This window comes from Sus scrofa, chromosome 7 (genome assembly GCF_000003025.6).
Source record: "Sus scrofa isolate TJ Tabasco breed Duroc chromosome 7, Sscrofa11.1, whole genome shotgun sequence".
In the NCBI taxonomy this organism is placed as follows: domain Eukaryota; kingdom Metazoa; phylum Chordata; class Mammalia; order Artiodactyla; family Suidae; genus Sus; species Sus scrofa.
In genome coordinates, this window is record NC_010449.5 from 78121396 (window position 1) to 78192468 (window position 71073).

The following is a 71073-nucleotide window of genomic DNA, read 5'->3' on the forward strand; positions in this document are numbered from 1 at the left end:
GAGTTCCCATTGTGGTGCAGCAGAAACAAATCCAAATAGGAACCATGAGGTTGTGCGTTTGATCCCTGGCCACGCTCAGTGGGTTAAGGATCTGGTGTTGCTGTGGTGTAGGTTGCAGATGTGGCTCAGATCCTGCATTGCTGTGGTTGTGGCATACGCCAGCAGCTGTAGCTCCAATTTGACCCCTAGCCTGGGAACTTCCATATACTGCGGGTGCATCCCTAAAAAGCAAAAGCAAAAAAAAAAAAAAAAAAAAAAAAAAAAAAAAAAGAATGGTATTATCCTTGATATTGATAGTATTTTCAAGTTTGGGAAGGGAGGAGCTACTCAGATGTTCCTTATGAAAACTTCCTTAGGAGATTTCTGTATCAGTGGAATGGACCATTGAGAAATTCCATATGGCATTTCAGAGATGGCATCAACATCATGATCTCAAAGGAGGAAGTGCAGAAAGCTGACTAACATGTCCAAGCACAACTTGGAACCATTTTCTGGCAGGACCCTCCTTAGGGTCACCTAGATAACATTTTTTTTTTAAGGTCAAACCCATGATCTATGGAATTTCGCCTACGGACTGAATCTGAGCCACAGCTGCAGCGATGCCAGATCCTTTAACCCACTGTGGTGGGCAGGGGATCAAACCCGCACTTCGGCAGCAACCCTAGTGGCTAGGGTCAGATTCTTAGCCCAATGGGCCACAGCAGGGACTCCCATAGATGCCATTTTAGATGGTTGAATACAGTCCGTGGACCAGACCCTCATGCAGTTACTAGAATGTTTGGGTAGCTTATAGTTGATACAAATCCAAAAATGCCTTCAGAAGAATCACAGCAAAAAGGATTTCCTCTCTGGAATTTCTCCTCCCCTATGAATCCAAGAATTCAGGGAGTTAATTAGATTATGTTTGTGGTTCTCTGGGAAGCTTTTCAACAAGTATGAGCAATAATCATCAAGAGGACTTTAGATATTTTGTGGCTGTTGTAGGCTGATTCTTGGGGCTCTTGGGGCATAGGAAGTCCAAATGAGAAGGCACCATATAGTGTTACTGGCAAGAGGACTGTTGATGGAGTATTCCAAGGTCATTTGCTAGATTATAGAACCCCCTCAGGCAATTATACTTCCCTCTGCGGAACTGAGCTGAGGACGAATGCAGCTTGGTGTCTGGTGCTGACACAGTGGCATAGAACTGGGGCATCGAATTTGTTCCTGCATCTTGAGCAGTTCCTCACTCTCTCTCCCAGGACCACGTCTATTTTAAATGCCCTAGGCCAGGATCAGAAGGGGGCAGTATTAGGTGACCAGCTGGGTTACAGAGCTAGCTACTGATGGCAAGGTATTGGGTAACCACACACAGGGCAGGTAGCAAAGAGTGCTTAAATGCCATGCTAAAGAAAAGAAATAGCATAATGGGAATCATTGGACCAATCAGCTCCTAGATAAACAAAATGTGAGGAAAAGGCAAAGAATTCCAACCCGTGTCAGCCTTGACTGGCAATCTCTGCTGATGTTTGTTACAGAAAGGAGGGCAGGTCGTCTCAGTACATTTACCTACAAAGATAATACTGTTGGCAGGGTGATCTTCGGAAGTGGGAGCAAATTACATCTGTGTGTACTCGTGAGAGAGCTTGTGCATGTATCTGTCATGGAGGTGGTGTGTGAAGTGAATGGTGGCTGTGTGTGTTCCTCTCCAACAGATGTCTCTGTGTCTATAAGAAACCCAAGAGTTAGGTAGAGGGAGAGATGCTGTCTGCTGGGAGCAAGGGAGAGGGGCTTTGCTGTCCTTGACTGACCTCTCTGCTTTGTTGGTCCTGCACACTCTGGGTTAGCCCATGGGGACATAGTGCCCTCCTGTGGTGGATATGGTTCTTCCTAACTTTCCCCAGCTCCAGGTCCCTTCCTAAACCCCTCATTGTTCTTTGTGATTCTAGCTGTAGCTATGTAGAAGGGCCTGATACCACTGTCAGCAGTGATCTGTGTCAGCAGTGATCTGTGGCTCCCGCCCATTCTCGAGATTGGAACTCAGAGGATTGGAGGTGAAGTGGGGTGACTTCACAGAAGCTCAACCGCAAATGACCTCCTTTTTGTCTCTGCTTCAGGCTTTGGACTCTGTTTCTCTCTTCCTTTCATTCTCAGGGAATATTTCCCTAACTTTAGGGACAGAAGCCCAAGATAGCTAAGCAAACAAGCCATGGGAGGTGAATTAAAACTAGAAGAACAGGAGTTCCTGTTGTAGCTCAGCAGGTTAAGAATCCGACTAGTACCGATGAGGATGTGGGTTCAATCCCTGGCCTCGCTTAGTGGGTTAAGGATCAGGCATTGCCATGAGCTGTGGCATACATTGCAGATCCTACTCGGATCTCGATCCCGAGTTGCTGTGGCTGTGGTGTAAGCTGGCAGCTGCAGCTTCTATTCTGTCCCTAGCCTGGGAACCTCCATATGCCATGGGTGTGGCCCTAAAAAGCAAAACAAACAAACAAACAAAACAAAACACCAACTAGAAGTGATGAGAGCCTTGTGGTGTCAGTCTGAAAATTCTGGAACTGGTAAAAAGACATGAAAGGGTGATTCTCTAAAGGAGCATTCAAAACAGCAAAACTGCAGTAGGAGGGTTAGATGGTAAGTTTCAGAGAGTCCTCCTCTGAAAGGAAAACGCCAGAGTGGGAGGTGCCACTTTTCTAGAGAGATTTCTGGACTAACTGGAAAATGAGAGTCAATTCTGAGCAGAGGCCAGGGGTGTGGTCAGGGTAAACGGTGCCTGGAGTTTAAGGCGTTTACACCCTCTCTCCTCACCAGCATCAGAATTCCCCAAATTGGATAAATATACAGTAAGAGTAGAATGCTTTCTGTTTTTGATATTCAACAAGTCTAAAGATAGTAACTCAGAACAAGATTGAAATGAAAAAGAAATAATTGACAACAGGTGTTTTTAAGCATCTCCTCAGACTGGGATATGCATGTAAACCCTGTATGTACCCCTTTTGCTTCACTTTTCCTAGTGGCTGTGGGTTCCTCCCTCAGGTCAGTGGGGGGAATGTGAGAGTGTCTGGCTAGTTGGGACACTAACATGTACCAACCCACTCCAATTCTGAAAACCATTTCTTTTTTTCACTTTTTAAATTTAATTTAATTTTATTTTTGGTTTTTGTCTTTCTAGGGCTGCACCCAGGGCATATGGAGGTTCCCAGGTTAGGGGTCGAATCAGAGCTGTAGCTGCCGGCTCATGCCACAGCCATAGCAATGCGGGATCTGAGCTGTGTCTGCGACTTACACCACAGCTCACAACAACACCAGATCCTTAACCCACTGAGCAAGGCCAGGGATCCAACCTGCATCCTCATGGATGCTACTTGGATTTGTTAACCACCAAGCCATGATGGGAACTCCTTTTCACTCTTTTTGTTTTGTTTTGTTTCTTTCTTTTTTCCCAGGCTAGGGAGTTGAATCAGAGCTGCAGCTCCCGGCCTATGTCACAGCCACAGCAACGAGGGGTCCGAGCTGCATTTGTGACCTATGCCACAGCTCATGGCAATGGCGAGATCCTCCACTGAGTGAGGCCAGGGATCAAACCCGCATCCTCATGGATACTATGTCAGGTTCTTAATCCACTGAACCGCAACAGGAACTCCCTGGCAGCTGTTTCTTGTACTCTATCACCTAGAGTCAGGACCAAGGGACCATTTCCTCTGGAGAAAGAGGAAGGCCAAGTGGCATGAATTTTCTCACAAATTAGTCTGGAGCTCTTTGGTTTTTATTCCTGAGCATATCTTGTTCATGTATGTTGGTCTGTGGCTGGCCTCCCACCCATTTCCGGGGTATTCAATGAACTCCGGTTTCTCTTTGATGCTGTTCCCCATCTGCCTTTCTTCACAAATTATCACCTTATACTTGCAATAGCCAAACCCAATCCCTAGCTTGTAAGCAAGGAAAAGTGTGGAGCTCCAGAATGTTGCTTCAGAGAATCATTTATCGGTGCAAAAATGGAAAGCCGGCTCAAAGAGGGAAGGCAGATGGAAGTCTCATTTTTGTTGCTGTTTTTTTTTTTCTGTTTAAATATATATATGTATATATATATATATACACATATATACATGTGTAGGATGGAGAATGAGGGGTGGGAAAGAGGCCCAGGAGTTTAGAAGACTTGAAAATTGTTCCATGTACATTCTCTTGGACTATTCCAACTTGCTTCTCCTCTTATTCATTTTCCCAACCTGTGTATCTTTACTCCCATTATTATCTTTCAACTCTCATGATTCTAATTTTCTTCTGTTACAACCTATCTCCCAAGGCTAATCAAGGTTCAGTTCTGAATCTGGCTTCTAGTCGCCATGCCCCAGCTAACTCAGCTCTCCCTCCTGTCTTATTCCATTCTTCCACATTTCAAGCTCTCAGAAATCACATTCACTATCTGCTCCCTTAGAGACCTCCCAAGTTTCTCAATGGGCATTCATAGCTTTTGAAAATGATCAAGATTGTTCTTCTCCCTGATCCCAGTGTTCTCTCTATGCAGCATTCTCAAGCTTTCTTAAACCGATACAGCATGGTTCAAACTAAACATGGTTCCTGTCCTAGTCAGTAAGGTTCTTGGGAAAAGAAACAGAAATGGTGGTTGGAAGGATGGCTGAAAGCAGAGTAGGCTAAAGGGGAATCTAAAGGCTCCTGGGGTGGGAGGAGATAAAAAGTACATGACCCACCCATGCTTGAAATCTCCAGCCTCTCCTCATTGACCTCAAATGCTGATAGCATCAGTGACCCAGAAACATGAGGAGCCTTGGAGTCTAATGTGCTTCTTCTCAAGCCTCCTTTCTATAGTACAAATCCTCTGTATCAGAAATAGCTCCTTCACTTCCATATAATCATGTCCCTTCCAATTCCCCCTTCCAAAGTCCTGGCAAGGTCACTTGAGCTGAAAGCAGAAGAGAATCAATGTGTGGGGGAAGTCTTCTGTTTGCCCTATAGGTTTCTTTCTTTCTTTTCCTTCCTTCTTTCTCTTTCTTTCCCTTCCTCTCTCTCTCTCTCTCTCTCTCTCTCTCTCTCTCTCTCTCTCTCTTTTTTAGGGCCACGCCTGTGGCATATAGAAGTTCCCAGGCTAGGGGATGAATTGGAGATGCAGCTGGGGCTACACCACAGCCACAGCAATGCCAGATCTGAGCCACATCTGCAACCTACGCCATGGCTTGAGGCAATGACAGAAGGTTAACCCACTGAGCGAGTCCAGGAATCGAACCTGCATCCTCATGGGGATACTAGCTGGGTTTTTAACCTGCTGAGCCACATTAGGAATTCCAGATTTCTTTCTGACTCATGCCAAATGAGGCTGAGCTATCTGCAATGCACCAGCAGACATTTTCGTTCTTGGCTTCTCTTTGGGAATGGCCAACAAGAGACACTGGCAGTAGGTCAATGAGTAGAAGAGGAGAGTGAGGATGCTCCTCTGGCTTCCTCCTGATTGAGTCCCTGCAGGTTGGTTGTATCCCTCTACTAATGCCGCAGCTCTTATTGGTCGGCCCTCTGGTTTCTGGTAACTGCTCCTAGGTAACTGCATTGGTGTATATATATACATACATATATATATATATATATAATTTTTTTTGTCTTTTTGTCTTTTCTAGGGCCACTCCCGCAGCTTATGGAGGTTCCCAAGCTAGGGGTCGAATTGGAGCTGTAGCCTATGGCTTAGGCCAGAGCCACAGCAATTCGGGATCTGATCCACGTCTGCAACCTATACCACAGCTCACGGCAACGCCGGATCCTCAACCCACTGAGCAACTGAACCCACAACCTCATGGTTCCTAGTCGGATTCATTAACCACTGCACCACGAGGAGAACTCCCCTGCATCGGTGTTATTCAGCCCCAGGGATTGTGCCATCCCTTGCTGCTCTGTCTTAAGCCTGCCCACAGCTTTCCATACAATCCCTTTATTAAACTTGCCTCACTTATCCAGTGTGCCCTCTGCTTTCTTCTAAGACCCTAACATAAGACGGGGAGGGAAAGGTAAGGAAGAGAAGAGAATCTACATCTTGTACTTTTTCTTAGAATCATAGACACATGGGTTTGAAACCTAGCTAGCTATGTGATAAAGTTATTTAACTTTTCTAAATTCACTTTCCTAGACTTACCATAGGGATAATATCTACCTGACAGGGCTGGGAAGGTGAGAGAATATATGTGAAAGCAGTACCACGGTGCCAGGTGCTCAATGTAGAAATTCAATTATTACTACATATGAGTATATTCCACACGAGGGCATTTAATGCAGAAGAGAAAACAGAACAGGGTGGTGCTTCAGGGAAATTATTTCCTGTGTCAGATATTTTTATTTAGTTTTTCTTGAAGTTTGCCTTTGAAGCCAGGCATGGCAGGTGTACTCTGAGTTCAGGATTCCTGCAGAGGAGATGAAATCTTCTCAGGAATTTTCTCTCTCAGATCAAACAGCCTGAACCACTCCAGGTTCCCAGGAAAAGAGAATTTTATGGTAGCAACAGAGACAGCTCCTGGCACAGACACCAGAAGGGGTAGGAAGATACCCCCCAAGAGTCAGAAAGCAAGTTTTTATACACATTTTTCATGGTTTCTAAAGATAAATCAAACCTTAAACACTCTTTAACTCAGGTTTCCCAAGGCAGACATCTAAGATACAATCAGCTTGAAACTAGCCAGAGGAGAATAGTCCCTGTTTATGGTTTATGGAATGTCCGCAAGCAGTCTTAGCAGCGTCAGCAAGATTAATAAGTACATGACTACGTGCCCTTTCAAAAGTCAACCTCAACTGGGAGGGCCTCCGGGCTACCTACTAACCTGCCTAAGAAACACTATTACCTTCTCAATGAACCCTGCACAAGCTGGGTTTTTGAGGAGGTTGGTGTAGCTCAACTGATGGGGAGGGGAACGGGATGGACAGAAGACAAACTGAGACAGGAATGAAACGCAGGAGACCTTGACTTTGTTAAGGTCGCTGGGGCTTCCACACTGAAAATATGAGAAGAGGCAAACAGGTGAGTGGTTGAGCTCATGGGGTATAACTTCTCTTTCCCCATTTCTCCACTAAGTCTGAAATATTCCTCCATCTCATGGGTCAGGGGCTAGGCAATAGCCCTCCTGCTTCTCCTCAACTCCAGATAACCAGTTTTCCTATTTGTCCTTAGCAGTTTTTAAGAGAAGCAACACTTTGTATGAGTTACTTAAACCTCTAAGGGAGGAGAAGGAGCAGAAGGAGAAAGGATGGTCTACTGGGGAGGGGCTGGAGCCACCTCCGCAGGTGAGGAAGGCAGAAGGAAAGCCGCCAAGTTGTGAAAGACCAAGTAATCACCCCAGGCATTTATCTGGAGCCTTTCTTCCTCTTCAAACACACTGTTTCTTAATCCCTCAGCCCAAGGCAGCTGGAAAGAGACAGAGATTCAGAGAAGAGCTGGAGTGTCCCTGAAGCCACTCAGGGCTCAGCCCAAAACATAGGAACCAGGTGGAAATAGGTTCCACTTAGCCTTATCTCAAGAGTCTGTGGGAGGCTGAAAATAGGTACTAGGAGTAGAGTGGGTGTGGTTAGAATAGAAAAATAAAATCTAGATCCCCAATGTTTCTGTTTTTAAACCTCTTCTCCCTAAATGCTGAGAATTCTGGCGCTGTTTCTCAATACCTGTGCATAAAGTGGTAGTGGGTTGTTGGAACTTCAGCAATGCTCCCAAGTCTCGAGGAGCATGGCCTGCCCCTGAGAGAATGACTAGGGGCCCAGTTTCAGAAGATGAGACTGCATCCCACACTCATTCTTCCCATTCCCCACTCCACCATCTCCTGTCTGAGGCATCTCCTAGGTAATTGGGAGAAATGAAGTATAGCATGGCTGAAGGGGAAGGATAAAATGGACATTTTATTACACACAGTAGCACAAATGGGACCAGAATCAAATTCTGGAGTGATGGTCTTTATATCAATCCTGCATTTAAAAGGCACTCAACCGAAACATCCTTTTTCTCAGTCCTGCATGAGAAATGGCATCTTGTGTAGTGAGAAACTGGGATCCAGTTTGTGGGAAAGATGCCCGGTGAAAGTCACTTTGTTTCAGGGAAGAAATGTCTGAGGGTTCAAATCATTTGGGAGGCACCTCTTGGAGGTAGGGAGGTCATCTTAGGTCTATGAGAAAAGTTAGGAATCTCTCAGGCCCACAAGGCAATAAAGGCCATGAAGGCAAAACCAGCAGCTACACAGCCCCACTTAGCCAGAGGGCCTTCAGGACCTGCTAGCTCTCGGGGCAGAATTTCTAGGAAGGTGACATATAGGAAGGTGCCTGCTGCCACACCTTCTAACACAGCCTGGGCCAAGCCTTTCCCTCCTTCAGAGTCTCCTTGAAACACCACCAGCCCTAGGGCTAGGCCCAGGGGGGACATGAGAGCTAGTGACAATATGGAGAGAATGGCCCAGCATGACCCAGTGCCTATCTTTACCAGCCTCAGTCCCACACCAAACACCACGAGCCCCTTGTGAGCCAAGACAGCAAGACAGAGCTGCACGGTAGCTGCGACTGTTAGCTGCAGCCCCACTGCTAGACCTTCAAACACGGAGTGAAAGGAGAGTGAGAGCAAGAGGATGAGGGCTCGAAGGGGACTCTGTGAGGGTGAGGGTAGAGGTCCATGGCTGTGGAGTTCAAGGCCAGGAGCCATACCCCATTCTTGCTCCTCCACTGTTGATCTTCCAGCAGCCCCAGGACAGCACTGCAATACCAGTGACTCCAAAAAGAAGACAAAGAAGAAGCCTAGGGAAATGATGAGCTCTCCATAGGGATACTCCACCTAGGAACAGAAAGAGGGGCTGTGAGATGGAAGAGGAAGGGAAGAAATGCCATTGGATGGACACAGATTTGGGAGACTAAAGAGAATGGGAAGTGTGGTAATAGAACATATAAAAGGGGAATGAAGCCAAGAGTAGACATGGACATACAACAAGACGAATATCAGAGGGACTAAGGGAAACAATACAAACAGAGTTAGAAATATGGGGAAATGATGTGAAGCACGTCAAAGGGTCCAGAGAAAGAAGGGAAGTTAAGCAAGGGCTCCTTCTGGGGTCTCATAAGCCCAAAAGGATTGGGCTGTCTCCTCCTTTCCTCTGCAATGACTGAGCTGAGGAACAGAAGGGGTTCCTGGAATTCCAAAAACACTCCTTTCAAAAAGGTCTAGGTATGAAACGGAGTCACTGGTTCTCCCTACTCTCCAGAAGGGGTTGGCAGGATACTTACATTAGATGAATCAGCATCATCAGAAGAATTTCCCTTACTTTTTGTCCTGTTCTAAGGAGACAAAAATCACAAGTTAGATAAGAGAAAAAATAGCTCAGCTCCCTGTCCTATGCCTCCAGCTCCACCACTTTCCTTATTAAAACCCAATCTAACCTGTTTTTGTTTTTTGTTTGTTTTCTTTTTAGGGTTACACCCATGGCATATGGAGGTTCCCAGGCTAGGAGTTGAATCAGAGCTACAGCTGCCGGCCTACGTCACAGCCACAGCAACGTGGGATCTCAGCCATGTCTGTAACCTACACCACAGCTCATGGCAATGCCGGATTCTTAACCCACTGATCAAGGCCAGGCACCAAACCAACATCCTCATGGATGCTAGTCAGGTTCTTAACCCACTGAGCCAAAATGGGAATTCTTAGTCTGACTTTTTTCCATCATTCCACACAACAAAGAGCTGTCATCTTCCTTGTCCTTCCACCCGTGTCATTCGTGTCATTCCTTTCCCCGCTTTCTTCCTCTAGTTCTGTTCATCATTCTGACTTCACAACCATGCAGCTCAGCAACTCTGCTGCTCACCTGTATCACAAACTTCTGGATCTCTGACTCAATTCCCTCCAAGGCTTCAGCAGTCATGTGCATGAACCCTGCTCCCAGGAAAACACCTGCAGAAGTGCAGCCCAGGAGGCTGAGGATCCGGCGGTGACGACCTAATAAATAAAAAAAAGGAGTTACAATACAGTTGGCAATGAGGAGATACACACAGGTGATTAAAGGGCCACAGGCAGCACCCAATATCACAAGCTTGGGGATGGTGAGAGAATCAGAGCAAGATACCAGGAGAGGGTGAAGGGCTGAAGTCAGACTTAAATTATGGGGACAAAGATGTGGTAGGGCTGTACCTGTGGCTCTATCAGTCTGGAACCACTTGAAGCAGATGGGAATAAGACCACAGATTAGAGTGAGAACCAGCAGGGCAAACAGGCAGCCAATTTTTACTCCTAGTAGTGGCTCCATCCTTGGGGAACAGGATAAATAGAGGCCTCAGAATAAGGAATGGAGTTATACTCTTTGGAGCAAGAGGGGCGTCTTAGGTGGTCAAAGCCGGAGTATCCACTCTCCTGAGTTTCAAGGAAGCTATTGGGATCCTCTTTCTATTCCGTGTTGCCTCTTCTTGCACAGCCTTGCATAGCTGACTGAGGCCCAGCCCCAGCTTCCTGCCCATCCCCTACATGAAGGCCCCTCCCCTGGCTGACGCCTCCCAGAATTTAGAAACTGGAAACTCCAGACTCCCTGTCAGGCACAGCCTGGTGCTCTGTCTTCTCCTCTTCAATGCTATGACTAATCCAAGAGCTACGGACAGTCTTAGTTCACGCCTGGGGCTGTTCTAATCCAAAATGGGCGCCTACGGCAGCTACTTCACAGCTATTTTGTGTCGGGGACAACCTGGTCCTGTCTCACTCAGGACATTTGATCTAAACCTTCCGTACCCTCTCTACCCCACCTCAAGTCTTATAGGTTGACATGCTGATACCTGAACTGCACTCTTTCAGAGGGGATTTGGGGCCACTTGGGGTAAGGAGGAGGTGGGGCTGGAAAGTGGAGCTGCTACCACTCTGTGGGAACCTGTAGATGAGAGGACTCCCCTTTCCGGTAACCCCAGAAAAATAGCTCCAGGCATGGAAATGTCTAGAAGAAAATTGAGATTTCTAGTATTACAACACTGATACTATTATGACTTTTGACTATGCCTGTTCCCTGATATAAATCTTAGGAGAGGGACTGAGAGTTTTAAGATGGAGAAAGTTGTTCTATCTCTGAAACAGCAAGATCTAGGGGAAAACTGAGAAATGAACCACGTAAACTGAAGGCTCCTTCCTGCCACAAGGGTGGAGATGGAAGATTCAGGCCTGAGGAGAACCAATTCTTGAGGGAAATGTATAGACAAACTGAGGGAGCTGAGAAAGTTGGAGGGGAAGGAGGGAGAAAAAAATAGAAGCCAAGCAGCTGCAGATTCCCCTATTCAGGTGGCCTGCATAACAATCCTGAGACCTGTTGAGCCAGTTCTCAGGGAGCTGGGGGAGGCCTTCTTCACTTCCCCAGATTATCTCCAGGACTTCCTGGGAAATGGGGGGCTCTAGCAGAAGCCACAGTATTTTCACAGAAGAGGGCGAGCTGGAGATTTATGTGGGAAGATTGTTGCTGAAACTCAGCCTCTGTCCACCAGGCCCGAATAGAAATGCGGAGACAGAGTTTTGGATGAAAGAGAAAAAAAAAAAACAGCTTTTTTTGCTTTGCCAGGCAAAGCAGGCCATGGAAGGCTAATGCCTTAAAGATTGTTTTAATTTTTCACTGGGAAGAACTGCAGGGAGTTTTATAGCAAAAAGGAGAAAAACAGGCTTTCAGATAGGTATCAGGATTAGGGCAAACATGCATTCTTCTTTCTTTGGGGGAATCTTAGTCACTGAAGCTGGTGTTGGAGATCTTGGCATGATCGTGGTGGTGGTCTCCTGGGTTACTGCCTAGAATAACAGTACTTGCAAAAGGGCATATCAATCAGAGATTAGAACAAACTAGGAAAGTTCCTGAAAAACATCACGTGCTAATAATCTTTAACCCACAAGCAATTGTGCTCCGGGTGCTTAATCTTTAGCTTATGAGCGATTGTGTTTAGGGTGCAATTAAGGGTGCAATTAAGCCGTGGAAGGCTAATGCCTTAAAGATTGTTTTAATTTTTCACTGGGAAGAACTGCAGGGAGTTTTATAGTAAAAAGGAGAAAAACAGGCTTTCAGATAGGTATCAGGATTAGGGCAAACATGCATTCTTCTTTCTTTGGGGGAATCTTAGTCACTGAAGCTGGTGTTGGAGATCTTGGCATGATCGTGGTGGTGGTCTCCTGGGTTACTGCCTAGAATAACAGTACTTGCAAAAGGGCATACTGACCAGAGATTAGAACAAACTAGGAAAGTTCCTGAAAAACATCACGTGCTAATAATCTTTAACCCACAAGCAATTGTGCTCCGGGTGCTTAATCTTTAGCTTATGAGCGATTGTGTTTAGGGTGCAATTAAGCTAGGGAGAAGCACAAGGAAGGGCTCTAAGCTGTTCAGTTTTTAAGTATTCATTTCTAAAAGAGGCATAAGGAATATAACTTTTCTCTTAGATGTGTAAGTTGCCTGTGTCACTATGTGTATCCCTTGAGAGGGGACCAGGATCCTGCCCCAAGGCTGTACTATTGTTTCTTGACTGTTCCTCCCTTGGCTCTGCATCCCCTTCCTTCCCTGCTCAGCAACTGTCTGAACCTGCCCCTTGGAACTCAGGGAAGGCCAGGGAGGCTGAATGAGGCCCATTTCCTAACAACAAGAAATGGGGGACCCAGAAAGGCATTTGTGCCCAGGAGCCCCACAGGGCCCTGCTTGGTTAGATTCCCCGTTTTCTTTGATACTCCTCAATCTTGAAGAGAACAGGTTTTGGGCAAGAAAGTGAATAAGCATTTCAGGTAGAGACGTTAATCATAAACTCAACAAAGGAACTCAGTTTTAGGTGGACTTGGTCTTAAATCCCCACTTCATTTTATCTTTCCTCAAGTTTTCCAGGGAACAGGGTGATAACTGCTCTTGCTACTTCCTGCTGAAACTGGACAGAGTCCTACCTCAACTTGGGGAATGGACACGGAAGTAGAAATATTCCAGAGGAGTTCCCATCGTGGCTCAGTGGTTAACGAATCTGACTAATATCCATGAGGATGCAGATTCGATCCCTGGCCTTGCTCAGTGGGTTAAAGATCCAGTGTTGCCGTGAGCTGTGGTGTAGGCTGCAGACTCGGCTTGGCTCCCACATGTCTGTGGCTGTGGCATAGGCTGGCAGCTACAGCTCCAATTTGACCCCTAGCCTGGGAATCTCCACATGCCATGATGCGGCCCTAAAACGTAAAAGCAAACAAACAAAAAAAGAAATATTCCAGAGTTCCAAGTCTTGGATCCAAATCTTCTACGATTAAGACTTCAATCCCTTGACCATTTTGATGCAATAGACCCAGTTAGAAGTAGGAATGACAACTGGAACTTTAATAGACAAAATAGATCTCATTCCCTGAGGAATTCAGGAGAATTAGCCAGACACCCAGTCTGGAACTTTCACTTTGGGGAGACCTTACGGGAAGCTAGTTGTCTACTTTTATCTAAGTAGGTTTTAATTTCCAATGTGGTATTAACACATACGTAACAGGAGCCACTGGCCATTACATATCTCCTTTTTTCTGCTAATGTCTGATCTAAAACAATTTCATTGTCTGAAAATTTAATAGTTACAAGAGGATACCTTGAAACCATGAGGTTGCAGCTACCAGCTGCCAGCAGACTTTTTTTTTTTTTGGTCTTTTTGCCATTTCTTGGGCCACTCCCACGGCATATGGAAGTTCCCAAGCTAGGGGTCCAATCGGAGCTGTAGCTGCCAGCCTATGCCAGAGTGATAGCAACGCAGGATCCGAGCCACGTCTGCAACCTACACCACAGCTCACGGCAACGCCAGATCCTTAACCCACTGAGCAAGGCCAGGGATCGAACCCACAACCTCATGGTTCCCAGTCGGATTCGCTAACCACGAACGCTAACCGTCGTTCCCACGACAGGAACTCCAGACATTTCTTTAAGAATGGGTGTTGGCATCCTAAGTCTGACACAGCTGAGAAAACTCAAGTTCCCAGCAATAGAAGGACTTGCCTGAAATCACAATCATAATGCCATTTAGCACTACTTTTTATAAAAAAGATTTTTATTTTTTCTATTATAGTTGATTTACAATGTTCTGTCAATTTCTGACATACAGCAAAATGACTCAGTCATACACACACACAAATACACATTCTTTTTCCTTACATTATCCTCCATCATGTTCCATTAGAAGTGACTAGATATAGTTCACTGTGCTATACAGCAGCACTTAGCATTACTTTGGATGTCTGAACCAGAGCTACTCCGTTTTGACTCTTAATAGTATTTTTCCTTAATGTTCAAGGCATATATTACTGTTAATGAATTTACTGCTTTTCTAGATACAAGGAGATACAAGAACTAGGCTCATAAAATTGTTTCCTAAAAATATCTAACTATCTGAAGATCTGTTTTGCCAGTTTTCCCAGAGCACAGAGTGCCTCACTCCTGATCTCTGCCCTGAGCTCTTACAGGGGCTGTTGAGGGTCAGCAGCTATAGTGGCTTATGATTCAGTCCATGTAGAGGCAGATGACAAGTGCCCATCTCCAGTTTGCAGGGCTCCCCCATGGTCATATATTCGACCATAGTTTTGGGTGGCATCTCACAACCATTTTGTCCCACACTGCTAGGAATGCTCATTCCCAGGTCTGGCAAAGATTTCATTGATAGGCCACTGAATGTGCTATTACTGCACTAGGCCTTATTAATAGTAGCCAAAAGTCTCTGGACCACCCATCTTACTAATCTGTTATTGTCCAGGAAAATATTCCCTCTTATTGCAACTTCCTATATCAAGAGTTACACTATTACAATCATTGATCTGGTAAACAACTATATATTTGATCAACTGTTACAAGTCATCTAGTCATAATTATTTTTTGGAGATTGTCACATATTTGGTAATACAGGAAATAATAATCTGTAATGGGCATGATATGGCTAATAACTATAAGTAAATACTTAAGCCAATAGCTTCCTGTGTCAAACCAATTTTTTGAAGATGTTGTCAGGACTAGGGAGTGGGTCACTAAAAGCAACAGAGACCTCAGAATTCAGTAGGCTAATAGCTTGGTTACTATCATTTAAAATCTGTTGCATGAATTTCCCTGTCTTCAATATGGCTGATTACAAGCTCCAATCCTACTGAAGGTACAAAAATACCTGCTAATTTTCATACTAGCAGAATATAGCTCTCTTGAACCATTGGGCTCATACCAATGGTAGATTGATTGGGGTCATCTTTAAATTGTTACATATATGGCCTTGAGTGCAACGGAATCCTAGAGTACATTCTAGCCAACCTTGTGGAAGCCAAGGCCATAAGTTAGTACCACAAATCCACTGAGTTCCATTAGATGAGACCTAGCGAATTTCCAGTCTAATTTCCTAATGTTACTAGGCTAGGCTGATCATTCTTAGTATGATTTAGTTGTTCCCAACATAGAGGAGCCTTTAAACTTAAACGGCCATAGTGTGGTGTTAATATATAAATATAAAAATATATAAATATATAACTATATAAATCTATCCTACAATTGTGGGATGTTCCCTTCTAAAAAACAGGTTACAGTTTTTGATTGAGACCAAGCTTGCTGTTCTGAGTTTGAGTGATCCTAAAAGAAAATTCTTATTTATGGTCAGGGTCAGAGCAGGTATTATTAATTGGCCAGGTGAGAAAATCCCACCCAGTAATAAAATAAATTTCTTAAGGGCTACACAGTCAGAGCCTTGGAGAGGAGAAATCCACCAAGGTAACCCAAAAGCACTAGACCTAGGTAACTGGCCACAAACTCAAGGCCTTAAGGTGGAGATCCCTATCGATCTGGCCTCTGGAGGCATCCTCCAACCCTTCACTCCCACAGGAGGCTGGCAGAGAGAAACCCCAAAACATCTGATCAAGCCTAGGGGCCCCCATGGGGCCAGCTGCCCATGAGTTGATCTCGGATGAGTCCCCAAAATTTGTGGCTGAAACTCAGCCTCTGTCTACCAGGCCCGAATAGAAATGCGGAGACAGAGTTTTGGATGAAGGAGAAAAAAAAAAACAGCTTTTTTTGCTTTGCCAGGCAAAGCAGGCCATGAAAGGCTAATGCCTTAAAGATTGTTTTAATTTTTCACTGGGAAGAACTGCAGGGAGTTTTATAGCAAAAAGGAGAAAAACAGGCTTTCAGATAGGTATCAGGATTAGGGCAAACATGCATTCTTCTTTCTTTGGGGGAATCTTAGTCACTGAAGCTGGTGTCGGGAGATCTTGGCATGATCGTGGTGGTGGTCTCCTGGGTTACTGCCTAGAATAACAGTACTTGCAAAAGGGCATACTGACCAGAGATTAGAACAAACTAGGAAAGTTCCTGAAAAACATCACGTGCTAATAATCTTTAACCCACAAGCAATTGTGCTCCGGGTGCTTAATCTTTAGCTTATGAGCGATTGTGTTTAGGGTGCAATTAAGCTAGGGAGAAGCACAAGGAAGGGCTCTAAGCTGTTCAGTTTTTAAGTATTCATTTCTAAAAGAGGCATAAGGAATATAACTTTTCTCTTAGATGTGTAAGTTGCCTGTGTCACTATGTGTATCCCTTGAGAGGGGACCAGGATCCTGCCCCAAGGCTGTACTATTGTTTCTTGACTGTTCCTCCCTTGGCTCTGCATCCCCTTCCTTCCCTGCTCAGCAACTGTCTGAACCTGCCCCTTGGAACTCAGGGAAGGCCAGGGAGGCTGAATGAGGCCCATTTCCTAACAACAAGAAATGGGGGACCCAGAAAGGCTTTTGTGCCCAGGAGCCCCACAGGGCCCTGCTTGGTTACAAAATAGGCACTGAAAATCTGACGATTCTGTTCATTATAGAATAGGCCATGGCAACAGACCTCTATACCCTTTAAGAATCACAAGATCCATTTCCAGTCTTTGAAAACTTTCTATTATTAAAACATCATGCAAACACAGATATAGAGGGGTACCAGTATTCCCATCCTGGATACCAGGTGGTTTCAGCCTTGGCAGGCATGACAGAACACACTTGTTACACATCTTTCTCAACTCTCAGGGGGATCTTGAGCAGAGGATGGAGGAAGCTCAGACGGCGTGGTCACAGGTAAAAGATCTCCCCAGGAGCTGACACGGGCACAGCGATACAAATCCCTACATAAAAGAGAGGGTCAATGAGGGCTGCAGGTTCTTGCCACCTCCCACTAATTTTGGTTACACCTTCTATACCTGCCATGTCGGCGGGCTGTGATCACAGCATGCTGCATATGCCCATCTGGACAGCACAGGTGACAATGCACGTGGCGTGGCCGTTTAAGGACAGGCTGAGTAATACGGGGCCAGCGACTTGCCTCCTCTGGATACCCTCGGGCAAGGATTACCATAGAGAACTTTTCCTCTTTTGGCTTCTTGTTCTAAGATAAGGATAAAGAGGTTTGGGAGAAAAAGTTATGGGAAAAAATTTTTTTGAACCTCATTCCTGAAGCCCTTTCATATTCACAAGTCATACACATTCAGGCACTAAAGTCTCCAAGCATTCCCTGAATTTTCCAACTCCTCCCATTTCTGATTCTTTTTCATTGTACTTTCCCAGGCTATTTTCTCCCTGTCACAATATTTCCAGAGTACATACCCAGCTGAAGGGGATAGGATGGTAAGCCTGGGAAAAGCTACAGGCCAGGGGCTTAGGGGCTGACAACTGGGGACACTGAAGTTCATGGGGACACTGTGAACACAAATAAAACACATGAGTTAAGACAAAAGAACCTCAGATCATAAAACTGAAAAGCTGAGAGTGATTGGGCCCATAAGGTTTAGGGATAAAGGAGCACAAGAGAAGAGGGTAGGGAAAGCCAGGGCAATCACTAAGAAAGAAATTGGAAAGTGACCCAAAGTAGTGGAAGGTGCCTTAGCTTTACCCTCATACTTTTCCTGGCCACAGGTGAGTTCAGTTCTTTGCATGCTGGGAAAGGTAGAAGTAATACTCACTGGGGCAAAGACAAAACCAGGTCGAGGGTCCAAAGGTGACTTTTCTTTTTCCTGAAATCAAAGGAAATCAAGAAAATAAGGCTAGGCCTGAGGGGTCTATTCTCATAACTTAATTTCTGCACTCAATAAATTGAGGACTCTTCTAACATTTAATTCTGGTAATTAACTAAGTTCTTTGAGTTAAGCTGGCTGCTTACTTCTCTAAGACTCCAAACAAAGAACTTTCACTTTGCAGCAGGAGAAAGGCAGGAACTTGGCAGATAGTATGGTGCTCTCCATTGTCAGCAACATCCACTCTCAAAAACATCCAAGACAACTAAATTTACGATTATATACTGACTTATACTATTCCAAAGACAGAACGTTCTTGGCTCAGCAGTGCCTGGGATCAGGTATCAGCAAAAAAATTTTTCAAAGGCCCAGAGAGTAGGCAAAGTCTGTTTCTTAGAAACTATTCAACTTCTATTTGTAATGTGAAAACAGCCACAGACAACAGTATACGACTATAAACACATAAATAAGCGTGGCTCAGACAAAAACAGGTGGCAGGCTGGATTTGAGCTGCAGGTGGCAGGCTGGATTTGAGTAGTAGTTTGCCAACTACTACTCTATATCATGATGACTTCGTATGTCTACCAACTTGAGAGTCATCCTCACCATTGTATGACAGAGTTCCTTCAATTTTCAAGGGAGTGCCAAGAACTGGTGAGAACAGGTGGGGGATGGAGGGTAGGATGAAAGAAGCAGAAAGAACCTTACATTAAGGACCAGGTCCCTGGCATCCATGAGAAGGGAGTGTCCAGCTTTTGTTCCATTCTCCACCAATATCTGATTACAAAAGGGGAAAATAAGAAGCCCTAAATTACATCAAAATATAAATGTCAGGAGCGCTTAAAGAGCATTCCCAGATGGAGCAGGGTCCTAAAGGAAGTGGGCATTATATATAACATGAGGATGGAGTCCCTAAAAATGGGACAAAGTGATCTATACAAGAGAAAAATGGTCAAAAATGAAGACAAGCTCCAATGGGGAGAAGGAAAAACAGAGAAACCTAGGAAGTACTTGACAACTTGAAGGGAAAAAGGTGTTTCCACTCACCAGAAAATGACTTGTTTTGCGCCACAAAGTTTGGACTATATCATTGCGGTCAGCCTTGCTGGGTAGTTCGCTTAGAGAAAAGGCTGATACCACTACATCGAATTGTACCTAGGGCACAAGACGGAAAAACCTGGCATCTTCTTCTAAGAGTACAACAAAGGTCTATTCCAGGAAATTTCTTCTGCTTTCATTTTCTAACGTTTGATGCTAGGTCTAACGTTTGATGCTAGGTTTAAAAGCTGTGACCACAGTTTTCAAATTACACACTCCACATTTACCATACTTTAAATGCTGCCACTTGCCTTGGGTGATACAGGTAGAAACTGTCTGAAAAAGACCCCTGGAACATAAGGCAGCCCAGATTCTGAACCACCTGTGGAGGAAAGCAGAGATGTGGCAACTATGAGTGTACAAGTATAAAATGAAGTGACATCCTAATAAGAAAACATGGCCCTGGAATAAAGAAAAATGCCAGCTGAGGGTAGGATACAATAAACAACTATAAAAAGGGCAGAAAGAATACTGGGTCACCTGTCCTATTAAGCTTAACCCACCCACAGTCCAACAAAGGCCTCCAGCACCTTCTGCTTGACCACAGTACTGGATCAGACTCACCTTTAACTTTTAACCCTCTCTACTTTTCCCCAATAAAAGACTCTTTCTAGTACTCCTTTGCTTTTTTTTTAACCCTTTTGATGTTGGAATAGCCCTTCCATATACTTTTTCCTTACCTTTCAGTAGCTTTTCTGCCAGATCCAACATGGCAGCTGAGCTGTCCACACACATGTATTCACGTAGGCTCTGGCCCCAAGTACTATGAGCAGCCCTAAGATAGCAAAAAAATAAACTGCCAGTTCTCATGACAAAGAGTCATTCCAAGAAACCTCTGTCCCCAACCCACCCTTGGAGAAATAGACTGCTATGTTAAAAATAGTTGGAAAAACTAACAATGTTATTTTCTTATTTCCTTTACTACTTCTTAAAAAAAGGCAGACTCAAAAAACTGTTTGTACACAAAAAAGTTTTGGTGATAGGTAAAACCTATGCCCTGGACTAAATTCCTTTCCCTTTTATCCTTCTAAACATGGGTCTTTTTGTCACATGACATTTCTTTAAGTTCTGCCCCTAATCCATATACCTTCTCATGCCTTGTCTGATCTGAGGAAAAAAACATTCCAGTCCCCAACTTTCCTACTCTCCCTCTGGTTCTCCATCCTCTTGATAATGGAATGGTGTAAGCATGGTTCCTAGAGCTACAACTGACAGAGACATAGAAAGATACTCACCAGGTGACAGAACCAGTACCTGAGCCAAAGTCCATTAAGGTTTGTGGCTGGAACTCTGGAAATCGAGCTTGGATCTGAAGAAATACACAACATCCCACAGTGGGGAAAGTAGATATTTAGCATCTTGGTAAATATGAGCTAGGACCACAAAAGAGAAAATGAGAATACTAATGTCTTTAAGATTCAATGTAAATGCTTTATAGAATAGAAAGCTTTTAAAACTGATTCTGGTCTAGGAGATCCATTGTGGCTCAGCAGGTTAAGAACCCAACAGTGTCCCTGAGGATGCAGGCTGGATCCCTAGCCTCCCTTAATGGGTTAAGGATCTGGCACTGCGGCAAGCTGCATTGTAGTTGCAGATGCAGCTCAGATCTGGTGTTACTATGGCTGTGGTATAGGCTAGCAGCTGCAGCTCCAATTCTACCCCTAGCCTGGGAACTTCCACATGCTGCAGGTGTGGCTACAAAAAAAAAAAAACAAAGAGTTCCTGTTGTGGCTCAGTGGTTAACGAGTCTGACTAGGAATCATGAGGTTGTGGGTTCCATTCCTGGCCTCGCTCAGTGGGTTAAGGATCCGGCGTTGCCGTGAGCTGTGGTATAGGTAGCAGACGAGGCTTAGATCCTGTGTTGCTGTGGCTGTGGTATAGGCCAGCAGCTACAGCTCCCATCAGACCCCTAGCCTGGGAACCTCCATATGCCACAGGTGCGGCCCTAGAAAAAGACAAAAAAAGGAAAAAAAGAAAAAGGAAAACAAAGAAAAAGAAAAACCAAAAAAAAACAAAGAAACTTTTTTGGGTCACAAAATCCTTTCAGAGGATAAAGAGAGTCTGTTTTTAAAAAAAAATGCACATGCAATTCCCCAAGTAACCTAATCCAGAAGATTCCTTTATAAAAAGGGATGCTAAAAGGGTTCAGGTTGAAAGTTGATGGAAATTCACCTCATGGAATGCCCTGGAGACTGCTGCAAAGCCACCATCCAGTCTTGCTGCCATATACAACAGGCTCAGTCCCTCATTGTAGCTGCCAGAAAAATCAGAATCATTCCACTGGGAAATAACCTCTACCCCATAGCTACCCTCTAGACTTTTAGGAAATGAAATCTTTGAAAACAGCTCCTCCAGTCAACACTTTCACTTCTTAACACAGAAGAGTCCTAGGAGGCTTACAAACCAGGTCACTTATTCAAAAGCTAAAATGTTTGAAAAACATTTATGACTAAATATTACTAAAACTTTCCCAACTCTCCTTCTAAAGTCAAACTTTCCTTCTTCTGCAGCTCTTCTAGTCCCCCTTACCTCAGTTCTTGCCAATGATAGGTAGTTCTGCGCAGAGCACGCAGCACATCTCCATGAAGTTTTTCCTCCATCTGACATGAGTCTGGGGTGAGAACAAGGACTGGAAGTAAGGACCTAGGAAGAACAGGGCTCAGATCCAATATCTGAATATACTGCCTGCCTATTTCTCCCCAGTTCCCACCTGGGAAAAGCCCCGATGCTTAAGAGAAAAGCCAAAACACAGAGAAAAATTTCAAGTAAGCATAACAAACACCTGGAATATTACTCAGCCATTAAAAAGAATGAAATGCTGGCATTTTTAGCAACACAGATGGACCTAGAAATTATCATGCTAAGTGAAGTCAGTCAGACAATGAGACACCAACATCAAATGCTTTCACTGACATGTAGAATCTGAAAAAAGGACAGAATGAACTTCTTTGCAGAACAGATACTGACTGACAGACTTTGAAAAACCTAATGATTTCCAAAGGAGACAGTTCGGGGGTGGGGGGATGCGCTGGGGTTGTGGGATGGAAATCCTATTAAGATTGGATTGTGATGATCATTGTACAACTATAAATGTAATAAATTCATCATGTAATTAAAAAGAAAAAAGAATAACACCACCACCACCACCATCATCAAAGTGTAGCAGATAGAATTTTGCCTCTAATAGCAGTTTATTCAATTCAACCAAACCTACCCAACAGGTTTTATCTATATTAAAAAGTATAATAAAGATTTAAGGAATAGAATAAAGACAGTATTTTGTGGATTTCCTCATTTCCCCAAAACTTAATATTGTGATGTCTCCGATGTTCCTATAGGGAGGAACGGGGCTTGAAAAATCTTAAGTCTCATGATTGCATTCAGTTCAGCACTATTTTATCTACCAAGCAAATATTATGAACAAGGTACTACAGGAAGTTCAGGAAATACAAGATGAATAAAAGGCAGGTCTTTAATATGAGGGAACTCACATCATGAAAATAACTTGGCAAACTATACGTACTCTTCTTTCCCTGAAGAGTGTTTCAGTACTGAACAAGGACTTTATTTTACTTGAATAAAAACTTAGATCATCTTAAACCAATGGACTTGTAGGAAAAAAAATAAAGATCTATGTGTACCTGCAACATGGCCAGTAGAACTGGAGACCTGAAATATTATTTTATTTAGCTTAATTGAAATAATAAATATAATTATTTTATATTAAACTAATATTTACTTCCATATTGGAAAACATTAAGCATGGTTGAGACATTCTAAATATTTACTTTTTGGAAAATTTGTAAATTTTGGAAAATTTACTTTTTCAATGTTATAAAATCCAAATATTATTTTGTGTAACAATTTAACATTCTAATTGGTGTGTGCTATCAGTGGAAAATATGCCCCAGATTCTTCTCTTATCTACACAAAAAGAAATCCAAAATATTTCAATATTTGTTATTTTATTACATATTAGAGTGCTTTAAATATATAATTTTAAAAACCCCAAAGATCTAAATTTCGACAGGATACTGAAGCACTAACTGACTTTTACTCAAGCCCCAAGGGCAATCCCTGAAATTATCTTCTCTTAGTAAAGCATTATTGTAATAATTGCACTGGCCAGAAAGTCAAAATAGAAACTGCAGTATCTATTTAAGAGACTGTGAAATTATTTCTTGCACTTCAATTCCCACTACTTTTTCAACTTGGTCTACTCGTTAATTAAATACTTGAGCCCTACCTGCGTTTTCCAAGAATTTTTTCTCCAAATGTACAGCCCGTCTTTGCAACTCCTCTGTCTCTACGGGTAAATGCCGGCTCCAGAGATAATTGGTCAGTGCTTGCACCTGCTTCTCCATATTGGGCATAGAGCTCTCTACGGACCAAAATGAAAAGCGGAATCACTTACACGTAAGACCAGTCTACGTTTCTCCTCTAGCTTCCATTTCCCACCGTTACTCACCCAGCAGTAGTAATGTCGCGGCATCGACCAATGCTTGCGGCAGCCGCACGCGCGACAACTGCAGGATGCCAGGGTGCCGGCGATGGGACTTCTTCCCCAGGAAATCGGACTTGTTATCCACCTGGGAGACGCCGGGTACGAGGGCAGCGAGCGCCTGTAGGCCGGGAAAGAAAAGCTGACTGGGGGACAGAAAGGATGGTTGCCGGCACTTGCTAAGGGAGGCGTTGCCGAGAGCGCTCCTCCTCGGCGCAGAGCTGTTATCTAGATCCACAGCCTCTCCGACGGCAGGGAAAGTAATCACTCACCCGGCACCGGGGAGCAACTCCAAGGCCACGGCGCCATCCGCGTAATGTCAGCAGACACCCGGCTCCTGCTGCGGTCGCCATGGTGCCAGAGATAAACCGGAAGCGGAAATGTGGGTGCCGATAACCCGCCCTTCACTCGTCGCAGTGAACCTCCTCCGTTGAACGTCGACGCGGGGCAGAATCAGCCAATGAGGAGGGCGAGTGGTTACTAGGAGCCAATAACAAATCGATATGTAAATCACCTTGGAGACTGCACAAGGCCCTTGGTTCAGAAGTAACCAGCCGGAAGACAGGTGGCCTCAACTCTTTAGGATTTGTCCTCAGGTCCAGAAATAGAGAAGGCTGGATGAGGTAGGGGCGGGCACTCTTTTGGGAAGTCGAGGAATTTCTGTGTGTATTAGCTACCTGTGTTGTTCGTCTTTCTCTCTGGAGAACTCTGGAGCCTTGGAGTCCTTACCTACTGTGAAAAGAAGAGATGAAATAAAAACCAGCACAACACTGTAAATCAACTATACCTTAATTTCTTAAAAAAAAAAAGCATTAAAAAAAAAGGAAATAAGAAAAGCCAGATTTAGGCGACTGAAGATAGCAGAAGTTTATAGTTAATAGATTTTATCTCTTTTGCATGTTAGTTTCTCTTCATATTAATATAAATAAATGGCTTAGATAAATAGCCAGCATTAGAACATATGTGCCAGATAGTGTGGCAAGCACTTTTACATAATGCTACCTCATTTAGCTCCCACAATTCTGTGGGGTAGATTATTTTAACCCCATTTTGCACTTGAGGAAACTGAGTCTTCAGGTGTTTAAATATTATGACAAGATCACAAAGCTTGTTAGGTGACAACTAGATTTAAACCATGGCAGTCTAAGTCTGAGATTCACCTTTAAACATATACCCTACTTCATAATGCACTTAGAATGCAAGTGGTTACTTAGAATGCAAGTTAGCAGGTTAGTTAAGAACACTGGTCTGAAGTGTTAACATGTAGCATTAAAAATAACTTACTGTGTTCTAACCTCGTGATTCTTATGGCACACCATTAATCAGCTATGGTATTATTAACCTTTTGGGATAGAAATCTGGTGACTGAATGTGTAGAAGTATTGCCTGTGGTGTAAATGTCAGAGTCCAAATATGGTGATTATGGGATAAAATATGGGGAACTATATCAATTGGACAGTTAAATGTCTGATTTTCATTTGAGTTATTAAACTTTGCTTCTAGTAATGGAGGCCTTTCAATAATCTGAATACTCTGGAGTAAGACTTAAGGGGCACTTAGGACAGCTTTGGTAAGTGCCTCACTCACCCCTCTCCTTCCTTTCAGGTTCACTTCTCTACCCCTCATCCCCCCCTTTGATTCATACTGCCACACTCTCATCTCTTGTCAATTCTCATCTCTTGTGTCTTATCTCCTGTGTCACTTTGTTTAACTTTAGATCTCTGACTCAAATGTTAGCAAGATAAAATATCCCTCTCACTGTAGGTTAGCATAAGATTGGCTGTTATTTTTTGACATAGGGAGGTAGTGAAACAGAGATATAAAGTGTTTGGCATCTGGAGTCTGGCAGTCTGAATTTGAATTCTAGAGCAGCAAGACAGTAATAGTTGTTGGAGTTTCCTGTGGTCGGTGGACTAAGGATCTGATGTTATACTGCAGTGGCTTGGGTCGCTGCTGTGACATGGGTTTGATCCCCGGCCCAGGTATTTCTACATGCCATGGGCATAGCCAAAAAAAAAAAAAAAAAAAAAAAAAAAAAGACCATAGCAATTGCTACCTTACAGGGTTATTGGAATGAGGATGTAATGAGATAATGTCTGCCCCAAATAAATGCTCAATATGTTCCCATTATTATCATAAGTGTTATCACATGTATTTTGGGACCTTAAAGCGGGAATAGTTACATTTTAATTTTTATTATGAATTCAGGTCTCATTTCTAAGACAGACTTTAACATGGGGATATTTGGGGCCAAGTAAGTCAAAGCACTGGAAACAGAGAAGTAATGAGCCGGAGAGGTTGGTGGTGCCTCTAAATGTCCCTCCTGCTTTTCCTTTTGAACCACCAATATATAGATATGACTTCCTTTATTCTGACACTGGTCTATTTAGAATTGTTCCCTTCTTTTGGTAATATAACATCTCAAAAGCTGACTTAGTCCTAAATTTATGTGTTTTTTTTGTTTGTTTGTTTGTTTTTTTTTGTTTTTTGTTTTTTTTTTTGTGCCCATGGCATGTAGAAGTTCCTGGGCCAGGGATCAAACCCACACCATAGCAGTAACTTGAGCCTCAGCAGTGACAACACTGGATCCTTAACCACTAGGCTACCAGGGAACTCCTGTGTATCCCTGTTCTTAATCCAAAGTATTTTTCATAAAAACAAAACAAAAAACCCTCCACACATCAGAGTTTCCATTGTGGCTCAGCAGAAATAAACCCAACTAGTATCCACGAGGATGTGGGTTCAATCCCTGGCCCTGCTCAGTGGGTTAAAGGATCTGGTGTTGCCATGAGCTTTGGTGTAGGTTGCAGATGTGGCTTGGACCTAGCATTGCTGTGGCTGTGGCATAGGTCAGCAGCTGTAGCTCTGATTTGACCCCTAGCCTGGGAACCTCCATATGCTGAGGGTGGTAAAACAAAAACAAAAACAAAACAAAACCCTCCATACCAGCTCCTCACAGATCAGGGATGTCCTTAACATATATAAAACAGTGAACACAATTCTTTGTACACTGAAAATGCTTAATCAACTTTTTTGATGTTAATCATGTGACCTCTTGTTTCCATGCTTGGAAAAATCTCAACAGGATATACTAGGATTAGGATCCAAGTATAATCATTTGACCAGGTCACAAATTCATAAAGCATAGATGAACCCATTTCATACCTAACCCATGAATTATTTCATGTTAACAGTGATCACACCTTGACCACACCTAGGTAATATTTCCAATTAGTGGCTCTACATTTTAAAAACAGATATAAATGTGCAGGAATTAGACAATATTAGAGATAAATCCTCCCCAGCCCATCCCTCAAGTTAAGTAAAGGAAAATAAAGATTCTTTGAGGAATGTTTGTATAGTTTTGTTGGAGATGAATGATGACCAACTGGTCTTCAATGAGTTTGTGAAAAAGGGAAATAGTAATTAGATTTAGAGACCAGTAATGAAGGTATAAAGCAACTGGAATAGTATTTGGGGAAATTAAAGAAATTCTTCCACCAAAGGACCCAAATAGTACCCCTTTTTATCTTTTTCTTTGTTTCTTTTTGTTTCTTTCTCCACCCCCCCCCCCTTTTTGTCTTTTTGCCATTTCTTGGGTCATTCCCTCAGCATATGGCGATTCCCAGGCTAGGGGTCGAATTGGAGCTGTAGCCGCAGCCTAGGCCAGAGCCACAGCAACGCAGGATCCGAGCCGCTTCTGCGACCTACACCACAGCTCACAGCAACGCCAGATCCTTAACCCACTGAGCAAGGCCAGGGACCGAACCTCCAAGTCGGATGGTTCCTAGTCGGATTCGCTAACCACTGAGCCACGACAGGAACTCCTCTTTCTCCCCCTTTTAATCTTCTGTTCTCTTAAGACATTTTTCATTGTGTTTGCTCGCATTCATGGGTCTTCTTGGTTAGTCTTTATCATTAAAAAATTTTTTTATTTTTATTTGTAGCTTTCCCGAATATGTCACCTTTTTTTTTCTGAATTTTTTCTAATTTTGATACATGTTGTTCTTTCATGTCTTAGATTATTTTCTTATCTTGTTTTGAAATCATAGTTTACAGTTTTAAATTGTTTTGTGGGCATATTTGTGTCAGTTTAGGTTCTTAGAGAAGCAGATATTGGGATGGAATTAGATCCATAAGAGATTTATTGGAAGAATGCCTTTGAAGGGAAAGAGAGAGGAAGCCAGAAGAGTCAGGAAGATCTGTCAGACTGATGCAGGTCTGACCTCTGTGAAAGAGGGAGGGAAGGAAAACAGGTTGGATAGGCACAGTTGTGGAAAAGTTTCAGCCTGGCTAACGGAGAATCTTTGAGCTCGAGGTGGCCATTGGAGGAGTCCTGCAGAAAAGGAATTAGTATCCCTGCTGTCCTAAGTCATTGTCTGAGAGTGGCCCATGGGAAGCATGGCAGATTAAGGGTGTTGCAATTGGGGCCATGAGTTAATGATGATCCCCACAGCAGGAGAGCTGAGTAATGCATTTTCATAGCTTCCCTAGAGCCATATAGATCCACTTCTTCAGATAGGCTTAAGAGGCAATCCCTCACGCTTTGTATGGGAATCTGTTCCTGAGGAAAAACTTAGAAAAAGGAGGTTAGTGGGGAAAATTATAGTCACTATCACTGCATGTGATCTTAGGGCTGCTACTGGCACCATCCTCTCCCTTCTCTACTGTCCATTCTAATTTCCCCTAACCCTTAGCTATATCGTGTCTTAGTGGCTTGTTTGGTGTTATGCCCCAAACCTTCATTCCTGAGTGGTCCAAACCCTTGATAGTCATATCTTTCTCTGACTGACGTGGCTGCACATGTACTTTCACAGTTACAGTGGAGCATGGGAATTCCGGGAAGCAGCCAAGTAAGATCACTTGAGTTCCACATGAATTCCTCTCTGCTCCCATGGTGAAAAGGCAGTCCTACCTCTTCCTGCTAATTAGGGTTACTTAGCCCTGACAGTATGGTAACCCCTCTTTTCATCTGCTGCTCTCTAGACCCAAGAAATCCAAAGTGTTGTGGCAGCAGCTGTAGTTTGTAGTTCAGTGAGACCCTCAAAATGTCCCTTAGCAAGAGCGCATCCTCTTTTGGGGTGTGGACTTTTGACCCTGCAGAGCCCAGAGTTACAAAGATGCAAGCATGAAATTTCCCTGTGTCAGTGGGAGTGATGGTAAGTGAAGCCAGTCCTGCTTCTGCTCCTTAGTTATCAGACCTGTAATTCTTCCTCCTTAGGACATAGTCTCATTTAGAGGTTTCTGGTTCAATAAATACACTGCACCCTGAAGGATGATGCTCCATCCTTTCAGAATGTTGTCTCCAAGCTGTTGCTTCATCCGTGCCTTTGGAAAGCCAGTCTGTCGCCCTTCCCTTCCCTCCCCTCCTCTCTTTCCCGCCTTCCTTTTCTTTGTATCGCGCGCTCTCTCTCTCTCTCTCTCTCTCTCTCTCTCTCTCTCTCTCATCTATCTTTTTGGACCTTCACTTTCTTTTTTGTTCTCAAGTAAACACCAATTAACTCTTCCCACTAGTCTCTTACTTCCCTCCAGAGGGAAGTGATATTGTTAAAGTACCTTTAACAGAAATTAGGGGAGTTCTTCTGAACTGTGATTAAATAAAATGTGGTAGTTTAGCTAATTCTCTTTGGTTATAGCCTTCTGTGACCTTGATTTTATCAAGCCAGCAAAGACACCTGATGATGACTGCACTACCTTTCATCTTACGATATTTGATTTCTCTCTTTCCCCAGAGTTGATAAATAATTTGTCCTCCCCTGATTCTCTGATGCAGTCCACATGGGAGGCCAGGCCATATTCTTGATGGCAAAGGCAAGGGCATTCCTCCCCTTGCAGTGACCCTGCTTACCATGGGAATGAAAGTAGGCTCTCTCTATGGGTATGGGTATTTTAACTGCTGCAACAGAAGGATTTTCTCTTCTTAGTTAAAATCTACCCTGCTAAACTAGTTTGTGAAATATCCAAGGTATGTGGGGACACAGTCTAAAATGCAGGAACCTGTTTGTTTTGCTCACCTTAATACACGCAACACTTAGAATATGCTTGTCACAGCAAAGGCACTCAGAAATAAATGTCAGTTAAATAAATATTAGTAGTCTAAGAATGACTTTCTATTGTCTTCACATAAGAATAAAGAGTCAGCTAGATAAAGTATCTTTGTTTCCTGGTCTCCATATGGTAGTTTTTATTTTTTCAGTAGAATGCTAGGAATTATTATTGTCTATATTCCTCTATTAGTGGTTTGCTTTTCCTACTTAGGAACTTTCAGAATACCTTGCGTTTGTTATGTTTTAGACTGTATTTTTTTTTAAGGCAGTACTATTGTGTTCCTTCTCATTATGGTAGGACTCTTTGAACTCTACCTAATTTTTCTTTTTTTTTAAGATACAGATAATTTTAATGAAATTGACATAGTTAGGACCAAAAAGATAAAGTGAGCATTGTTGGTTTTTCTCCAGCTCTTGCTTTAACTGGCTAGTGAACACAACTTGAAACACGGGTAAATCTTGCTCTGTTCTATGAGACAGTGAAGGGCTTATCTCAGTATTTAAATATATTAATATAACCAGCTATAGAAATCTAAATATAAAACCAATATTCTATAGGTTTTGAGAAGATATTCACCATCTTCCCAAAAAGTTTAGTGTTTCATATTCCATCATCTCTTTAGAAGGGGAAAACAGTGATAGTACTTATTGAACTGCAATTACTACTAAAATTCAAAAAGCTGACCATATTCATTTAGCCACAGACCAATCTGATTTAATTCAGGACTGTCCAACAGAAACATTCCATCAGCCATACATGGTCTGAATTCTAGTGTAGGAGATCCATTTAAATATGGTACACATATAAAAGTCATGAGACATTTTGGTCTTGTAACAAATAAGGTGGTGGCCAACTATTACTCATTAGTAGCTTTTTTTGAGATTAGCTACCAAGTGCTCCCCTTCTCCCTTCTTAAAGCCAGCAAAGATCAACTGTTCCAGGTAGGTACTTCTTTGGGATTCTCCAAGTACTCCATCAGCATCTCCTCTCCCTGGGTGAGGCCTTTGTTCTTGTTGGCATCTGAGTAAGTGAATCCAGGAGCCTGACCTGTCTTCTGTCCAAACAGACCATGGGGTTTGGGCCGGTCTTGTGCTTGCCTCCTTTTTTCCACAGTATGGCACTGGATAAACTTCTTTTTTATTTTATTTTATTTTATTTTATTTTCCCACTGTACAGCAAGGGAGTCAGGTTATCCTTACATGTATACATTACAATTACAGTTTTTCCCCCACCATTTCTTCTGTTGCAACATGAGTATCTAGACATAGTTCTCAATGCTATGGATAAACTTCTGAACAAAAATCTTCTTGCCCTTCTCAACATCACCCATTTTTAATTCATTCTTTCTCCGAATGCCACAGAGAAGTAGCCACTTGCAAGCTGGACATCCTGCTCTCTCAAGCTCTACCTGTTTCTAAAACCAGCTCCCTACCTCCTGCTGGAGAATGTTTCTTCAGTCTTTGATTGTTGACCCTGTGTCTTGTGTTTTGTATTCACTGCTAGAATCTCAGTATATTTTAGGTTAATTCTTTGGGAATCAAGTGAGATGCATTATCCTTTTTTCCCCTCCTACGATTAAGGATAGTACCATAATCAACTGAATTAGCATCTCTTTCTTTTTCTTTTTCTTTTTTTAATCCTTGGCACATGGGGGTTCCCAGGCTAGGGGTCAAATTGGAGCTACAGCTGCCAGCCTACACCACCACCACAGCAACACAGGATCCAAGCCACGACTACGACCTACACCACAGCTCACGGCAACGCCAGATCCTTAACCCACTGAGAGAGGCGAGGGATCGAACCCGCAATCTTGTGGTTCCTAGTCAGAGTTGTTTCCGCTGTGCCACAGCAGGAACTCCCTAGCATCTCATTCTAATGTTTAGATATTTAGGTTTCTGGCATTTGACTGAGCTTTGTAAACTACTTTCTACAGTGTGGAAAGAGGGAATTATAAAAAATTAAAATATATATTCTAAAGTAGAGATTCAGGGCCCTTTTAGGTCCTGTTAATAGATTTGGGGGCCAAGTTAGATATTCAGCAAGTAGTGCATTTCTACTGGTTTGACTTCTCTGTTGCTGGAATGCCACTTAAACATGACCCTGGGCTCAGAGTGATGATTGCCTCAGAGAGGAGGAGGATGCCAGGGAAATTCTCTTACAGTCATAAAGACTCACTAGGTTGACCAAGTTGAGTAAGAATAGGTTGCTATACCTCTCTATATGGCTTTCAAGGATTCAGCAAGCAGAGAACTACAAGAACAAAGGATATATGTTTTGTTTTGAATGATAAGATAAAACATGAAGCCCATAGGTTCAGGATTTCAAAGTATAGGCCGAGAGAAAGATTTGTGACACATGCACGCACACGTGCGCGCGCGCGCGCACACACACACACACACACTTGATTAATACAACATTTACATTTACTTCTGTCAGTTAGCTGAGCAGGGAGCAAGTGAATGTGTAGGGTAGGACAATAGGGACAGATACACACCAACTCAGAAGCAATTAAGGTCTCCGTGCCAGGCTGCTGCTGCTGCTGCTGCTGCCTGGTGAATACTGTCCATCCATCATTGAGCTCCACCTGTGAAATTTTCTTCCTCATTTTTGTAAAGGGAGGCTGGAGTCCTCTCAAAGACTGGTGGTCATTGCCTGCAGGAAAGCTGATTCAAGTTTCTCCACCAGAAGTGCAGGGATATTGGCACTTGATGCTCAGTGTGCAAAGATGGTGTGGCTGCCCAAGTTGTTATGCTAAAACTCATGCCAGGGATTGAGGGTTCCTGCAGGCAGCCAGCAGCCTGACACTCTATCCTCATCAGTCTGTCCACAAAAACAAATGAGGTGTTTCCTTATTTCAGATATGAACACATTTTCTACTTAAAAATTTTTTCCTCAAAAAAATAGGTTTAAAAATAAGACTTACATAAACATGTTTATGAGATTTTAAAATAACAATATGTTTATAATTTGACAAGGTGAGGTGAAAACCCTTTGTCAAAACAATTCAATTCAGTGGGAAAGGGTGAGGCATCCTTTTAAAAATGCCCAGGAGTTTAAAAAGAAAAAAAAAAAAAAAACCTAGGAGTTCCCACCATGGCACAGCAGAAACGAATCCATCTAGGAACCATGAGGTTGCAGGTTCAATCCCTGGCCATGCTGAGTGGATTAAGGATCCGGCATTGCCGTGAGCTGTGGTGTAGGTCTAGATGTGGCTTAGATCTGGTGTTGCTGTGGCTCTGGCGTAGGCCGGCAGCAACATCTCCTATTAAACCCCTAGCCTGGGAACCTCCATATATCCCGGGTGCGGCCCTCAAAAGACAAAAAGACAAAAAATAAAAAATAAAAAAATAAAAATAAGCAAGGGAGTTCCCTGGTGGCTCAGTAGGTTAAGGATCTGGCATTGTCACTGCAGTGGCTTAGGTCACTGCTCTGGCCCAGGTTTGATCACTGGCCTGGGAATTTTCATATGCTCAGCACAGCCAAAAAACTAACAAAAAAATACCTAAACAAATCACAGCATGTGTCCAGTATTAACTGGTTGGCATCCCTCTGATTTGTCCCATGTGCTTTAGAGCTATAGGTAGTCTCCTGTCATTACTCAGTCTTTCCACCAACTGAGGACTACAACCAGGGCCAGATTCCCTCAAGGGAACTAAGTTCCCATCCCTAGTTCCTTGTCATTAACCTAAAGAAAACCTCTGGTTTTTTGTTTGTTTTGTTTTCATTTTTTATTTTTTTGACTTTTTTTTAGATCTGCACCCATGGCATATGGAAGTTCCCAGCCTAGGGGTCCAATCAGAGCTGTAGCTACCGACCAGCACCATAGCCACAGCAACTTGGGGTCTGAGCTGCGTCTTCGACCTACACCACAGCTCACGGCAACACCAGATCTTTAACCCACTGAGCAAGGCCAGGGATCGAACCCGCAACCTCATGGTTACTAGTCGGGTTCGTTAACCACTGAGCCATGACGGGAAGTCTTTTTTTTGTTTGTTTTTGTTTTGTTTTGTTATTTTTTGTTTTTAAACATTGTAGTTTTTCAAAAATTTCTTTAAAATGTTCAGGATAGTATAAGTCATACTAGGTGACAAGGGACAGATGTGAGTGGCTTAGAGCAGAGACTCACCACTAGGAGAGAAATCACACAAGGAATATTTTCTCCCGAGGCTGGGAATGGGAGCCGAACAACATCTCTACACCAAGGGACACCACTCACTAAGTCAAGCTATGCTCTCATCTCTGAAATCTAGCAGAAAGTGAAAATAATGACCATTTTTATAAAATAGGTAAAGTAAAATTCTGGAACAATACTTTCATTTTTTTTTTTATGCTCACTTAGAGAAAAGTTTTAGAAGAATGAAAAGATTTTAAGTAGGTGAAGTCACGCAAGCTCAGGGTAAGTCTGGGGTTGTTTTTACTCCTTCCATCCTGCACTTTCAGTATTTTGTCTGTAAAACACCAATACCATGGAGGCTGGCCCAGAGAGCCTTCCATGGGTTGATAAATAAGGGCCTTTGGTTAGAAGAGCGTGCATTTGTTTTTCACTAGCAGTGAGCTATGTTATTAACACTCTGACTGGAAACAAAGAACAAGGACTTTAAGGAGAGCAAGCCCTCGCCCTGGTAATCCCGTGCACTTGAAAGAGCTCATCAGGAAAGGCCACCACCGCTGAGGGCAGCATTTCAGTTACCAGCTCTCAGGCTGCTGTCATGAGTAGGGAAAAGAGCTGAACTACTCAGCAGCAGGAGAAAAGTTAAACCAGTGACGGCACTAATGTAGGATGGCATACTATGCTGCTAAGTTACACCCTAGGAGAAAGTTTATGGAAATGGGAAAACATTCCTTTTATATTACTGAGCAAAAAAAAAAAAAAAAAAAAAAAAGCAGAGCATGAAATAATACGTACCATAGGACACATTTTAGTTTTAAATATAATCAGTAAAAAAATACTGGTTGGAAATTTGCCAATACAAAAAGTATCCTTGGTTGGATGTCCTTTAGCTGAGTAGATTTTTCCAAATTCCCTATCATTTCTGTATTGGATACGCTTGTGTTACTTCTCTAATTAGAAACAATGTTTTTAACGTTATTTGAAATATTTTCCCCTTAAATCAGACATTCTGAGGTCCTTTCCAGCCTCATAAAATCTCTTTCTCGTCTAGAATTTAGGATGACTCCTCCAGGTAGGTGATTTTGATAGAGGAATGTTTGGAATCCCAGGGCCACTCAGAGAATTCTTGACTACTTTTTAGGTGGTCAATTTACTTTTCCCCAGGCACCCCTCAGAATAAATGCTTTCCTCTCTACATAACTGAAATTTTCTCTTTGTTTTTCAGAAGGCTGATTGTTAACACATACCATCTAAGTACTCTCTCCTCTTTTTTCCTCCCCTCTGATGAGGACTTTTAAGACCTACTCTCTTAGAAACTCTCAAGTATGCAATACAGTGTTAACTATAGTCACTATGCTGTTGTTACATCTCCATGACTTACTCATTTTATAACTGGAAATTTATACCTTTTGACTCCCCACACCCATTTTGCCTACCCCTGCCCCCTAAAACCTCTGCTTTTGATCCAAGAATATTTTTTTCCAAAATGAATCATAATTCACTTCTCCCTTGGCCTCTTGCCATTCTTTCTTTTTTTTTTTTTTTTTTTTTGCCTTTTCTAGGACTGCACTAGCGGCATATGGAGGTTCCCAGGCTAGGGGTCTAATCGGAGCCGTAGCTGCCAGCCTACGCCAGAGCCATAGCAACGTGGGATCTACGACCTACACCACAGCTCACGGCAACACCGGATCCTTAACCCACTGAGCGAGGTCAGGGGTTGAACCCTCAGCCTCATGGCTCCTAGTCGGATTTGTTAACCACCGCGCCATGACAGGAACTCCTCTTGCCATTCTTTCTTATGAGGCAAAGCTTGGTGTCAGGAAGAACATACAGTATTAGTAGGAGCATGGAGCATCATTAAAAGTCCTGATATTTTTTAAGCTGTGGCAAAATATGAGGAAAAGGCAAGAATTCCAACTAGCATCAGTTTGACTGGCAATGGCTGCTGTTGTTCCTTATGGGAGGGAGGGCAGTACATTTACCTACAAAGATAACACTGTTGTCAGGGTGATCTTTGGAAGAGGGAATAAATTACATCTGTGTGTACATATGTGAGAGTGTTAACAGGCCCTTTCTAGCATATTGACAGCAATACCATAGAAATGAATAACCACTTCCACAGGACTCTTAGGTAAGCAAAGTTTTTTATTAGAAGAGATAGCTCATGTTCAAGTGAGAAGTGGGGGAGGGAGAGTGTCAGCTCCCTGAGTAGAAGGGGCAAGATGCTTTTATAACAAAAGGCAGACTTTGTCTCATGCTCACCAGTAATTTCCAGAAAGTGTCATACTTCTTTGATCTGCAGCAGGTGGTTCTATGGTGGCTGTCAGAAATAGCATTTCTGTGACAGGAAAGAAATGCATGAGAATCTTCTGCAGGAAAGCACCAGAATGGATAAGTTTATTTTTATTTATTTATTTATTTATTTTGGTCTTTTTGCCATTTCTTGGAGGTTCCCAGGCCAGGGGTTGAATAGGAGCTGCAGCCGCCTATCTACGCCAGAGCCACAGCAACACAGGATCCAAGCCGCGTCTGCAACCTACACCACAGCTCACAGCAATGCTGGATCCTTAACCCACTGAGCAAGGCCAGGGATCAAACCTGCAACCTCATGGTTCCTAGTTGGATCTGTTAACCACTGCGCTACGACAGGAACTCCAGAACGGATAAGTTTAAAATGTATAGTTGAGCTTCTTGTCTTGTGGCAAATAGGTATATAATTAGTGTAACAGAGATAAAGGTCATCTTTTATTCCCACAAGCCTGGTTTTTGTCTCTGGGACCCCCAGGGCCTTTATTCTTTAGTTTCCAAGGCCTGTTTTGCCCAAGGCCAAATGTCCCTTTTCAAAATGACTGTACTCTTCCTGTCTGTTGGATATATTTGTATCTGTCATGGAGATGGTGTGTGAATTGGATGGTGACTGTTGTGTCCCTCTCCTACAGGTGTCTCTGTATCTATAAGAAACCCAAGGGTTAGGTAGAGGGAGAGATGCTGTCTGCTGGGAACAAAGGAGAGGGACTTAGCTGTCCTTGACTGACCTCTCTGTTTTGCTGGTCCTGCACACTCTGGGTTAGCCCTTGGGGATATAGTGCCCTCCTGTGGTGGATATGGTTCTTCCTCACTAGGCTAGCCCTTGAGGATGCAGTGCCCCCCACTGTGGTTGGTATGGTTTTTCCTAACTTCCCCCAGCTCCCAGATCCCTTCCTAAGTCAGTCCTGATTTTAGCTTCTAGTTAACAATGCCCCAGCTAACTCAACCCTTCCTATGGTTCTTATGCCTATTCTTTTTTGCTTTCTCCCTCACTTCAAGCTCATTCAGAAATCACGTTCATCTTCTGTTTCCTTATAGCCCTCTCTGGCTCCTTGCCGGGGATTCAGAGCTATTGAAAATAATCAAGATTTTTCCTTTTCCAGATCCCAGTGTTCTCTCTATGCAGCATTCTCCAGCTCTGTTCCAGCGCTTGATACAATTTGGTTCAAACTAAAGATAATTCTAGTTCCAGATGGTTGGTAAGGATCCTGGGAAAGGAAATGGAAATAGTTGTTGGAAGGATGGCTGAAAGCAGAGGAGACTAAAGGGGAATCTAAAGGCTCCTGGGGAGTTCCCTTGTGGTACAGAGGATTAAAGGTCCGGTTTAATCCGGATCACTGCAGTGGCTTGGTTTAGATCCCTAGCCTGGAAACTTCTACATGCTGCAGGCATGGCCAAAAATTTTTTCAAGGAGTTCCCATTGTGGCTCAGTGGAAATGAACCTGACTAGTATCCATAAGGCTGTGGGTTCGATCCCTGGCCCCAATCAGTGGGTCAGTGGGTTAAGTATCTAGCATTGCCGTGAGCTGTGGTGTAGGTTGTAGACTTGGCTTGGATCCCACATTGCTTTGGTGGTGGCGGCAGCTGTAACTACAATTTGACCCCTAGCCAGGGAGCTTCCATATGCCACACCTGTGGCCCTAAAAAAAAAAAAAAAGAATAAATAAAAAACAGTAAACCGACTGTAATGGAAAAAATAAAAATCATTAAAAAAATTTTTTTAAAGGCTCCTGGGATGAGAGGAGACAAAAAGTACATGATCCACCCATGCTTGAAATCTCCAGCCTCTCCTCATTGACCTCAAATGCTGATAGCATCAATGACCCTGAAACGTATGAAGAATCCCAGAGTCTAATGTGCTTCTTCTCAGCCTTCTTCCTATAGTACAAATCCTCTGTATCAAAAAAACTCCCTAACTTCCATATAATCTTGTCTCTTCCAATTCCCCTTCCAAAGTCCTGGCAAGGTCACTTGAGTTGAAAGCAGCAGAGAATCAATGATAGGTGGGATGTCTTCTGTTTAAAGGAAGGAGGACAGACAGATTGACCTTCTAAAGCCACAGCTAAAAAATTGATTTTTGCCCTCATTTCAGCAAAATCACTGTGTTCTTTTTCTTAAATTTTTTAAATTTTAATATTTAGGGATGCATTCATGGCATATGGAAGTTCCCGAGCTAGGCGTCAAATTGGAGCTACATCTGCTGGCCTACACCACAGTCACAGCAATGCGGGATCCGAGCTGTGTTTGTGACCTACTTGGCACCTTGCGACAAGACCAGATTCTTAACACAGTGAGAGAGACCAGAGATCAAACCTGCACCGTCATGGATACTAGCCAGGTTCTTAACCTGCTGAGCCACAGTGGGAACTACTCACTGTATTCTTATAGTCTATATTTTTACATAATTTATCTTCTTTGGACAGCAATAAATGTCAAGTTAGCCAGTTTTTCTTGAAGCATTGTAGTTATTATTATTGTTATTATTATTATTATTATTTGTCTTTTTCTAGGGCCACACCCACGGCATGTGGAGGTTCCCAGGCCAGGGGTCTAATTGGAGCTGTAGCTGCCAGCCTATACCACAGTCACAGCAATGCCAGATCCAAGCCATGTCTTCGACCTACACCACAGCTCACGGCAATGCCGGATCCTTAACCCACTGAGCAAGGCCAGGGATTGAACCCATAACCTCATGGTTCCTAGTCGGATTCATCAACCACTGAGCCATGACAGGAACTCCTATAGTTATTTTAAAAAATAATTTAATTTGAAAATATTTTACTCTGTTAAGTCTATAGCAACTGGTATTGTCAATACAGTTTGTAAAGCATTACTTAGATTTGGAAATTAATCATTAGTTTTACAGAGCATGTTCTAACACTGTCATGGGGTTGCATATGTTAAATTAACATTAGCACATTAACTGTTAAGGATTATTTTAATTTTATTATATAAAGTGCTTTAACTTATATTGTGATTTTTACCACTTCTTAAAGCAATATCTAGATATATAGAGAATTATAAAGAATTAATGTCAAGTTCACACATGTTGTCCAAACCTTCACATATACAAATTTAAGAGTAAAGAGATTGCAAATTGGATATTGCAGAATGTGCTTCAGCTGCTATGTACAACTATTAGGAATACCATGGTAATTTTTGTGTACCTTCAGAACTGTGCATTGGAACCTTAAGGGAAGAAAGAAAATAGGTGCCTAGAACCGTGATATGTGATAACATAAAAACGCATTGCAGTCATGCTCTCTGAGAGAAAGAATTTGACAAGTTCATCTTTTCTTTTACCTGTATGCTTCTTCTGCCTAGTCCTCCCCATACTAGGAAGCCGTGTCTATCTCCTCTCCTGGGAGAGGCACAATCTACAAGCAGTCTTGTCACTCAGACATAGTCTCCTTTAAGGATTGGGGCAAGAGATGTGGAAAAGTGTGTCCCTTGGATTAGAGCCATGTCAGTCCCTAAAGCAGAAGTTTAGGATTATAGGTTGCAGTAGATCCCAAGTGACAGAGGCACTTCTGTATTCTTTAATAAATGTATTATTTATATGTCTACATCAGTTACATGTGGGACTTTCTTTAGTGTGAGGCCCAGAGAAGGGGCTCCTCTTTCGTGGGGCTAAAGGTAGTTCTGACTGTGTTTTCAGCACTTAGGCAAAATCAGATACATAGTCGTAGCAGATTCCTAGTCAGAGCCGTATCTGATCAAACATTTTTTGAGTGAATTGGATGAGTTTCTTAAAGAGATACATTGCTGGCTCTCTGGATACTCTACAGTTCGTGAACTTTTTTAAAAAAGAGGAGTTTATTTAGTGTACAGATAAGAAGGAGAAAGTTTTCAGGCAGGAAAAGTTTAGAATTGTCAGCCAAGAGTCTAGCTTAGAAATGTTTTCCAAACAAAATACGGATGAACTCTCAAGTTGACTTTGTATGGACATAAGGAGGGTAGTTTCTACTTGAGCCGTGAAGGCTGGGCCCAGAGTTCAGACTGAAAAAAACCCTGCTTCTTCAGACATCAAAGGATAAATAGCTCTGGCCTAAAATGGGGACTGGCAATACAGGAACTTTGAAATGAACTGGAGCAGCTTCAAAGCCTGAGTTGTGGGTGAGAGTGTGCCAAGCCAAACTGGGTGGCTTGAGATAGTATCTATAAATTTTCCCCAATGCTCTCTAGTATGTACTGTGAAAAGTCATTATAACCATGGTAAAAAAAGTTCATTATATAACTATCTATCAGAGGAACTGGGAGAGGCCTCCCTCATACCAGGGATGTATAGAGATAGAATAAGATCTCAGGTCACATTTTTTTGGAGAAAAAGACTTTTCCCTTCCAATTTATATCACAATAGCTTCACCAACTGACAGAAAAGCTGGCTAAGAAGTTGACCTGTGCTGTGGCAATACTCCCTGCCTGCTCCTGCTTTCCCTCTCCATCTAGAGGTTTAAGGGAAGAAGTTCTAGAGAAGAGACTTGGCAGATTTCATGGGATGAAGAGGATGGATCTTTTTCATAGACTTACTCTTTTGCAGAAATTTTAGGCATCTGCTGAAAACTGTCGGACTGTATTTAACTCTACCTCCTACCAAGAAAATAAAGTCTGTACTGTGGAAGATCTTAACCATCTTGGACCTTGTAGCAAACTTAGGTTGTAAGCTGCCCTTCTGGGGCACACTGACATGGACCTACATAGCTCAAGAAACCAGTGCTTCATTTCAGCTGCAAGGTTGGGCCTGTGGCTCCTTGCTTAAGGGGAGAAAGAAATATGGCTGTAGTCTTGGTAAGCTGTCAGAAAATGATTACTAAGATATAAAGAGATAGTTCATGATAGAGGATTATGATGAATGAATTAAACACTGGGGAAACTAACCTCACTAGTAAAGAAATACATGTTAAAACATTAGGACACAATTTCTCCTAATAAAGTAGCAAGGCTGCAGCGAAACTTAACATTCTGTAATAGATGGCATTACAAATAAGTGTCAACTATTTGGAGGGCAGTTTGCGATATATCAAGAGCCTAAAGGATTGTTTGTGTCCTTTGACCCATTGATCTCAATTTTGTTACTCTATAAACATTTATTAAGGGTCCCTTCCATATGACAGATAACATTCTAGGTGGAGACATCAGAGATTGGTGTCGCATATTGTACCCTTCGGAAACTGACAGTCTTCTGGGGAAAAACATACTAATAATCAGATAATAACAATACAGAGTTGAATGGGGAAAACAGGAGCCTAACTGCAGGTCTGGGGAGTGTGTGGCAGGGAACAGGGAAGGTTTCCTGCAGGAGATGACACCATACTGAATCTGAGAGGATACATAATTACCCTAGAATACCAAGTGGGGACCAGGGTTCCAGGCAGAGCCAGAATAAGACCCAGAGGTGGCTGTCCATGGTTCAGCATGGCTAGAGGCTAGGCCTAAAAGGGATGTCGGGAGGTGATTCCACCGTTCTCAAGGCTTACATTAGAAAAAGTTTTCAGGAGGAGTTCCTGTCATGGCTGAGCAGTTAACGAACCCGACTAGTATCGATGAGGACTTGGGTTCAATACCTGGCCTTGCTCAGTGGGTTAAGGATCCAGCATTTGTGTCTGTAAGCTATGGCTGCTGTGAGCTGTGGTGTAGGTCACAGACTCGGCTCAGATCCAATTTGACCCCTAGCCTGGGAACTTCCATATGCCGTGGGTGCGGCCCTAAAAAAGACCAAAAAAGAAAAAGAAAGGGAAAAGTTTTCACACATTTACTGTCTTTCTCTTGACTCTAGTTTTTATTTTCTGTCTAGAGGTACATATTCGTCCTTTCAGTTCCCTGGGATAGACATAGGCCAATCATGCCATCTTGGCCACAAACTCCCCTATAGTAGCGACTGGCAAGCATGAGCTGCACTCCCTGGGTCCCTTTAGCACAATGGAGGACTTCCATGATCTCTGAGCCCCGAATAAAAAGCTGAGGAGACTTCTCAAGTAGGAGAGACTGGAGCCACAGACCGCAGACAGGCAGGACCTACATGATCCTTTCCTTTCCCATGGCACTTCCACCAAGCAAGGAGCCCCTGGTGCGGTGGCAGAGGAGTGAATCAGACCACAGGAGGAGGTGATAGCAACAGACCCTAATTGTCTCCAGAGGGGAAGGGATTGCCTGCTGCTCACTGGCATTGCCAAGAGTGAGGTGGGAGGACCCCTTAGAAGAGCCAGAGGTCAGCAGACATGACTGAAATCTTGGGAATTATAACCTGAAGGAAAAATTAAAGGAGAAGGCTAGGGAAGGCAAAGTTTTGCAACTAAGAAGAGTTAACATGTAGTTCGGTTTTATATTCCATCTCCTCTAAAACCAGAACAGGCTGAATGGGGTCACAGTTGCAGTACATTGGTCCCAAAGGCATTCAGAATGGGAGAAAGTGCTATCTAGCAGTGAACCTGTAGGCACCTGAGCAGGGATCTGGGAGACCCCAGAGAGCTCTGCAAAAGGAGCAGTCCTGTCATCATCCTGACTGTTGCAAACAGCTAGATGGATGAGATGCCTGGTTTAGGGACTAAGGCACTCTCCACTAAGGGGTGCTCCATTTCATTTGGCAAAGATTGACTTAGCAAGTGCCATGGAGCATGCATCATAAGTCAATGTGTATCTTTTACCTCGGTTTTCCAGATGAGGGGATAATGATTCTTGTCTGCGGGCCTGTGGCAGATCAGACCGGGGTCTGAGTCACAGGAGAAGCCCTGAATCTAGAAGGAAGGAGGCCGATCAGGGCTGAGTGGTCAGGCTGAAAGAACCAACTAATAGAAAAGCAAAGACTTGGAGTTCCCATTGTGGCTCAGTAGGTTAAGAACCCAACATAGTGTCTGTGAGGATGTGGGTTCAATCCCTAACTTTGCTCAGTGGATTAAGGATCCGACATTGCCACAAGCTATGGTGTAGGTCACAGACACGACTTGGATCTGGCATGGCTCTGGCTGTGGTGTAGGCCGGCAGCTGCAGCTCCGTTTTGACCCCTAGCCTGGGAACTTCCACATGCCACAAGTGCAGCCCTAAAAAGAAAAAAAACCCATTGTTGGTGGGAATGTAAATTGGTACAACCACTATGGAGGTACCTCAGGAAACTAAATATAGAGCTACCATATGATCCAGCATTCCCACTCCTGGGCATATATCCAGACAAAACTTTCACTGAAAAAGATACATGCATCCCTGTGTTCATAGCAGCTCTATTCACAATAGCCAAGACATGGAAACAACCTAATTGTCCATTGACAGATGAATGGATTAAAAAGATGTGGTATGATATAGTACAGAAGTTCCTGTTGCAATGCAGCGGAAATGAATCCGACTGGTAACCATGAAGTTGTGTGTTTGATCACTGGCCTCACTCAGTGGGTTAAGGATCTGGCGTTGCTGTGAGCTGTGGTGTAGGTCTCAGATGCAGCTTGGATCCTGCATTGCTGTAGCTATGGTGTAGGTCAGCAGCTGTAGCTCCAATTTGACCCCTAGCCTGGGAACCTCCATATGCTGTGGGTGTGGCCCTAAAAAGCAAAAAAAAAAAAAAAAAGAAGAAGAAGATGGGATATATACATACAGTGGAATATTACTCAGCCATAAAAGAGAAACTAATGCCATTTGCAGCAACATGGGTGAATCTAGAGACTCTCATACTAAGTGATGTAAGCCAGAAAGAAAAAGACAAATACCATATGATATCACTGACTTGTGGAATCTAAATTTGAAACAGCTAATCCTATCTAAAAATAACAAACAAGAAAACAAAAAACAGAAACAGATCATGGCCAAGAAGAGCAAACTTGGGGTTCTGAGGGTGAGGGAAAGGGAAGAAGTGGAATGGATGGGCATTTTGGGGTTTTAGGGATGCAAACTGTTATATTTGGAATGGATGGGCAATGGGATCCTACTGTACAGCACAGAGAAATGTGTGTGCTTGGGTCACTTTGTTGTACAACAGAACTTGATGAAACATTGTAAATCAACTATACTTTAATTAAAAAAAAAAAGAAAAAAAACATAAAAAATTTGCCAGGGAGTTCCTGCTGTCACAGTGGGTTAAATATCTGACATGTAGGTCATAGCTGCAGCTTGGATTTGATCCCTGGCCTGGGAACTTCCATATGCTGCCAGTGTGGCCAAAAAAAATTTCTTTTCTGCAAATTCCATGTATAGTGAGGGAAATTGTACTTCTTTCCAGGTCTTTGCAAGCTCTTTTATAGACTGGAAGTGGACAGTGAGCTAAGGTTGCTGAACAAGATTTCATCTCCTTCCTTTTCACCTAGGTCTGCTCAGGTGGACTTGTGGTGGGTCATTGATCTCTATTTCTTGGGGACCTTTGCTAAAACTGAGAAAGAATCAACTTTTAACATACATCTTTATTCATGGAATTTGAACCAACAGAAATAAATGGTCACAGAATTACTTTTTTTTGCATGAAGGAAATTTTTTATATATTTATTTTTAATTTATTTTTATTTTTTAAATTTTTTATTATAGTTGATATACAATGTTCTGTCAAAAGAGTTATTTCTTGGAGTTCCCGTCGTGGTGCAGTGGTTAACGAATCCAACTGGAAACCATGAGGTTGTGGGTTCGATCTCTGGCCTTGCTCAGTTGGTTAAGGATCCGGTGTTGCTGTGGGCTGTGGTGTAGGTTGCAGACGTGGCTTGGATCCCGAGTTGCTGTGGCTCTGGTGTAGACCGGCGGCTACAACTCCGATTAGACCCTTAGCCTGGGAACCTCCATAGGCTGTGGGAGCGGCCCTAGAAAAGGCAAAAAGACAAAAAAAAAAAAAAAAAAAAATTATTTCTTTAACTCCTTGAAAAATATGAGGAGCTGACCTAGCAAGCAGTTAGGAACACTTCCATAATGATGAGAATATAGAGCCTGCTTGGTTTAGCCTCTCTTTTGAAAGGAACTGATTGCTTAAATATGGCCAAATCTTTGATCTTGGGCTTCATTTTTCTGACTGTCCTTGGGTTTTTAATTCTGTGAAAGCATTTTTCCAGATAGAATTTTTCAGCTTAAATCTTGAGATAACAACTGTTTGTGAAAATATGAAATATGTACAACAGATGGGGAGTGAGCTGACTGATGTTAAGACGTACACAGATAAATAACCAAGATGTTAATTGTTACATGTTTAACGTGATGAATAAACAGTGCTTTGAATCTATGACTTCATGTGTATTATTGCTTAGAACAAAACTGTGTGAAAAACTGAGGTAATAAAAAGGAAATATTGGAGTTCCCTTGCAGCTAGAGGGTTAAGGATCTGGTGTTGTCACTGCTGTGGCTCAGGTCCCTTCTGTAGCACAGGTTCGATCCCTGGCCTCGGAACTTCCACACGCCATGGGTGCGGCCAAAAAGAAAAAAAAAAGAAATATTAATGAATAATATAGATGGATTGGAGCTATGGTACAGAATGTCTGATGTCTGAGAAACCCTGAGATAAAAAAATCAGTCTTACGTGGGTCTACATCCTAATTGTCTGGTTTCTCAATTTGAACTTTTCTACTTGTTTCTAAACAACGGTTGTTACTGCTGATAATTTTTAGTAGTTAAGGCTTTCCCTTTGATGCCATTCAGAGGAATTTTTGGCCTCTTAATTATTAAGGTATGTTCCTTCTCCAAAGCCAGGATATTGCCCTGCATGGAGCATCACCCCCTACTCCATCTCAGTCTCCTACTTGCCTCACATGAGAGGAACAAGCTTGTCTGTCTGTTAAAGTCCATGGGCTTATAAAAAAAGGCAGATCAGAGTTTGACTCACAGCTCTGCTATTCACAACCACATGACCTTAGTCAAGGAGCTTGCCTTCCCTTTTCTGCCAGGAAAATGGTAAAATTCTTTATGGATACACAGCCATCCTAAGTCCAATGGTGGATCATGCTGGATCTTGAGCACAGAAGAAAATACTAGAAATACCAGGAAGTATAGCGAATGTTATCTACTGGGATTTCCTGCTGTGGCTCAGCAGGTTAAGAACTTGACTAGTATCCATGAGAATGCGGGTTGGATCCCTGGCCTCGCTCAGTAGGTTAATGATCTTGGTGTTGCTTCGAGCTGTGGTGTAGATCACAGACTCGGCTTGGATCCAGCATTGCTGTGGCTGTAGTGTAGGCCTGCAGCTGCAGCTCTGATCTGATCCCTAGCCCAGGAATTTCCATATGCTGCAGGAACAGCTTAAATAAATAAATAAATAAAAAGAGTGGGAGTTCCCATTGTGGCTCAACGAAAATGAACCCAACTAGTATCCATGAGGATGCAGGTTTGATCCCTGGCCTCACTGAGTAGGTTAAGGATCCGGCGTTGCCGTGAGCTGTGGTGTAGGCCAGCAACTGCAGCTCTGATTCGACCCCTAACCTGTTAACTTCCTATGTTGCACCTGAGGCCCTAAAAAGCAAACAAGCAAAAAAAAAAAGAGAGAATTTACCTACTGTATATTATTGTAAGCCTTAATCCCAACTGCCTTGTATGAAATAGGTGCATCAAAGAGGTGGTTGGTGACTTTCTTGTTATTTTCAACACTTTTTTGCATTTATTTTCAGTACCCCTTAAGGCATAAATTTTGTGAATGATGCTGAGATATTTTAGATTGCATCCATCAAAGTTTCCTCTTAGGTTTAATGAGTTTTCAGCCTTTTGTTTTCCTATTAGACCAGAGGATGGTGAACCTCATTGGAGACGGTCAAAAATGGAACCTACTCCACTAATGTTTGTTGACTGGCAGGTATCTCCTACCACATTAGTCACTTAGATAATCTTCACACCTAGACAGTCTCAGAGGCATAAGATCACCCTGTAGTCTTCTGTGCTAATCTTTTCTCTTGCTCAGGTAAGCAATAGCTCTGAGGAATAAGGATTTGCATGCTGCCTACAATATAATAGTTAAATGCTTTTCTTGACAATATCAAAGCAAAAACAACAATAAATATACATGCTGCATTAGTCAGTCTTCTCCAGAGAAACAGAATCCATAGGATGTTATTAAATATGTATAAAGAGCTTTGTTATAAAGAATTGGTTCATGCAATTATGGAGGCTGAGAGTGCAGCAAGTTATGGATCTGGAATTGTCACATCAGCAGTTGGGATGCTGCTGTGACACAGGTTTGATCACTGGCCCCAGGAACTTCCATATGCCATGGGCGTGGCCACAAAACAAAAACAAAAACCAAAACATCTATGGAGGCTGGCAAGTTCTAAGATCTCTAGGGTAAGTCTGAAAGCGAGTGACTGAGCAGAGTGTCCCCACACCCCATTTTAAAATGCTTCTGGTAGCTTCTCCTTCTTGCTATATTTTTCAATAGAGCTCATCACCCTAACCATCTACATAACTTATACACACACACACACCACACACACAATGTTTGTTTTCTCTCCTGATTCTCTGTCTGCTGTATTCTCTGATAACTCTCACATACCCCTAAGAATGTCTCACAGATAGGTACTCAAGAAACGTTTGCTGAATAAGGCTCCTCAAGTCCATTGCCACTACACAGTATTCTTGACTGCTTTAGGCTCCATGCCAGCCTTACCAGCTGCTTGTGCTCCACATTGGTCACCCCTGGGCCCTAACAGGGGGCTGGTGTCAACACCCCTTTTTCCTAGTAGGACAGGTACTGGTGATCCAATCCGTTTAATATGTGGGGTATCTCCGTCCTTCCTTGTGATGTTTGCGCTCCGGGACCCGCACCCGTCGCAGACACCACCCACTGCATCTTTCACTGCCTCCCCAGTGGCTCAGGGCCCTTGACAGCAAAGCAGAACCATGTGTAGATGCGCCTTCCCGCCAGCAGAGGGCAGGAGCTGCTGAGAAATTCTGGGCTGGGCTCGCGCCCTGCTCCTGCCTGGCCAGTTTTCGTTCGCCTCTTCCTCTGCACGCGCCCTCTTCCTGGGTGGGATGGAAAGAAACAGGGGGCCCGGAGAGTCAGCGAGTTCTTGCGTGCGCGCGTGTGTGATGAGTGGGGATGACGGGCATCTATTCGAAAAAGCCATGCTCCCACCTTGGAATGATGCTCTGCAGGCTCCCGGACCGGTCTGCAAACAAGTAGCGCTACTAACATTTCGATGGTGCAGACCCTGAGGGCACACAGCGTTTTCATTTAGGTCTCCCCCCAACCCCCGAAGATCCGCCACTGCGAGGGAGCTTCCCGGCTCCTGAGAGGGGTCTGGAGGCTCTACCTGGAGGGCCTACGCTTCCTCTACAGAAACCAACACCAGATTTGCAGGCACAGCCCGGGAACCGGGCGCTGCCAGGGGAGGAGGGGGCGAGGAGCTGGGGCGACCCCACCTCTCCCTCTGCATGATCGCTCTCCCAGGTTGGTGGGGTGGGCCCACGCCCTCCTTGGCCGGCAAGGGGCGCTGCGCCACCTGGACCACGCGGCCCGAGAGGAACCAGAGCTTTTACCTCCTGGTTCTTAGAGATGGCTTTGAACTTTCCAAAGCCTCTTTTAATCACCGAGGAAAACCGCGGGATAATAAGCGAAGAGGCTTCAGATAATGAGCGCCTAATGTGTACCACGACGGCGGCTGCTGTGCGGAAGGAGGGGATATCTTCAGCCTTCTTCCCGGCAGTGGGGTGAGAGGTGGGGGTTTTGAGGTCAGCTCTATGCTGCATCGCCATGGTAGTTAACGCTTTATTTCATAACTTTATCCTTTGAGCTTTCTATTGCCAGAGAGACTCTTCCCTACTCGATTGAGAAAGGGCTACAGCGAGGTAGACTGTTTCCTTTATCATATGTTCCGATGCATTGTACACATGTAAAGGGCAGATGTAAAATCAAACATTGCTGAAGAGAACAAACCTAGTGAGAAGGGTGTCTTCCTCTGCTCCTTGTCTAATAGGCCTACATGTTAATTTCCGGACGCAGTAATCACTTAGTTTTGGGAGTTTCCGTCGTGGCACAGTGGTTAATGAATCCGACTAGGAACCATGAGGTTGGAGGTTCGGTCCCTGGCCTTGCTCAGTGGGTTAAGGATCCAGCGTAGCCAGGAGCTGTGGTGTAGGTCGCAGACGCAGCTCGGATCCCTCGTTGCTGTGGCTCTGGCGTAGGCCGGTGGCTACAGCTCCAATTCGACCCCTAGCCTGGGAACCTCCATATGGCCACAGGAGCGGCCCTAGAAAAGGCAAAAAAAAAAAAAAAAAAAAAAAAAAAAAAACAAAAGACCAAAAAAAAAAAAAAAAATTACGTAGTTGTTACTTTTACAGTACTTTTACAGTCTTTATATATCTGCATATGTTACCCACATTTATAAGGTTCGTGACATGTGTATAGATGCAAGTGTCCATCTCTTTTTTTCCCCTCATACAGAAACATTTTCTATGCAGGGTTCTACACTGACAATATATGGAAGACAAACTAAGATACCAGGATAGTTAAGTAACTGATTTGTATATTCACACTGAACATATTACAGAACAAATTGAAAGATCCCATTTGCTAAAAACAATGTCTTTACTTAAACTGACTCTCACAATAGTCCATAAGGCAGGTATCATTATCCCCATTTTCGAGGTTATACTGAGGCCCAGAGAGTCGGGTAGGAGCAGCTGGAAGCAGAGCCATGAGTGACTCCCTCAAAGCTTGAGGTTCTCCTTTATTGCAGGCTGCTTTCTGGGGCCAGCGGGTGGAGGACCATCCAAAGAAGGCTTCCAGTGGCTTTCATCCATTCAGGTTGCCTCTGAGTCTCTTGTCTCAATGGGCACATGGGCACAAAGCAGGCTGAAGTAGTGGCTTTATCAGAGTTTTATTTCCTTGGTAATACTGCTGTTTCCTTACGAAAATGGATTTCTAGAATGTGAGTCTCCATTCTAATGGTTTCCTCACCTTTGACACCCGCAGGGACCCTTGTCATTCTCCCTTCATGCGGAAGCTATGCTTATAAACAGGAGTAAAAAGTTACTTTCTCCATTTTAATTGACCATCTATAGACATCTAGGATATATGTATGCATATATTATATGTATGATTGTTCTGAGATCCTTTTGAGCACCTGAGCTAAATGGTTTTACCACAGCATAGAACTCCCTGTTCAGCAGTTTCTTTAGCCTCGGCTATTCATCCTTGATATAGGTAAATGTGTGTTTCTTGTGCGTGTTTGCTATGTCATATAGTATGCTACTCATACTCTAGGAAAGTAGTTATCAAAGTGTGGCCCAAGGACCCTGATGGCTGCAAGGAGATAAACTGTGCCAACAATCTGAATGAATTTGGGGGGGAGATTCTCTATTGATCAAACCTCTAGATGAGAATGCAGCCTGGCCAACAGCCTGATTGCAGCCTTGAGAGACCTTGAGTGAAGGACCCAGAAAAACTGTGCCTGGATTTCTGACCCACAAAACCTGTGAAATAAGAATTTTATGTTGCCTTTGAGCTGCTAAGTTTGTGGTAATCTCTTAGGCCAAAGTTAAAAATGGATATGACCTATGTGTTTTCATTTGTTTAAAAAATATACTTAGCAGCTCCTTGGTGTTAGGTACTATTCTAGGCACAAGTGATAGGGCAATAAACTGAGGCCTTTTAATCCGCGTAGTGGATCTTGGCCAAAACCTTGGATTATTTCTCCCCTCATTGAGTGGGAAAATGCCACAATGTCAGCTGTGGTCAGTTGTGGGCCCTCAGGTGATGGCTGGGTCAAGGTAACACAGGCTTATCCTAAGACAGAGATGCAGGATTGCAAATGTCCATAGCTCGAGTTGTCTTGAGCTGCCAAGGCAAATAAGTGGTACCTCCACTTCCTCTCACCTCGGAATAGTCCCAATATTGAGACTTGATCAGTTTCCATCATAGGATTCTGTAGTCAGGATCAGTTCAAGTGAGCCCCCAAAGCCAGGCTGGTGACAGGTTATGAAAGAATCACCTGAAGAACGATTTGGAAGTGCTCATTCCTGAGCTCCCAACTCGGCAGTTTTCTAAATGCAACCAAGGCACAGGCGAGATTCACTTTGTCCCCAAGTGGAACACAAAACAGTTAGGTATCTGTGATCACCACAGAGGCTTAGTTTCTTCTCAGGCCTCTTAATAGAGACCATGGAGAATGCCCACTGAATTCAGCCTCATCTGACCTCTCAGTAAGACCATCCCACTTCTGAGAGTCTGCAGAAGTCACTGAGGAGCGACCAGATACGACACTTTCATTTGATAGATCAGCCATAAGCAATACGCACCTCCCACTGCCTACAAAAATACCTCGATACCAGAAAAACCATGTTGGATTTCTGGCCTCACAAATGTCAAAGGAGAGCAGCAGGTTTGGGGTGCACCGGGTTTCAGTATGGGACCAACTGGCCTCAACCATACTCCCCGAGCTCTGCTCAGTATTCCACAGCAGCAAGACTCAAAGTTTGTGCTCTCACTATCACTTTAAACTCTAATGTTATGGAGAGCAACAAAGAGCTTTTGTTGATGTTGATTGTATCTATTTATATGTACCTTTTAGAAATTGGAACCAAGAAATTGTAGAATCCTTAATCATTAATTCACAAATCATTTAATAATACAACTACGGAATCTTTAAGTGTTGATATAGATCATAGTTTTAGGAAACCTTACCTTCTACAACAAAAAAACCTGAGGGGGAAGAATGCCATTGTTCCACATTTTCCTTAATGGCTGACTCTATATAGAGAGCTGGATTCTCGTATCTGCCTTGGCATTCATCTGCTTCTACTATGCTGTTTTGCTTCAAGAGGATCTGGCCTCCCATGGATGTGTGGTTTGAAAGGTAAGGCCCTAATAGACACCGAAAAAAGGTCTGTGGGACCACCAGGGTCTTTAAACCACACTTGACCAAGTCAGTGCCTGAATCCCATTCCTCAGGTTAGAGTGGTTGATAGTGAGATCCACCCTTAACACAATCAGACACACTTGATGGGAATGTTGGTGAATGAAGACAGGGCCATCTTCTGCTGGAATTATTCTGTTGCTTTTTTTTAAGTGACCCCACCCCCGCCACACACACACACACACTCCCAGACTAGGGGTCAGATCTGAGCTGCAGCTGCTGGCCTCCTGCTACTCAACATCAGCCACAGGCACAGCCATGTAGGATCGAAGCCGAGTCTTCGACCTACACCAGAGCTCATGGCAACAGCTGATCCTTAACCCACTGAGCAAGGCCAGGGATCCAACCTACATCCTCATGGATACTAAACAGGTTCCTTACTGCTGAGCCACGATGAGAACTCCTGCTGGACTTATTCTCGAGAGTATAGGGTTTGGAGTTGTTGCAGTCACTTCAAAAATACGAGAGCAATTTGCCTGAAAGGAGCACCAAGATCTAGAAGAGACGGAAATGGAAACCGAGAAAGAGACTTAGGTTCTTTTTTCATCCTCTGAGTTCTGATAAGCTGCACATGAAGCCACACAGTCCCTTATTTCTCAGGACAGTTGAACTGTTTCTTCAGACTGTTAGGACATCAGCAAGGCCGAGTCCTTGGAGGGAAGTGGTTTCAGCATGCCGTTGTGGTAGGAGGACCTCCTGAAACAGTCAAGGCTGTGGAGGACCCAGTGGGTCACGAGCTGGCCTAATTCCATGGGAAAGTGTGGAGGATACTAAAATAGCTGAACAAAGAAAGTACTTTACTCCTCCATATGGTTTTGAATCTCTTTGGTTTGGGTTTTTTTTCTGTTTGTTTCCTTTGTTTTGTTTTTGTTTTCCTTTGTAAGGCCTCACCTGTTTGTTTTGTTTTGTTTTGTTTTTTTCTTTCTAACAGCCTCACCTGAGGCCTATGGAAGTTCCTCAGGCTAGGGGTCAAGTAAGAGCTGCAGCAGCTGCCCTACACCACAGCCACGGTAACTTGGGATCTGAGCCACGCCTGCGACCTACACTGCAGCTTGCATCAGCGAGCGACCCTTAACCTACTGAGCAAGGCCAGGGATCTTACCTGCATCCTCCTGCACACTAGTGGGGTTCTTAACCTGTTGAGCCACAGTGGGACCTCCCAATCTCTTTGTTTTTGAGCTCACCGCTGCTGATTAAAGGATTGGGTCAAATCGCTCTCACAGCTTGTTAAAAGGCAAATGAAGGCGTTCCTGTCATGGCTCAGCGGTTAATGAACCTAACTAGCATCCATGAAGACACAAGTTTGATCCCTGGCCTCGCTCAGTGGGGTTAAGGATCTGCTGTTGCCGCGAGCTGTAGTGTAGGTCACAGACATGGCTCAGATCCACCCTTGCTGGGGCTGTGGTGTAGGCCTACAGCTATAGCTACGATTCAACCCCTAGCCTGGGAACCTCCATATGCCATGGGTGCGGCCCTAAAAAGACCAAAAGACAAAAAAAAGAAAAAAGGGCAAGTGAAGAATTCATTATTTCTCATTATTAGCTACATCCTCGGCTCCTGGCTCCACTCCAGACAAATTTCACCCCACAGGTGGGATGAATTTCTGGCAAGTGCAGAAGTGCCATGCCCTAGTATACCTGGGTCCTGGTGTCTTGAGCCAGGATTGCAAAAACGTCCAGATATGCACCTGGGAAAAGATAGGGGTCATGTTGTCTAACTTGCTGGGGTGGGGGTGGGTGACATGGGAATGATGTAATGTGCTCGATGTTCCAGTTATCCGTTGTAATCATCCTGCTACCCCTGTTCCCTGAGGTCTCTCGCATCACCAACGCTGAACCCAATACACCTTTTATTTTAAATTTTTTGGCTTTTTTTTTTTTTAGTGCCACACCCATGGCATATGGGGGTTCCCAAGCTAGCTGTCAAATCGGACCTCAGCTCCCAGTGCACACCACAGCCCCAGCAAGGCAGGATCCGAGACATGTCTGTGACCTACCCCACAGCTCATGGCAATGCCAGATGCTTGACCCACTGAGCGAGGCCAGAGCTCAAACCCTCGTTCTCCCAGATCCTAGTCCGGGTCGTTAGCTACTGAGCCATGAAGGGAACTCCCCATACACCTTTGAAGTAGTGAGAACTTTGAAGTTGGCGTTGTTCTTATGTGACTATTGTAACTCAGACTTGAGTCCCGAATAACAGGTAACTGTGCCATATTTCCATGTGCATCTGAGGAGGCAAATTTCATAACATGAGCGAAGTTTCCATTTCCCAAAAAGATGCTATTTGTCATAGGTACTTTGAATTGGGGCCGGGAACGGATTCCTGTGCTGCCTTCTCTCGTCAGTGCCTGACTCTCCTTTTTTTTCCTTCCAGGTTTATTGAGATATAATTGACATACAGCACTGTGTAAGTTCAAGGTGTTTTCAGTATAATGATTTGACTTGCATACGTCCGGAAGTGATTACCACAATCACCTTAGTGAACTTTCATCCTCCCATCTAGATACAAATGAAAGCAATAGCAAAACTGTTTTTCCTTATGCTAAGAACACTTAGCATTTACTCTCTTAACAACTTCCATCTATAACAGACAGCAGAGTTCACTATACTTACCAGGTGGTACCTTACCCCCCTGGTGCTTATTGATCTTATCACTGCAGGTTTGTACTGGTCCACTCTCTTCATCCCGTTCCCCCAGCCCTCACCCCCTGCCTCTGGTAACCACAAATCTGATCTCTTTTTCTATGAGTTTGCTTTGTTTGTTTGGTTGAGTATAATTGTTTTCTTTTCTTTCTTTCTTTTTTTTTTTTTTTCTCTTTTTGTCTTTCCCAGGGCTGCACCTGTGGCATATGGAGGTTCCCAGGCTAGGGGTCGAATCGGAGCTGTAGCCGCTGGCCTATGCGAGAGCCACAGCAACGTGGGATCCGAGCTGCGTCTGCGACCTACACCACAGCCCAGTGCAATGCCGGATCCTTAACCCACTGAGCGAGGCCAGGGATCGAACCCACAACATCATGGATCCTAGTCGGATTTGTTGACCACTGAGCCATGACGGGAAGTCCTGTTTGAGTATAACTGACCATCCACAGTATATTCAGTGTTGCTGGTACACCACAGAGTGATTCAATATTTCTATACATTTCAAAATGATCACCATGGTGTCTTAATTGTCCTCTGTCCCCCTTCAAGGACAGTCCATAATTGCTGACGGTATTCCCCACATGGTACATGTATCCCCGTGGCTCATTTTTGTCACTGGAGGTTTGTACGCCTTCATCTCCCTCACCTATTTCTTTGATCCCCTTACCCTGCTCCCCTCGGACAACCCCCTGTTTCTTCCCTGGATCCATGGCTCTGTTTCTGTTTCGTTCCGCTCATTCCTTTGGTTTGGTTTTCAGACTCCCCGTGGAAGTGAGATCACCACTCCTGCCCTGACTGTGGGGTCTTCTCTCCCTGATCTTAGGGTCATTTGAGACCACCCCACCCCCCACCCCCCCGCTGAGAGGAACCTGCTCAGCAACGTTCCTGATGATAAAACATAACATAAAATGAAAATGCTGGACTTCACAAAGCGGGTTAGAAGCATCAACCGCTTTCACGCCTCCATGACATCTTGGAGATCTGATACTATTTTGAGCAGTTTCCAAAATCGGAAATGGAGGCTTAGGGAGGACGAGGGGACGCCAGGGAACGTATCCTTGGAATCTGCTGACGTGAAAACAATTGGCTTCTCTAGAAGTGGCCACCGTGGTGCTGGCCTCCGGTCCGGGGCCGTCAGATCTTGCGGGTCTGTCACAGAGGGTGTTGGGAGCCCAGCCACAGTTTCCTCTTCACAGGGCACAGAGCCCTCCTGGCTCTGCTTTGAGTCCTCCGGCCTCCTGGAAGGGAAGAGCTGCTTCTAAGCTTTAGGGCCACCGGTTCCCTGTGCCCCCAGCCCAGTCTTCAGCACAGGGACTGGGGAAGATGAGGAGCAGAGGAAGAGCAGGAGGAGGGTGGGGAAGGCAGGAGGGGTGGGAGGGAGAGCAGGGCCTCAGGCCCAGTGACTCCAGCCTTGCAGTAGCCTGCCTCCTCCTTCTGTTGCTCCAAGGATGTTGAACGAGGGAGCTCATTTCAACCTGCTCTTTATTGAGCTAAAGTAAGCGGATTCTGTGGAGCCCTGGAGTTCCCCAGACCCAGGGTCCCCAGGCAATAGCTTGAGTCAACAGATCCACCCGGAGGCTCAGAGCTTCCAGTGGCTTCTCCAGAGAAGATGCTGGGTACAGTACCCCCGAGAGCAAGAAGGGCTCACCTTATGGAGGGTGGGAGGAAAGGAAACGGCTTGATATCTGGGCCTGGAAGAGGAGCTGAAAAAAGGAGGTCAGAGGTACAGGAGTTCCCTTGTGGCAGAGTGTAAGGCTCTGGCATTGTCACTGCAGTGGCTCAGGCTGGGGCTGTGGTGCGGGTTGGATCCCTAGCCCGGGAACTTCCCTATGTCATGGTGTGGCCAAAACAAAAAAAAAAAAAAAAAGAAAAAAGAAAAGAAAAGGAAAGAAAGAAAACAGAGGTACAGATTTGATGGCATGCCCCCTGTGTTCTGTTCTGACTTCAGCACTGCAAAAGACTCACTCTGTCACCCAGACAATCTCCTGAAGGCTGCACTTGACCACAGTTTGCAAGGAGCTTTCCTTCCTGTTGCTCACTGATTCCTGAGAGTAGCCCTGTGGTGGAAGCAGAATAGGGCTGTCAGGACGCACCCCCTTTTATGTGGGTCTACATTTCCCTGATCCTGGAGACTGTGCCCCTTCTTGACTATGAATGAATATGGATGAGCCACTGGTTCATCCTTGGAGGAGATCCCAATTCCAAGTCTCCTTCCTTGCCTTCCACCACCAGATGTCCAGCTGCTCCCCTCTCCAGGACACAGACGTTGCCAGGAAAGGGTCTCACGTCTTCTGCAGGTAGTAGTAGAACCTGTCCACCTGCCACCTGGACCACTTATCAGATTCCACATTAACCCCAAACTCTGGATCTGCCCTGTGGATAACCTCGAAAACCTGAAGATTTGATATACATATTTTTTCTTATTTATTTATCTATTTATTTTTGTCTTTTTAGGGCTGCACCTGTGGCATAGGGAAGTTCCCAGGCTAGGGGTCGAGTCAGAGCTGCAGCTGGTGGCCCACGCCACAGCCACAGCAACACTGGATGTGAGCTGTGTTAGCGACCTACACCACAGCTCAAGGCAAGGTCAGATCCTTAATGCACTGAGTGAGGCCAGGGATCCAACCTGTGTCCTCATGGATTCTAGTCAGATCTGGTAACAGATGAGCCACAATGGGAACTCCAATACACTTTTCTTTCTTTCTTTCTTTCTTTCTTTCTTTCTTTCTTTCTTTCTTTCTTTCTTTCTTTCTTTCTTTCTTTCTTTCTTTCTCTTTCTCTCTATTCTTCCCTCCCTCTCCCTCCCTCCTCCTCTCCCTCTCTCTTTCCTCCCCTGCCTCTCTCTCTGTCTTTCCTTTGATTTTTAGGGCCAAACCCAGGGCATATGGACGTTCCCAGGCTACGGGTCAAATTGGAGCTGCAACTTCTAGCATTCGCCACAGCCACACCGCATCTGAGCAGCATCTGCAACCTACACTGCAGCTCATGGCAACACCATATCCTTAACCCACTGAGCTGGGCCAGACAGCAAACCTGTGTCCTCATGGGCCAGGTCATTACCACTGAACCACATCGGGAACTCCACACTTATTTTTTTCTTTTGCTTTTTATCACAATGAAGGCATTTCCCTCTTTAACTCATTTTTACACCATATAGGTCCCTTCGGTCATAACATTTACAATTCCTAATCAGAACCAAATACATTTATTTCTACGCAGTGGAGGCTTCGCCTCCTGGTACTGAAATAGGCAGCTATGAATTGAAGCCACAGCTTCTTGGCCTAAGACAGAGAGAAGGACAGGTCTGTGTGACTTCATGACACTCAGAGCCTCTTATGCTCACATCCCTCTATTTCCCACATCTCTAGATCAGAATGTAACTACAAGACAGCAGAAGGGCACAAACAGACACACAGAGCCTTGGGGCTGATTCTGTAGAGTTTATTGCAGGTGCACAAGGAGCTTGAGCTCAGCAAGGCTTAAAGGGGGTCAGGGGCTGCAGCATTGAGGACTGATGCTGATATCCGGGGTGGGTGGTGCAATGCGACCTTGGCTGTGACCATGGGGCTTGGCAGATGAGCGTGGCCCCAAGTTCCAGTGCACAGCTTAGATGATCTCGTCCAAGTGAACTGGCACCACAGGGTACCTGGGATCATCCCTTGGTGAACTGACGTTACAGGCAATGATGAAGCGCTTCCGTACCTGTCTCCGTGCATATCTGCAGTCTGTATAATGCGGTGCATTTCTTGTGCGGTTACAGTGGGTTACAGCCACTTGAAAGCTACTCTCATGACAATTTGTCCAGCCTGACCTAGGACAGGTTATATTTCTGGTGTAACATACACGAGCTACACGAGCAAAGCTTGTGTGGAGAAAAGTGTTTTGCCCTTTGCATACCCCTCTGTAACGGTTAACCGCCCGCATTGCAGGATCGCATTGAGACCGGGTCATATTTATGTGCTGGATCGTAAACCACTGAGCCCAGGTTAAACCGCCGGGTGGGACATGGAGTGAGATCACCACTCCCAGGAGCCCCAGCAGCAAGAAGAGGCCAAGCCGGGAATCCCGCTGGACCATGTTTCCTGTGAAAAGATCATCTTCTGCATCTCGGCCCAGTAATGCCGCACCCCCTCCTCTCCCCCCCTGCTATCACTGCCATTCCCTCTCCTTTCCTGTCTGCTCCCCAAAGCCTGTCACATGTCCTGGCACTAACTTCAGCTCACGTCTTCCCCAGCAGCTGCCTCCTGACCGCCCTCCTGTCCCAGCTCTAGGGCCCATTGTCTTACCCAGTATCTCGGCTGTGGCTCCTGTGAGAACGGATCCAGCTGGAGGTCCTGGGGCTCAGGGGCAGCTGGGCTGCCCCCATCCTTGGGACTGTGATATAGAGCAGGCCCTGTGGGTGGGGCCCTCAGAACTGGGAGGGTTGTGGGTACAGGACATGAAGAAACCCGCAGATTGGCACATGATCCACTTATGCCATGAGCCTCTTTGCTTTATCATGTGCCTATCAATGCATACCCACAGACAGCACCCCTGCTGCTTCTGCTGTTAAGAAAAAAAAAAAAGTCTAATTCCAGGCATCCTGTGCAGTGTAGAGCTCCGCCACTGGATCTGGATTGGGGTTTTTTATTTGTTTTTTCGGGCTGCACCCATGGCATATGAAGGTTCCTAGGAAAGGGGTCATATTAGAGCTGTAGCTGCTGGCCTACGCTACTACCAGAGTAACGTCAGATCCAAGCTGAGTCTGCAGCCTTCACCACAGCTCACATCAAAGCTCGATCCTTAACCCAGTAAGTGAGGCCAGGGATTCAACCTGCGTCCTCATGGATACTGGTCAGAGTCATTTCTGCCAAGCCAGAATGGAAACTCCATGGATCTGGATTTTCTTCAATAAAAAATATCACTGACTTCTGAATGGTCATAGATTTTATTACTCAACTTGGGGCAAGGCCCTGAAAACCTGAGGTACAAAAAGGCATGTACACTTATTACTCAGAATAAATGGACTGCTCTATAGCACTGGGAGCTAGATCTTGTCACTTGTGATGGAGCATGATGAAGGATGGTGTGAGAAAAGGAATGTATACATGTGTGGGACGGGGCCACTTTGCTGTTGAGTAGAGAACTGACAGAACACTGTAAACCAGCTATAATGGAGAAAATAAAACTCACTAAAAAAAAAAAAAAAAAAAAAAAAAAAAAAAAAGAAGAAAAAAAAAAAAAGGGAGTTCCAGTCATGTTGCAGAGGAAACGAATCCAACTAAGAACCATGAGGTTGAGGGTTCCATCCCTGGCCTCGCTCAGCGGGTTAAGGATCTGGCGTTGCCAGGAACTGTGGTGTAGGTCACAGACATGGCTTGGACCCCACGTTGCTGTGGCTCTGGCGTGTAGGCTGGCAGCTGCAGCTCTGACTCAACCCCTAGCCTGGGAACCTCCATATGCTGCGGGAGCGGGCCTAGAAAGCAAAAACAAAACAGAACAAACAAACAAAAGAACAAGTTAGAGCCAGGGAGGGTTGTTTCTCCCAGAGGAGCCCGGTCTCCTTTTCATTTTAGTCATCTCCCTCCTTCCCTCTTACCCAAATGTTCTTTATCTCATCAGCTCTCTGTGCTGGCAACTTGAGCCTTCAGTTCCTCCTTGCTCAAAATCCTAGTGTTATTAATTTGTGATGTATTTATGAGTTTTTGTTGTTGTCAGAATTGTTTTTTCTGCTCCTTGTGCATTGAATTCACTTTCTCTTGTTTCACCCCGGCCTGGTTTTTGCTCTTATTTCCTGTGAAGTAGCATAAACTAAAAACACTCAGAGGAAAATCTGCCAGAGAAGAGCAACGGGTGTCATGCAAGGGACTCCAACCTAGGGCTAGTGTTTTCTTTTCTTTTCTTTTCTTTTCTTTTCTTTTCTTTTCTTTTCTTTTCTCTTCTTTTCTCTTCTTTTCTTTTCTTTTCTCTTTTTTGCTTTTTCAGGGCTGCACTCACAGCATATGGACGTTCCCAGGCTAGGGGTTGAATCCAAGCTGTAGCTGTGGCCGATACCACAGCCATAGCAAAGCAGGATCCAAGCCACATCTGCCAACTACACCCCAGCTCAAGGCCAGGGATGGAAGCTATGTCCTCAAGGTTACCAGTTGGGTTCATTACTGCTGAACCTCACCAGAAACTCCAAATATTAACACCTCAAATTGGGATGGTTCACATAAAAATTTACATTTTTTATCTTTAAAAATCAACTTATCTTGGGGAGTTCCTGTTGTGGCTCAGTGGTTAACGTACCCAACTAGCATTCATGAGGATGAGGGTTTGATCCCTGGCCTCGCTCAGTGGGTTAAGGATTCGGCATTGCTGTGAGCTGTGGTGTTGGTCCCAGCAGCAGCTTGGATCCAGCATTGCTGTGGCTGTGGTATAGGCTGGCAGCTACAGCTCTGATTGGACCCCTAGCCTGGGAACCTCCATATGCTGTGGGTGTGGCCCTAAAAAGACAAAAATCAATCAATCAATCAAGCAAGCAAGCAAGCAAAATAAAAATCAACTTATCTATAAAAATCAGGACATGTTGGTTGGTGCATTGACCCTCCACTGCCACAAGGGATCAATTAGAGCTGAGGAGCCACCATGTCTGTTGAAGGTGGCAATAGTTCAGGGGTTTTTATTCACTCTGTTCCTATCTAGTCACATCCTATCTATTCACTCAGATACTGCCCATCATGCTTGTTACAAGTGTCTCGAGAAGCGACTCACACAATCTCAGGCCCTATGTGCAACCAACGTCCACCTTTAAAACTGTGTTCAGAGCACTCCTTCTACTCTTTACCTGATGGATTCACCTATTGCTTTCCTCTGTGCATTTTCAACGGCCCTCCCTTGTCTCCAGGAGTCGTACAAGTGATCTAGTTTGATATCTAAGAACTTCTGGAGAGGACTTCTTCATATGAAGCAGGAATAAATATAAGTCTATGTTAATCAAAATACACTGTAACTTTGTCTTTTAATAGACAAAAGCCACTTCTCTCTCATGGACTCTTTCTGTTACTTCGTAGGCATTGCCTCCCTCACAGCCCAATCCAGGGGCACATTTCTGGACCTGACCCATACTTCCACTGAGAGGAACAGCCAGAATTTAGCCCTAGTATTATTACATCATTTTTTTTTAATCTAGGAATATTGTAAGGAAAACCTTCTGCATTTGTGGTAAGAACCACTGTTGAGAACACCAGCCTCAGGCTTGATCAATACCGGCCTATTTGCAAAAATGTGATGTTTAACGTTTGCAATTTCTTCAGCCCTACGGTATTCTTGCAATGTCTGTTCTTATCATGCTGACAGGAAGATGCCAGCTGCCAATACCTACACGCACAGCTTTCCTAACACAGATGTCTGTGGGAACATCAGTGCACAGAGCTTGCAGTTACCCCTTGACAGAGTGTCCTGATAACATGGTGCAGGCTAATTTCCTTGCAGCTAAGGTTGTGAGATTCGACTATTGTAAGTTCAAAAGATATTTGGTCTCTTGGAGTCAGCAGATGGCCCCACGCCTGCCTCTTGTATGGGAGCGCCTCCATATCTCCCCCATTGAACAAAAGCAAAACGTGACCCCTTCCAGCAGCTGACAGGTGAATCCATCAGGTAAAGCGTAGAAGGAGTGCTCCCAATACAGTTTTAAAGGGGGAGGTTGGTTGCAGATAGGACCTGATATTGTGTGAGTCCCTTCTCAGGACACACGTGACCCACTTTGCCAAGCCAGGGATCAAACCCACACCTCCATGGCGACCAGACCCACTGGTGCAGTCGGGTTCTTGACCCACTGTGCCACAGTGGGAACTCCAACATCTTGTTTTACTCAAAAAGTCAGAGCAAAGAGAAAAGGATCATCACAAGAATTACATCTTTCTAATCTACATGGGAAGATAATCTGAAAAAGAATGGATGAATGTATACGTGTAACTGGGGAAAAGAATCTGAAGAAGAATGGATGAGTGCATATGTGTAACTGAATCACTTTGTTGTACAGCAGAAATGATCACAACTTGTAAATCAACTAAACTTCAATAGAATTTTTTTAAATAATAAAAAAAGAATTACATCTTTCATCAATTCAGTAGTAACTCTGAGGAACTGTCTTACCAATCAATCAGAGAACCCTTCCATAATGATGAGAAAACTGTACCTGCATGATTTAGTCACTCCTTTGTGTAGAATTTGATAAAATAAGGCCAAATTATTGACTTTGGCCTTTGTTTTCTTCTACTCTCCGAGGGTCTTCTATTATTCTATGAAAATATTTTTCAAGGCAGAATTTTTTAAGTTACAGTTCTAGATAGAGCTGTCTACAAAGTATGAAGTGTGCCTAACAGATGGGAGATGAGATGATTAAAGTTATAGGGCACACGGATCAATCTTTTAAAATATTCATTGTCAGGTGTTATGTGAGTAATAACACATGATTTCATGTAGGTTATTGCATAGGACCAAGCATGTCAAAGCATGGGTGGATAAAACATTACATTTCTTACTAGCACAAGTGGATTGGAGCTGTGATTGGGGGTGCCTGGCATCTAGAAAGCCCTGAGATAAAATGTTTAGAGAGAAAACAGAGAAAGAAACACTAAGATTTGTGTATGCGTGTGGGAAGTTCACAGGGGAAAGAACACTTAAATCTAAGTGGAGTTAGGAGCTCCTGCCGTGGTGCAGTGAGTTAAGCATCTGACTGCAGCGCTCAAGTTTCTGCAGAGGCACCAGAACTTCAATATGCTGTTGGTGCAGCCCTAAAAAGAAAGAAGAAAAGAAAAAGAAAAAGAAATAAAGAGTTCCTGTTGGGGCTCAGTGGGTTAAGAATCTGACTAGTATACATGAGGCTGTGGGTCTGATCCCTGGCCTTGCTCAGTGGGTTAAGGACCTGGTGGGGTGCCATGAGTTGTGGTGTATGTCGCCAACAAGGCTCGGATCTCAGATGCTGTGGCTGGCAATGTAGGCTGGCAGCTGCAGCTCCAATTCAACCCCTAGCCTGGGAACTTCCATATGCTGCGGGTGCAGCCCTTAAAAAAAAAAATAAAAAAATAAAAAAGATAGAAGGAAAGAAAGAAAAAAAGAAAAGAAAACCCTGAGATAAACAGTTGGGCCTGCCACTGCACTCTACTTGCCTGAATTTCTCCATTTGTACTAATCTACTCATTTCTAAACAACAGTCATCAACACTGACTTTTTTTTTTTTTGTTTTTATTTTTTCGTCTTTTCAGGGCCGCACCTGAGGCATATGGAGGTTCCCAAGCTAGGGGTCTAAGCAGAGCTGTAGCCGCCAGCCTATGCCAGAGCCACATCAACGCAGGATCTAAGCCACGTCTGTGACCTACACCACAGCTCCCGACAATGCTGGATCCTTAACCCACTGAGCGAGGCCAGTAATGGAACCCGCAACCTCATGGTTCCTAGTCAGATTCATTTCTGCTGTGCCACGACAGGAACTCCTGGTCTATGTTTCTAAATATGATACTCTATGGTAGTTTTTTAGTATTATTGCTGTTTTCTAAGGAGAAGATAAACTGTTTTAAGTCCAGTTTTTTGATGGACCTTTTTTTTCTTCTTGTCCACTGTTGTCAATCACTGATAAGAGTTTGTAAATGTTTCTGGATTCCATTTAACTCATTTACAGAAACTTATGGCTAGACTGCTCTCTCTACCTTCGTATCTTTACCTCTTCTTCTCTCGGTGACAAAAAATGGAAACCAGCAACACCGTATTTCTCCCTCCCTCCCTTTTTCTTTCTCTCCTTCTTTCCTTCTTCCTTTCCCTTTTTTCTTTCTTTCTTTCTTTCTTTCTTTCTTTCTTTCTTTCTTTCTTTCTTTCTTTCTTTCTTTCCACCACACCTGCACCACGAAGACATTCTGGGGCCAGGAATGGAACCAGTGCCACAGCAGTGACCCAAGCCACAGGAATAACTACTCCAGATCCTTAACCTGCTGAGCCACCAGGGAACTCCCAACACCACATATATTTCTATCTTCAGGGAGGGTCACCATCTTCCTGTAAAAACTCTTCTATGTTCAACTTACTAGAATACATTTTCAGATGTGTAAACGTATTTACATTATCCTCATAGAAATTTTCGTTGGCTAAACTACATATTGTTCGGTACTTGCCACTGATCACCAATACTAATTTTAGGTAACATGCTTTTTCCTATTGGATGACTAGGTTAGTCTCACACTACAAATGTACGTTTTCCCTTAATATAAAGACAAGTTTTTTGGAGTTCCACCTGTGGCACAGCGGGTTAAGGATTTGGCACTGCCACAGCTGAGGCTGAGCTGAGGTTCCTGGCCCAGGCACTTCCACTATGCCATGGGTATGGCAGAAAAAACAAAAAGACAAGATTTTTCATGGAGAATAAATTTCCACATCTTTCCTTGTCCTGCAGCCTGAAATATGCCGTCTTCTGAAAGTTAAGTTCAGATAAAGGACATTGATTTGAATTAGAGCTCTAGTGCTTATGAGTAATGAGACACTATATGTACTACTTGGCCGAGGGGAACACACCAGACCATTGGATTCTTTAAGCCCAGAGGCCAGTTATGCGGGGCCAAGAACCATGAACTCTGCAAATAATGACACATACTTGTCAGAACTTTTGTGTGAATCCAACAAGAATAGCTAAGCATAGTGAAGTTCAGAAAGAGGCAGTTCCTCTTTCCTTGGCCAACTATAAAGTAGAGAGAAGCTAAAGAATATTGACATCTAGGTATTAGATCCCACTCAGTTTTTTGCCTGTTATTAGTCAGAGTTTGCCCTGTTGCCTAATTAGACAAAAGGTTTCTGAGGCCTACCTGCAAGGGAGACCTATCAAGATAAAAATCTATGATGGGAGTTCCCATTGTGGCACAGTGGTTAACAAATCCGACTAGGATCAATGAGGATGCGGGTTCGATCCCTGGCCTCGCTCAGTGGGTTAAGGATCCAGCGTTGCCATGAGCTGCGGTGTAGGTCACAGACGCGGCTCAGATCAGGCGTTGCTGTGGATGCGGTATAGGCCGGCAGCTGTAGCTCTGATTAGACCCCTCGCCTGGGAACTTTTCCATATGCTGCATGTGTAGTCCTGGAAAGCAAAAAAAGAAAAAAAGATCAGATCCACGAAATCTGCTTACTTTACAGCTTGTTGGTTGACTGTATGTGTCCCTCCCACCACCTTCATTAGCAGGCCCCCTAACCCAGCTGATTTTGGAGTTCTGGGAAGACATACTGACTCCTTCCCTTGCCTTCCTGAAATGCAGACCCAAGTCTCAGACAGCTTCTCCTGTAATAAGACCTCTCACAATTTAAATTGTAGAGACAGAAACAATGTAATCTTTATGCAAAAGAGATTTTTTTTGCCTAAATCCACCAACTATCGCTTTTCAGAAAACGGATAGATTTGATTGGATTAATGATTCTCACATGGAAACTCAATTTGCAAACAAAATAGTCCTCCTTGTCTGAACACACATAAACCAGTGTGTACACACAGAAAATCCCACATGGGTCCACTCACACAAGTAATGCTTAATGAGAGAGTGAAAGACAGGCAGGGACTAAACTGAAAGAGATCTTTAATCCATAACCTTTATTTTATTTTATTTGAATTTTTTGGCCACCCCACAGCATATGGATCAGATCCCAGTCACTGTTGCAACTGAGAAGAGGCGTCTCGGAATCCTTAACCCACTGTGCTGGGCCAGGGATCAAACCTTCATCCCAGCACTGCAGAGATGTTGCCCGCCCAGTTGTGACACCAAGGGAACTCCTGTAACCTTCACTGTAGAGATAAGGAATGGAAGGATGGGGAGATTTGCCCACCTCCAATAGCAAGCTCCGGACAGACGGCACCAAACTGCAGGTGTCTTCCTCCATGTTTGTGGTGACGTCATAGGCACTCTGTGTGATGCTTGTAAAGACTCCAGGTGTGAAACGGGAAGCATGAAATTAGTCCTACCCGGCAACCTGTTTAAGATCACTGACAGACCCGAGCGTTTTCCTTATGGCCCTCACTCCAAGATCTGGAAAGGAAATACACACAATGTGATTTTTACAGGATTAGAGGAAGGAGGCAAGGCCACGGAGGTTCCGTTTCTGCTGGGAGTATCCTTTGCTAAAAGGGACATGTTCATAGCTGTGAATGTCATCTGCTCTACAAAAGCTCTCCACTGGGACTCCCCGGTATTCAAAAAGGAGTCAGAATATCAGCCCCAGAGACAGGAACTTTACTGACTCCCTGGGCACCTGTTGGGAAGTTTCCTGACGACAGGCCCTGTACCAGGAACGGCTGGGAATCTTTTGGATTTATTTGTTTTTTTGGTTTTGGTTTTGGTTTTGGTTTTTTGGCCATACCTGCAGCATGCAAAAGTTACTAGGCCAGGGATTGAACCTTTTTAGGTTGACTGCTCAAGTAAGGAGCAAGAAACACTTCAGTTTGAAAATAGCTTTGTGGAGTTCCTGTCGTGGTGCAGTGGTTAACAAATCCGACTAGGCACCATGAGGCTGCAGGTTTGATCCCTGGCCTTGCTCAGTGGGTTAAGGATCTGGCATTGCTGTGAGCTGTGGTGTAGGTTGCAGATGAGGCTCTGATCTGGCGTTGCTGTGGCTCTGGTGTAGGGCAGCAGCTACAGCTCCAATTTGACCCCTAGCCTGGGAATCTCCATATGCCACAGGAGCGGTCCTAGAAAAAGCAAAAAGACAAGAGAACGAAAAGAAAATAGCTTTGTATACCAGGTGCATCAAGGGGTGAGGGGGCGGTAGGCACCTCCTTTACTGGCAAGTCCTTCTCTGCTCTCTTCATCTCTTACCCAGAGAAATGGGGGGATGGGGTAGTCGTGGGGTAGAAGGAGCATTTGAGAACAATAGTTGGCATGAGTACCAGAAGAATAAGTGTAGCAAGGGGCCAGAGGGGACATCAAGTGCTTGGGCCAAGACTACTTCGAAATAGGCATCTTGGGGGAAAGGGACCTTAACCTGCTCCCTGACTCCACTCTTCCTTGACCTGCTTTCACAGGGAACATGAATCTCACATGGACCCTTCTTTTCCTCTTCCTCCTCTTGGAGCAAACTGTCTTTACTCTAAGTCTGCCCTTCTCAAGACGACATATAGACAACCCCGTGTCATGGGTCCCTGGAGGACACCACCGGTACTGTGATGTGATGATGAGGCGACGGTGGCTGATCCGTGGGGGTAAATGCAAGCAGATCAATACCTTCATTCATGAGGATCTGGCCACCATAGCGGATTTCTGCAGAACTCCACCTGTGCCCTGTACCGGCAGCCGCTCCTTGCAAAGTTGCCACAACAGCACTCGTGATGTCAGCGTCACTGACTGCTTTGCCAGAGCAGGGACCCGGCCCCCCTACTGCCACTACCATAAGAAAGACTCCACCAGGCCCATCCGTGTGGGCTGTGAGGAAGGAGCCCCTGTTCACCTGGACGCCTAGACTCCTCCCAGCCCTGCCACGGCAAGCACAGTGACTTGTACCCTTCCTCCAGATCTTTGAGGCCCTGCCAAAGTCTTCTCTGTAAATGCTTCTTCCCTTGCCAACAAATCACCTATTGTTTCCAGGCAGGAGTATCTCCCTCTTAGCCTCTCCCCCAACCCTAACTCCACACCCTACCCCACACTCCCGCTATGGGGTCAGGTATTTGGGTGCAAGACAAGATGGAGTGGGGGGATAAAGCCCTCTTACCTTGTAAAGGGCATCTACCCTGGAAGAGCCTTGCTCCCACGGAGCGGCTGCTCAAGCCGGGGCGGGGGCTGAGCTAATTAGACCATGAGCCACTCTAAGAAGAACTCCCAAAGAGGCTGGCCCTGGGCAGCCCTGTGTGGTCTAGCTCCCAGGATCCTCCTCCTGGACCTTCAGCTCCCTTCTCCCCAGTGGGCTCCCTGCGGAGACGATTAGGGACGATACCCGAGAGGGAAACCTGCTTTCTCTGTAGAAACAAACCCATACTGCTCAAGGCACGGCCCAGGGAGAAGTGGCAGAGCTGGTGACTCCACAGCGAGCGGTCCCGTCCATCTCACTGGCCCGCAGGGGGCGCTGCGCCACAAGAGTCCCCTTGCCAAGCAAAGACCAGCGCTTCTTCCTAAATTCTGCTCAGGGCAGCGGGAGATGGATTGGAAGTTTCTTAGTTACCAACCCAGGGCTGGAGTATAATAGGTGAATTAACAGAAAATTCAGCCAGCACAAATACACCCTGATGTTCAAAAAACAGACTTTTGAAATTACGATAACGTTCATGCTCTCGTGCTCTTTAGTATTTAACTTGCCACCTTCAGATCTACACCCTAGCACAGCAAGTATAGAGGAAAGGAAATAGATAGGTACAGAGCACTGACTTGTGCTATAAGCTTTGCAGTTTGGCTGCACTGGAAAAGAGCCTATTTCTTTCTTGGACTCTATTACGTGCATACACAATCCCCTTCTGAAGGAAGCTTTTCTACCCTCAAGAGGGAGCAGCTGGCTATAAGTGACCATATTCTCTGCGACTCCAACAAAATGGTGACATGGCTTTGAATCAAAGGACCACACCAGACTCTAGGGCAGCCATCCAGGGACTGACAGGGCAGGTGTCTGTGGCCTACACTGGAATGGGCATTTTACCCTCTTGGAATAATTGGGACAAAACTGGATACTCATATTTTCATCTTTTCCCCTGATGCCAGCAGCTCGTATTGTGTTGTCTTCTTTTGTGACCTTTGGGGCACAGCTTAATGCTTACTATAAACTGTGCTTTCAATAAATATTTAAGGGGCCAATGTGTTAAATCCTGGTGGTGCTATGGATTTTTTGTAGACTCCCATTTTCAGAATGGGAAAATTTCCTTCTCTTCTACTCCTGAATGGATTCTGAATTTTATTGAATGATTTTTCTGCATCTAACCCTACAACCATATAGTATTTCTTAATCAATAAAATAAATGAATTTTATTAATGGATTTTAGAATATTAAACCAACCTTTGGATAAACTCAATTTGGATACACTAAAAAAACCCACAAAAATCTGGAGTTTCCATTGTGACACAGTGGTAATGAATCCGACTAGTATCCATGAGGATTTGGGTTCGGTCTCTGACCCAGGTCAGTGGGCTGGGGATCCAGTGTTGCTGAGACCTGTGTAGGTTGCAGACACAGCTCATATTCCTTGCGACTGTGGCTGCGACCACAGTCTGATTCGACTGCTAGCTTGGGAACTTCCATATGCCCTAGGTGTGGCCCTAAAAAGCAAAAAACAAAAACAACAAAACAAACAAAGAAAACTTTGAATTTAGTTTGCCAATATTTAAGAATATATATATATATATATATATATGTATACATACACACTTTTTTTTTTAATGGCCGCATCCGCAGGTGTATGGAAGTTCCCAGTCCAGGGATTGAATCCAGACTGCAGCTGTGACCTAACCTGGGGGAGGCAGGGACAATGCCCCTGCAGTCACACCCCACCCCCACCATGTATGGAAGTTCCTGGGCCAGGGATTGAATCAGGGCCCCTGCCCCACTGTAGCTCCTTTTGTCTCTAGCAATGGCTTCAATCTCCTGAAGTCACCCTTCTGCACCACTCTTTCATGTACCCTCCAGCCATGGAGATGGTATAGCATGAGGCTTTGGCGCTCATGCCAAAGGCTGGAGGCACAGCCCTGAAGGTTATGTAGATTATTTTCCCATGTCATCTACACTCTCCCAGCTGTGTACCATATTAAGACCTTGCCAACAGTTTCCTGTCCACCTGTGAACACCTATACATATTTCAAGTCCCTGGAGACTTACTTGGAACAAGTCCTATTCCGTTCTTTATGTTCCTTGGACATTTAAGACTTTGTATCGGAGTTCCCGTTGTGGCGCGGTGGTTAACAAATCTGACTAGCAACCATGAGGTTGAGGGTTTGATCCCTGGCCTCGCTCAGTGGGTTAAGGATCCAGCGTTGCCATGAGCTGTGGTGTAGTTTGCAGACGCGGCTCAGATCCCATGTTGCTGTGGCTCTGGCGTGGGCCGGCGGCTGTAGCTCCCATTCGACCCCTAGCCTGGGAACCTCCATATGCCGCAGGATCGGTCCAAGAAATGGCAAAAAGACAAAAAAAAAAAAAAAAAAGACTTCGTATCTATAGTTTGTCTCCCCATATAGAACTATAAGTCCTCTGAGGGCAGGGACTGTGTCTCAGCTATCTATGTATTAATGATGACTAGTGCATTGTAGATGGTTGACAAATAATTGTCATATGAGTTAATTACAGTGGGGAGTTACCATTGTGGTTCAGCGGGTTAAAAACCGAACATACTGTTCCTGAGGATTAGGGTTCTATTCCTGGCCATGCTCAGTGGGTTAAGGATCTGCTACAGTGTAAGTCACAGATGCGGCTTGGATCTGGCATTGCTGTGGCTGTGGCGCAGGCTGACATCTGCAGCTCTAATTGAACCCCTAGCCTGGGAATTTTCATATGCCACAGGTGTGGCCTCAAAAAAAAGTTAATTATAGTGAACATCTATCATAAGAAAGGTCAGTGAGGTAAAAGGAAGCATAATGTAACATCGCTATATTAGTTTGCTTTCTTTCCATTTAGTTAGAAACTAAATTTAGAGAGAGAGACAACTGAAAAGTCAAG

At 44.2% G+C, this 71073-nt stretch overlaps 4 protein-coding genes and 1 long non-coding RNA gene across 9 annotated transcripts; 2 read left to right on the forward strand and 3 right to left on the reverse strand.

Annotated features, from left to right (window-relative positions):
* Positions 6233–11505, reverse strand: SLC39A2 (solute carrier family 39 member 2). Of its 5 annotated transcripts, none has more exons than XM_005658930.3 (5): positions 10130–11505; positions 9807–9937; positions 9232–9282; positions 8659–8785; positions 6233–6386 (listed from the first exon to the last, which is right to left on the reverse strand). In XM_005658930.3, exons 1-5 carry the CDS (start codon positions 10242–10244, stop codon positions 6319–6321), a joined length of 492 nt encoding a protein of 163 aa, XP_005658987.1. In that variant the 5' UTR covers positions 10245–11505; the 3' UTR covers positions 6233–6318.
* On the reverse strand, positions 16842–23927 carry METTL17 (methyltransferase like 17). Its single transcript, NM_001244326.1, is given in 14 exon segments — positions 16842–17076; positions 17152–17336; positions 17555–17647; positions 17911–17961; positions 18670–18738; positions 19009–19116; positions 19311–19381; positions 19740–19834; positions 20295–20368; positions 21232–21313; positions 21589–21670; positions 23306–23440; positions 23528–23681; positions 23833–23927. Coding segments are annotated over 14 exon segments (1386 nt in total). The 5' UTR covers positions 23914–23927; the 3' UTR covers positions 16842–16970.
* LOC110261608 lies at positions 24033–41602 on the forward strand. The gene is made up of 4 exons (XR_002345954.1): positions 24033–24183; positions 25064–25130; positions 37130–37225; positions 40387–41602. It is a non-coding gene; the product is annotated as an uncharacterized LOC110261608 (long non-coding RNA).
* Positions 57890–58826, reverse strand: LOC102163838 (non-secretory ribonuclease-like). Its single transcript, XM_005658553.3, has 2 exons — positions 58746–58826; positions 57890–58541 (listed from the first exon to the last, which is right to left on the reverse strand). The coding sequence occupies exon 2, from the start codon at positions 58534–58536 to the stop codon at positions 58066–58068; it is 471 nt and encodes a 156-aa protein (XP_005658610.3). The 5' UTR covers positions 58537–58541; positions 58746–58826; the 3' UTR covers positions 57890–58065.
* LOC110261716 (ribonuclease 4-like) lies at positions 67139–69670 on the forward strand. Its single transcript, XM_021100006.1, has one exon. The coding sequence runs from the start codon at positions 67477–67479 to the stop codon at positions 67903–67905; it is 429 nt and encodes a 142-aa protein (XP_020955665.1). The 5' UTR covers positions 67139–67476; the 3' UTR covers positions 67906–69670.

Bases quoted from the DNA above. Each gene is read 5' to 3' on its own strand.
- SLC39A2 (XM_005658930.3), bottom strand. From the start codon at position 10,244: ATGGAGCCACTACTAGGAGTAAAAATTGGCTGCCTGTTTGCCCTGCTG. The intron at 9,938-10,129 runs GTACAGCCCTAC...TTTATTTATTAG, and splicing joins CCAGACTGATAGAGCCACAG to GTCGTCACCGCCGGATCCTC. The intron at 9,283-9,806 runs GTGAGCAGCAGA...TTGTCTCCTTAG, and splicing joins TCCAGAAGTTTGTGATACAG to AACAGGACAAAAAGTAAGGG.
- LOC102163838 (XM_005658553.3), bottom strand. From the start codon at position 58,536: ATGGTCCAGCGGGATTCCCGGCTTGGCCTCTTCTTGCTGCTGGGGCTC.
- LOC110261716 (XM_021100006.1), top strand. From the start codon at position 67,477: ATGAATCTCACATGGACCCTTCTTTTCCTCTTCCTCCTCTTGGAGCAA.